This window comes from Blennius ocellaris, assembly GCF_963422515.1.
Source record: "Blennius ocellaris genome assembly, chromosome: 9".
NCBI classification, from domain to species: Eukaryota; Metazoa; Chordata; class Actinopteri; order Blenniiformes; family Blenniidae; genus Blennius; species Blennius ocellaris.
In genome coordinates this window covers 9,991,988-10,063,593 of record NC_137658.1, presented here as the reverse complement: position 1 = coordinate 10,063,593, position 71,606 = coordinate 9,991,988, and the positions used below count along the sequence as shown (strand labels likewise).

General features: G+C 42.2%; 4 protein-coding genes across 4 annotated transcripts in view; 3 read left to right on the top strand and 1 right to left on the bottom strand.

Annotated features, from left to right (window-relative positions):
• Positions 1–6,986, top strand: part of LOC308134742 (putative monooxygenase p33MONOX) — an 8,921-nt gene extending 1,935 nt beyond the window's left edge. Inside the window, exons 4-8 of the mRNA XM_080502523.1 lie at positions 149–251; positions 1,024–1,145; positions 4,631–4,770; positions 4,903–5,081; positions 5,472–6,986. Of these exons, the coding sequence (XP_080358649.1) occupies positions 149–251; positions 1,024–1,145; positions 4,631–4,770; positions 4,903–5,081; positions 5,472–5,677 (750 nt within the window). The 3' untranslated portion in view covers positions 5,678–6,986. The remainder of the gene's footprint in view (positions 1–148; positions 252–1,023; positions 1,146–4,630; positions 4,771–4,902; positions 5,082–5,471) is intronic.
• A 7,405-nt stretch (positions 6,987–14,391) lies between these two features.
• Positions 14,392–31,902, top strand: gfpt2 (glutamine-fructose-6-phosphate transaminase 2). Its single transcript, XM_080502522.1, has 19 exons — positions 14,392–14,550; positions 16,005–16,112; positions 17,406–17,513; positions 17,689–17,814; positions 18,471–18,529; positions 20,626–20,760; positions 21,754–21,815; positions 23,675–23,754; positions 26,635–26,749; positions 26,894–27,057; positions 27,360–27,455; positions 28,416–28,513; positions 28,671–28,791; positions 28,943–29,100; positions 29,330–29,444; positions 29,535–29,662; positions 29,810–29,977; positions 30,131–30,292; positions 30,761–31,902. The coding sequence occupies exons 1-19, from the start codon at positions 14,544–14,546 to the stop codon at positions 30,803–30,805; spliced, it is 2,055 nt and encodes a 684-aa protein (XP_080358648.1). The 5' UTR covers positions 14,392–14,543; the 3' UTR covers positions 30,806–31,902.
• A 1,239-nt stretch (positions 31,903–33,141) lies between these two features.
• mapk9 (mitogen-activated protein kinase 9) lies at positions 33,142–48,455 on the top strand. The gene is made up of 12 exons (XM_080502733.1): positions 33,142–33,313; positions 38,748–38,894; positions 40,944–41,073; positions 41,348–41,406; positions 41,736–41,874; positions 41,997–42,162; positions 44,133–44,204; positions 45,109–45,291; positions 45,717–45,841; positions 45,939–46,002; positions 46,272–46,343; positions 46,611–48,455. Exons 2-12 carry the CDS (start codon positions 38,779–38,781, stop codon positions 46,745–46,747), a joined length of 1,263 nt encoding a protein of 420 aa, XP_080358859.1. The 5' UTR covers positions 33,142–33,313; positions 38,748–38,778; the 3' UTR covers positions 46,748–48,455.
• Positions 48,456–48,608: 153 nt separating this feature from the next.
• Positions 48,609–51,652, bottom strand: LOC308134891 (uncharacterized protein). Its single transcript, XM_080502734.1, has 2 exons — positions 50,503–51,652; positions 48,609–49,136 (listed from the first exon to the last, which is right to left on the bottom strand). Exons 1-2 carry the CDS (start codon positions 51,465–51,467, stop codon positions 48,899–48,901), a joined length of 1,203 nt encoding a protein of 400 aa, XP_080358860.1. The 5' UTR covers positions 51,468–51,652; the 3' UTR covers positions 48,609–48,898.
• Between the last annotated feature and the right edge of the window lie 19,954 nt (positions 51,653–71,606).

Here is a 71,606-nt window from a genome sequence, read left to right as displayed (position 1 = left end):
ACATGATGAATAAGCCGTTGTTTTGAGGTTTGTTGAAACTTGTTCCTCAGGGTTCGGTGCATGCCCAGTTACTCTTGTTTTGCTGAGTGTTCTGCGACGCAACTTTTTTTTCTTTTTTCTTTTTTATATTGTAAACTTCTGTGACTAGGACGGGGAGAGAGATGGAGGCTTTCTGACTTTCAAGTCACTATCACAGCCCAAGTTACCGTTGCCTGGGGTGGGCAACTCTGTAGTGACCTCGTTCACAAGCCGTAAGTCAACAAAAAACTTTCATTGGTGATCTTTACTAAAACTGCTGTTGCATGTGTTGATGTTAGCCATTGTTTCTTCAAAACAGCATTGGTTTCTTGAACAGAAATAATTATGAGGTATAACTTTTGGAGGAACATATATAAGTGATTTTCTGACATTCACAACTGTGTTTGAACCCGACCCAATGATTACATTATTGTGGGTTTTTCCTTCTCTGCTTAAAAAACAACATAAAGCCTCTAGGCAAAGCACAATTATATACGGAATAGTAATTGCAAAGAAGATCATTCTAAAACTCTGGAAGTCAGATACTGATCATTTAAAAACTGGCTGAGCGGGCTTGTTGGTATATTTGCACGTGGAAAACATCCGATATACTATAATGGACAATCTTAGTAGATTTTCGGATATTTGGGAGCCATTTCCGGCTCACCTTGATAACTCCACAAAACTTCCCCGACAAGGGAGCTCATAACTGCCGTTAATATTTCTGCTGAGATTTTTGTGTTAGTGATGCAGCGGTATGCAACAATTACTGTTTTTGACATGTGCCCTCCTTTTTTGCTTGTTTTTCTTGCAATGTTCTGTTTGCTTTTTCTAATATCGTTTCTGTGTTTGTTTATTCTATAAGTTGTACAACATTCGAATAAAAAAAAAATATATATAAAAAAATCAGAAATACTTTATAAAGATATTTTCTCCATTCAAATGTTTTAGTAGACAAACATAAAGGAAATGTCTGCACTTTTAACTGTTCCCATCTTTTCTCAGAACACTTCCAGGACAACTTCCTGAGAGAGCACCAGGAGGGACAGATAGATGCAGTGTTTTCACCCAGCAAGAGCATCTGCACTGAAGAGACCTGCTTCAACCGATGTGATAACCCACGTATAGTGAGTACGACGAAATGTGAGACAATGTGGGGAAAATACACTTTTTGTCCAGGATCATATTTAATCATAAATAACAATGACTATATATTTGTCTACTCCAGGGCAACTCAATCGGAGTAAAACAAACCAAACGTAAACCCCACTGTATGTTTTATTTAAAGTTCAGGCCTCAATTAAAGGTCATAAATCTTGTTTTACATGAATGTCCTGTACAGCTGAGCCTAACAAAATTTTGTAAGAATTGCATGACTAATCATTAGCAAGCAAGCCTGCATGTGTTTTTTTTCTCCCCCACAACCATTTTTTATGCTTTTGCTCCGTCTGTTCGAGCTGTTGTCTTAACTTATCGGGACAGCGTAATTGCTTCTTCACAGTGTCACGCTGTGAAAAATAATACACTCACTGGAAAGCTCATTTGGCCCCCTTGTGCCTGCAAAACAGCTCGGTCAGAAAAGTGACCTGACATTCTTGATTGTGGTTGAAGTTGTGTCAGTGCAGAGCTGGATTGCATCATATGAAAACATGTTCTTAATATTCTACCTATTACCATGCATTTTAATGTTCTAACCAAAATTTTAGGCTATAATGCATTCTATTTCAAAACTGCTAGAAATTATACACATTTGACCCTTCAGTAAAATGCAAAATGACTTACAATTCTAAAGAAAGTTTTTTTTAATTTTTTTTTAAATTTTTAAATTTGTAACCTTTTTTAAAAGCACGTCAGCTCTTTAGATTATACAACCTTGTGAGGGGGCCAGTGCTCGTATAGTCAAAAGGTCGTGATGCAGGGTATCCTCCAAATATGGAACTCAAGAATGTTGCCACGTCATCAAAATGTAACTCTAGCAAGCAAACCAAAAAATTAAAGTTTAACGTTGGCCTTTTTATTGTCACAAGCTTCATTCCACACTAAAACAAAGTGATAATGATATATTTTTCAAACTGCATGATCAAACGTCTCCAAAAATGTATCACACTATGCTGACACAAATGTTTCAGTGGTCTATCCACCTCAGTTACAATATATGACCCTCTGCCTTGGAGTGTACCCTGGACAAAGGTTGTGTTTTCTTTTCTATAAGGGGTTATCTGGTTTGCCCATGCCCATTTCTGCCCCTTAACATGATTACGTTTCTCCGTTATCACCTGACCTGGAAAACAGTTTTGCTGTGCCAAGTATATCAGTGCACAGTGAGAAGACTAGTTACAAGTTAAAGAAGAATGATCATATCATTGCTTGTCATATATATTGTATGAAATGTCATCATAATAAGATATTGCTATGGTGTTTGTGTTGGGAGTAGACTCAACTCTGTATGGAAATCCTTAAGATGTGCATAGTTGAACAATGAAAACATAACTCATAAATATCTTAAGACAAAATTAAGGATAGTGAAGATTACGTTTATTACACAAACATGCAGCTTTCATAGCATGTACATTTTCATACTGCATCGAGGTAGAATAAGTAGATGGACAGATCCCAAAAAATACTGTCTATTTTGAAAACCTAGTGGTATGTGGACACATTTAAGGCTTTAAACTAATTATTTGTGTCCATGAGTGGACTCAAATGTATCAATAATGTGGCCTTCAGTCACCACAAACTGTGTAAACTGATTAATATCCATACAAAATTGTTCAGCGCTCTTCCGCGGCCCAGTAAAACACGACACTTTGGTAAACAAATTACGTAATCAGCTGTCTGTTGACTGCAGCCGGCAGCACTGTTGCCAAGCAACGCCCTAGCGTGTGTCAAGCCTCCTTGCGTCCTTGAACGGACCAATCACAGAGCTCGTTACAAAGCGAGGCCTGCTGCGGTGTGAACAGACGACGCAGTCAGCGGCGTGTTTTCGGGAAATAATCGGCACTTTAACAACCAACTATGAACACAAAGACGATGTCTGTCGAGCTGAGGCGTCAAAGAAAGCTTATCATAAAAAGGTGCGGTAAGAAATCTCTATATGTGTCGCTCATCATTTGAAAAATCTGGTCAAAATAGGCCGTGGGCCCGTGTTAGCATAGCAAAGTAAACACACTGCGTTATCTGTGTCGGCCGTTTTTCAAGAGACCTTGTGAAAGTAATTATGATATTTCAACCTGCATCTGGTGCCGTCCTAATGTTGTTCATGTGTTTAGCTTAATTTAGATACATTTACGAATAAATACTGTTACGCGGCCGTTTTGTTAGCATAGTAGCAGCTAAGCCAACGTCCAGCCTCGTTACGTCTATAAGATAAACGTCAGTTACTCTCTGATCGTAGTGTTGTGTGTTGTGTGTGTGTGTTTGCTTTTGACTCGTGTCCCGCTGTGACCCTCGTCTCTACGTGCACCGTTATTATCAAGGGGATCCGTGATTAACTATACTATGGCATTTGTTAAAATTGACTTTTGTTGTGAAATATTTGGCCCTGACCTCAGTTTGCAAGTGCTCCCTTAGTCCTATGTGTCTTTATATTATTTGGATTTAATGTACATTGTTGTGTCACAATATGCTTGTGGCTCTTTAAGTTCAAGGGCATCAGTTGTAGTTTAGCTTTGCTTTCTCTTGTACCTTCAACTCTACACAGCTCTAATAATTATACTGACAGAGGTCAAATGGACAGAGTCTTACAGAGTTTAGATTTTTGTCAGTGTCAATCAGGATTAAAGATGAGTCATTTTGTGATGTTTATTCATGCAATGGCCTGTCAGTGCCAAATACAGTATTGACATGAGTTTGGACAAATGTTCCTCAAAATTGAGCAATAAATTTACTGACGTGAACGAAACACAAAGGCGAGTATAGATAAGCAATAACTTGTATTGCCAGTTTATGTTGCACAATCATGCTTGAATAGAAAATGACTAATACTAACTTGGACTTGATGAGTCGCAGGAAATAAAGTCGAGACACTTTCTGCTTCTTCATTTGGGTTTTCACGGCAGTTGGTTGGGACACTTTAACCAGGGATCTCCATTAGAAGGAATCTCCTTGAAATGTAATACTTCTCAAAACTCCCTGTTAAATCCAATAAGACATATCCATCATACTTTTCTTGCACAGCGTTGGTGCAGGTGACAAGCTGTCAGGGTATGCGAGTGTTTGCTCATTGTTTTCGATTTGCAGGCGCCTCGCAGCACTGCTGATCTTGTGCGTTGTGTTTTGGAAATTTCTCTTTTGCTGTCTGCCCCCTGATACATTCATATGCTTGCCACCACATGGCTTTAGACTTGGACTGTAGGTAGGGGTACACCGATCCACGTTTTTTCGCTTCCGATCCGACCCTGATACCTGAATTTGGATATCTGCCCATACTGATATTGTTCCAATACAAGAGCTGTTTGGTTAAATATTGCCATTACTATTATCATTATTGTTGATTTTATATGAGGCTGTAATCCACTCCAGTGCAAAGCTGAATATGGGAACAACAGAGGATTGGAGGTGGGGTGGAAACAGGGCTAAAATGTCCCGTTTCAACCGTTCACTGTCTTTGCAGAAGTTGAGGATGCCAAGTGAGGACTTCAAGGAAGACAGGCTTACAACATCAGCACAAGCCACCCCAGGTGGCACCCCATCCGTCACCCCCTCCGTTACCCCCAGTGTGACACCCCACTCATCACCAGCACCCACTCGCAGGTATGCATCCTGCTGTTGAGATGGCTTTTTCATTTTATTGGCATTCTAATGTTGAAATTATTTAAAGACACTTCTTCTGAATGTAACCCTGGTCTGCTTCTATGTTCACACTCTCGCCTGTTGGACATGCAGGAGCTGGCGCCAGCTGGGTTCCTTACCTTTCCTCACTGTCCCAGAGCAAAACAGTCTCACCCTCAGTCCAGACATGGGAGGAAACGAAGGAGGAGGAGGAGGAGAAAGATGGAACTTCTTTGGAAGTCGATCTGTGGTGCAGAGGTCCCCCACTGATCCCGGCTCAGAAACCAAACCAGGTAAAAGATTTGTGCACCGCCCTGCACCTTTACTGTGACTGCAGTATTTGCACATCAGATGAGAACAGTTTTTGTTGCGTTGATTTGAACTACATCTAAAAATAGAAACTATTTTTAAAGCTGTTTGCGCCCATGTTACTTTAGAATCCAGTGGAAGCAATGACGGATGCAAGTACTGGTTTTACAGTTTATATTGATAGCCAAGTGTTTTGTTTTTTTACATTTTTGCCCAAAGACCAGGTGTTTTTATTGAGATTGAACTACTTTAACTGGAGTTGTGATTGTTGTTTGGTCCTCTCCATTTCTGTCTTGTGTCTTATGCTCTTCTGTGATGATTGTGCGTTGAGATTGGGTCTCCGTCTCTCACCATCTCTGCTCCCTCTCCTGCAGCCTTCTCGCTGCAGTCCAACTTCGGCCTGCAGAAGTCCTCCACCATGGATGGCACCAACACCCAGACCAACCTGAAGGTGGACGACCTGGCCAAGTTCATGCCCCCGAAGATTGAACTCCCACAAACTGGAACGAAACAACTGCCCACGCGGCAGCACAAACTCAAACCCCGGGACATGAACATTTTAACGCCATCGGGCTTCTGACACCAGATGAGCCGGTCTATTCCTCCTCTGAACCACATTCTAACTTTGTTTGTTTTTCCTGCCCGTTCATTTCTCCTCTCACCTTCCACTTTCTCCTCTGCCTGTCTAGAAATTGACTGAAGACTGCCCAATAGTATTGGTCCGACTGAAAACTATTCAGACACCTCCTGGATTTCTTGGTTTTTTTTTATACAAACACTGCTGATTGGGCTCCATGATTCATATTTATATCTGCAACCAACCTAATTAAACAAATTTGGACGGTTTAGACCCAAAATACTCAAAATACACCAAACTACTTTGAAAAAAAGATGAAGTCAATTTTTTTTTTGTGTGTGAAAAAGGTCAAAATGTGATTAATTAGTTTCCCAATCAGCTGTATTCCTATTTTTTTTTTTATTTTTTTTTTAAACGACAAGAAATTCGGGAGGTCTCTGAGTAATGTTTGGTCTGACTGGAGCTCACCAGCCATGGGACATCACTGGACCGTCAACTCACCCAGTGGTCCAATGCTGTCCCTTTGGTTAAAAACGACAACAAAAAGAAGAAAACAAAGCAACTTAATGTGTCACCCTTTGTTATTGTACAGCTCTGTATTATTGTTGTGATCTGTAACATATTTTGGCTGCATTGGCATTTATGGCCTCGCTGTCTCTCATTCCGTTGTCGGTGAGTCATGAGATCAAAGTTGTGACAGCTTGTCAGGCCTTCAGCCTCTGGTATAAAACCCGACAAGCTGTTTCAGTTGAACACTTGGATGCCTGCCACTCTTGTGTATATATATTTTTTTAATCTGAAAAGAGCTCTGATTAATAGTTGTCATGTGTTTCTCTGTCCGCATGCAGAGTCTAGTGTGACGTATGACTTGATTCTGTGCCTCAATTTTTGGCTTCTTGCATCATAGCCATCTAAGTTTAGTTGATTTTTTTTGTTGTTGTTACAATATGAGAGTGTTTCTAATTTTACTTGACATTGAATGACTGATCTGAAGTCATGTTTTGTTTTTTTCAAGAATTTCAACTTTAGATAAGGTCTTGTTGTTCCTTTTGCAGACCTGAGCAGTTGTGTGCTTCTGGGTTCTAAACAAGATTTTCATCACATGCAGCTCTACTTTGGAAAACGGCACGCTAACGTTTGACTCATGGGTTGACAAAAATGTCAGTCTGGGGAACAAAGTTTAATGGGTATTTTTTTAATGTCTGATAATACAATGTATTGAGTCATTTATGGTTTGCAATGTTCACTTTAACAAGATAAGGAAATAGTGTTCAAATGTTAATTTTCTCTGAAACTTCCTGAAAGTTGAATTCCACAAAGTAATTGCACAGGGGAGATCACCTTCCAATTCCATGTGCAAATAAAACAAATTGCAACAAGCAGCACTGGTACTCTGGTTTCTCATAAACATGCTCAAGAGTCGACGAGAAAAACAAAAAAACTTGCATCATGTCACACAAGTTATCTCTTATTTACGATATATTATTGGCTCCAGCTGCCCTGTATATAATTAGTTTGTTTTTACTTCAGGTTCACGCAAGATTCTCTCTCTTGTTCATGATTTGGAGAATAATGTCATAATGTACGGAAAAACTAAAATGGTAGTCTTTGAATCTTGACACTATGAATTTCACATTATTTCTCACATTAACTGGGAAGGAAGGCCTCTGCAGTTTTACCAATGCAAATCAAAACGTTCCTCATTTTTACACCCTGACCTTTCCCATTACCGCGACACCGTGACAAAGCTCCGCACCGTGCGCTGAAGTGTTTACAATGTTTGGCCAGTAGAGGGCACACTCGGTACGCGTAAGATTTGCAGGTTTCATTTGCCATGATTTAAAGTCGTTGAACGAGTCCATGGGAAATAAAGGAGGGGAAGTGCTCCTACGCAGCCTTTTATAGGTTTCATACTATTATTAACTTTGTTTTGTTACATGAATTAGGTAATGTTCCTGAATCATGCAAGTTCATTACTCTAAAACTGTAGTATGATTTATAAATGCGAGACTTCAAACAAAAACAAGTTTCAGAAAACCTTTATAATGCAAATACCACCCACGCCAATTCTAACGATTGTTGGGACACTATGCAAATCACACAGAACAAAAATGCATTCACATTAGAATCATAAAAAACGCTGGAAGCAAGATGGTTTTATAATTCTAAAAATAATTCTTGTTTTATTTCAGCTTGATGGCAGTGGCACCGCTCAGAATAGTTGAGATTGGACAACAAAAAGATCTTCCGACACATGAGCAACTCCAATGGACTTGATCCAGTTGCTTTGAGGTGCCTTCTACCTGGAAATATCAAAATATGCATGAGTAAGTGCTAATGTTGATTTTCTCACTCTTAAGTTGGCCAGTAACGCAAGCAAAGCATTTTAGTGACCCAGTGACATGAGCAGGGCAATTCAGAGCTCGCAATACTGGAAACTCAACTATCTGACAAGCAAAATAGTTTGTTGAGTACAATTATACTCAGCTTTTGCTATTAAATAAGACTATACATACATACTGGTTTGAGTTGTTGTCAGAATGACAGATGCAGCAATGCAGCAATTATGGTTAAGACAACCAGCTAAATGTTACTACCTGCTGTTGTCACACTGAAGATAATTGCAGACAATGAGCCTGCAGGGGGAAACAGGAGAGAGCCGAGTTCTCACCCTCGAAATGGAGCCATGAACTGGATGTGTTTAAAGCATTGTTAAATTTCTCAACGTTGTGTTTTCCAGGAGGGGCACTCGCAGTGTGTTGTGTCTTTATGTGCAGCACACAGTTCAGTGTCTGTCTGTTGTTTCTCAAACAGAGACAACAGGATGGGAGTCGAACCTCATCTGGCAGAGAATTTACTGGCACAGGTACAAATCAGTGAGCTAAACTCTTTTTTTTACATTTTTAAATCTTAGGAGAACTTTTCCTAAGGAACAGAGTGTTAAGTTGAGGTAATTTGTTGGAGCCCCCATTGAGAGCCCCCTCCTCTGCCTAATTACAGCTTTTGAGCTCCCATGTTAGGGTTTCAGGTGGTGCGGGAGCAAAGTTTGAAGATCAAATGAGGCAGACAAGTCGGAACAGAAAGCTGTCAGTTGGAAGAAAACAAAAAACTGGAAATGGACAGAAAAAGTGATGGACAGACAGAAGATGAAAGGCAAGAGGGGAAGGGAGAGGTGAGGGTGAAGGAAGTGCAGCGTTGGAGGAGAGCAATTGTGGAGTAAAGGTTTAGTTCAAACTCTGAACGCAGATGGAGATATTCAGTCGCGGGTCACATTTTTGCGAGAGGCATGTAACCTGATCCACAAACAGCTGGGCAGCAGTGGCTGTGTCAGAGACGAAAGCAACAACACCCAGTGCAAAAGACATCGTAGGCGGAGGAGTCTGAGAGGGAGAGTCAGAAATGGGAAAACGACGAGCGAAGGGTGGAGTGCCTCAGCAGTCATGACATAATACATATGGTGCTCTCTCTGGATCCAACATGACGTGGTTGTGTAAACCCCCCCCCACACACACACACACACTAGTTTGCCCTGCTTCCCACCCCCAGCCTCTTCCCTGATCCCACAAAAGTCCCTCGGCTTTACTCATAGATGTGCAATGGCAGCCACCACCCGGCCGGAGTGACCACGCACCCAAACAAACATCACTGTTGCATCCACAACGTGACTGGATTCACTCACTAACTCATCTAAACCATAAACAATCAGACGGGCCCTTTTCCTTCACCAACAACCCCAGAATAATTACTTTAGCTTCAGACACCCTGCTGAGACCTTTGATTTCCAGATGTGGTCGAACGGGGAAATAACCAAGGCGTCTGCGTAAGTTTTCAAAGGATTTATTTCTCTGCCCCCCCCCCCCCCCCCCCCCCCCACTGTTTTAAAGATTAGCATGTGCCACTGATACAGGACTATGGATTCTCGTAATATCGTGTCTGGGAAATGCTGTCAAAGTCTGGGTTATGTACAGAGTTCATCTCCGAGGACGATAGCATGAACTTGCTCTCTGTCGCTGTTGGTGTGACCGAAACACATGTAGACAGTTACAATATCCTGAGAATTGGTCTCATTCATTTGAGGTATTTTGAAATGAACAGATGTTTTGCTGCTGATATTTGACAAACACAGAATATTTGTATTTTTTTTTATCAGGCACAAATGTTGTGTTTACCTCCCCATAGCTGAACAGGACATGTTACTTGATAAGCCCTGAAAACTTTAAGTAAGGTCTCTCAAGAAAGCGATAAGATAAAGTCAGACTTCATTACCTATCATTTAAAGCTTTTTATGTTTTTTTCGACAATGTCTCTTATCTAAGTTAGCGGCAACAACAATAGCGACATTGAACAATGTGCAATTAATTCAGTGTTCATGGAGTTATTCTCACAGGGGGTGACAGAATCTAACCAGGGATTTGAAGGCCCGCCCCTTTGACGTTTGCTGGGTGGGTCATTGTGTCATACTCCACACCATCCGGCTCCAGAACCACATCTGGGGCTGATTCACTGTGAGCTGGCCCAGAAGTGAACCCGCCGATCTGAGGGGAGCGAGTGAGAGAGAAGGGTTTTCGGTGGGTGGGTGGTGGTGGTGGTGGTGGTGGTGGTGGGGGGGGGGGTGGGGGGGGGGGGGGGGGGGGGTGAGCAGACCTCATGTTTGTCCTCAGATATCCCGTGAAAGTAAACATCAATCATGCCCACCTCCTGGGGATAAGATTCCAGCCCAATGGCCAGCCACGCTGATGTAGGTCACACACCAATCAAATCACTATGCTTTTGTTACGCAATAGCAAACTTCTGTACCTCATAAATTGTAAAGACGTGGCCCCCTTACAGCATCTCTGAGTCCCCAAAGAGCCCCCTGCATTTCATGGAACTGAGCAGTATCCGAGCAGAAGAGTGTTTGGTTGTTTCCTCCAATGTGAGTTTAGCTGTCTGTGATAAAAGTTAGTCTGTGAAACATCACAATATATTGCGTAAACGCTGCTGTGCGTGTCCATGTTGGTAGAATATCCTATTTGAGTCGTAAACTTTTAATGGCTTGACTTTGTTGTGCTTCAAACATTAAAAAAAAAAAAAAGCAAAATTAAAGAAAATCGATCTGTTACTTCTATTGCCACCCATTTCAGATAACCTAGTTTCCGCCCATTGAGACTGTTGGTCTCTGTGCTGTTCACTAGGCATTCTCTTGCCATCCCCCACCGAGAAACACTGGTGGGCCCTTCTGTACTGGCCTCCAGGCTCTAACACGAAGCAGATGTGGAGGAGGAGAATCCTGCAACAGAATGTCAATCCTCAGTCAGCTGGAGGTGCTCAACTCACCAGCGACATGAAGTGTGTGTGTGCGTGTGTGTGTGTGTGTGTGTGGGGGGGGGGGGGGGGGGGGGGGGGGTCATTTCTTGGATATGCTGAATCCAATACCCAAGACACTTGTTTTGCAATTGACCAAACTTCATAATATTTTCTAATCTCAATCAAACAGCCAAAGTTTCCAATGGTCCCTCATGACAAAACTAATGTGTCTGCATCTCCTGTTGACTACATGCCTTGACTAATAATGAGCTTTAATAATCATCCATGTTCATGTCCATCAAAATATATACATCTGAAACAGACAACATTTGTTTGTTTTATGCCACGTGATTCATTTCAGGTTCATCTCGGGAGAGTATAATATCTTTGCATGGTATTCTACCACCCTGCACCTGTAAGTGCTGGTAAACTGCAGCAATGGGCAGAGGAATAATCAGTTAAAAAGATAACGATCAGGTGAACACAATAAACGTGAGAGGTTTAAAAGGCTCAAGAAGCAGGAGTGAGTACACGAGAGGACGCTTTCTTTTAAGGTCATCATTTTATATCAAAGTCGTCATTAAAGAACCTTTGATCTCTAAGTAAAGCTCACAAGAGAAGATCATCACGATATCCACATAATTATTATACCTTTTAATCCGCTAAGCCGTGGGAGGAATGGAGGCCCCTGGATCCTGTCAGGGATTCTCACTCACGCACATCTACAACACACCTACATTTGTCAACACTAACTCACTGGATCACAAGTGACACACAGAGAAAAGGAGCTCACAAAGATATTGCACTTATAAACATCGTGCTGGGAATTTCTGTGCTGAAAAACATGTCTGATTTCAGGCTGGCAAAAAGGGAGTGCCACATAAATAACAATCATGTTCCTTGAATCAATATACAAGCTGGCATCCTGGTTTTCTTCGGGAAGGTAGCATATGGGCCAATGTGGTTTGGAAAAAGCAAAGTGAGGCGTATGACTTGGCCAGACACCGGCACATTCCTCAAGCATGGACATGGACTGTAAGTGGACACGATGTGGTCAGAGGAAACACACCAGCTCACATTTCATTCACTCTTGTGCTTTTATCAGCTTGAGAGGCCTTTTTCTTGGTGTCGATGAACGTTGGTGACGGCAGCACTTCTCAGTCTAATCTTTTGGTCCAATCTCGAGGAGACCTATTTCCTGTTCTATACAGGTGACAACCACAGTTCAAATATAAACCAAACACGAGCTCGTCAATTCGTTTATATCGCCAGTTGCTCCTCCGAATACTTCCTTGGCATCAGATGAGTGCTCTGAATGGACCTTTGCACTCTGGGAAGAGGAAGCAGAAGCTCTAATCAAAGTTAACCAGTTGACAAGTGACAGTATAAGTGCATGACTGTTCTGCTGGGAAAAATGTTGCCTAAGCTTTTCTTTGTTTGTTTGTTTTTTTACACGATCTGACCTTTAAAAGAACATTTGACCACGTAATAAACAAAGCAACTTTATTCAGCCAGTGGCGAAATTAGTTTTCTTTGTTCAGTCTCTGGACATAACGCGGTATCACGCAGAGCACCCTCTCCAGTCTCCAGGACTTTTATCCCCTTGTGGGTGTGTTTATTTCTCCAGCACTCAAGTCCAAACTCATTCATTTAAAGATAAATGTTAACTCAAAACATGTCCCAGTGCCTTCACCCAGAGTCAGGTGGATTGGCTCTTGTCCCCAGTGACCTTGGATTTGAATAAAGTGGTGAAGAAGTTTAATTGATGTTTTGTGTCACGAAATGTCAATGAGAAACATTTTTTATCTGTCGTAAACCTTGGTTTTGATTTATTTGGCTTTGACAGCTTGGAATTCTTTCAAATATTTTTTCGTTGCTAATTTTAGAACAAGCTACAACAGTAAAATAATGTTTGTGTAGACATAAGTGTAACAAAGGTTCTTCTTTTGACTAACTTATTTTTGATTGACTCTTTGAAACGACTCAAAAGTAGTTCAATTTGACTTTACTGTAGATGTCATACAATAAGATGTAGTAAATGTGTAAAATTGTCATGGCTTATATGAATTTTATTGATTTGGGTTTCCTGTGCACTACTGCGTGTTAGAAGAAAACATGTAATAGGTTTGTTTTTTGACATAATAATTTACTGCGTACAGCCACTATTCCTACTACATGTGCAGTGTGTTTAACCTCTCACTTCTTGAACATACAGTCTTTTCAACTTTAGGTCACTGAATACAGAAAAACACCCATAAAAATCAAATTGATGTGTACGCCTCAAAAAACAAAGAAACAAAGATGTATTTCTTTCACTTCTGTTTATCTACCTCTGCTGTCTCAAAAGTTTTACATATGCCTTGTAAAAATCCAAACTGATTTCCTGATAGGGGCTGATGGTATCAGGAAAGAGCAGACTTGTCATGAGAGATGATATAAGAAGGTGGATGGCTGACCTTTATAGAGCACAATTAAAATCTCATGAACCTGCAGTGATACTGGCCAGAGGCAAATATAGAGTCAGTGGATAATGGTGTATCAAGGGCATCAAGGTCAAGTCAAGGAAAAGCTTGTTGTTGTTGTTGTTTTACCATACCTAGGCATCAAGAGATGCAAAATATGTGGCGAATGAATGGATATTCCCTTAATATTTTCTGTTAGTGGAATATTGCACAACTTCCCTTGATACAGTCATGCAGAAAACACATTAATTAGCACTAAGGTTACTTTTGTGTTGCTTACTCATTTCCTTGTTACAAACTGTTCTTTGGCACATATGACTGACGGTCCCTTAGCAACAGTGTTTTGATTATAAACAGACTTCTTATGTAGTGATGGAGAGCCATCCACCTTCTATATCCAACTTATGGCAGTGAGGGGTGGGGGGCGTCAAGTGGCCTCCTATCAAATGTGCGAGGAAATCCACACAAGCACAGGGAGACTGAAACACCCTGGATTCAAACCGGGGATATTCTTGTAGTGTGGTGAGAGAGCCAACCACTGCATCATCAGTGAAGAAAATATTTAGAATTTACAAGAAAACCATTCCTTTATTGACAGAAAGCTGTGGTAAGAAATAATAATTCACAGAAAATATAATTAGAAACAAGCCATATGAGAAAACACAAATACGCTTCCTTCCACATCATGACCATGCTTTAAAAAGACTACTGAGTCGCTTCTGACTGTTTAAAGAAAAACCGAATCCTGCTTGTATTGGATGAAAACAGTTCAAGTTAACTTTTATCCACTTCAGAGTAATCAGAGTAAACTTGACTTTCGGTGCAGCTGACGTGAACAGGTGGGCTGACAAACAGCTGATTGAGCTGCCCATCGCTGCCCGGTGCAGCGGTTGAACACCTGCGAGGCGGCGGGACGTCGCCCGGAGGACCGGGGAGGTGCTCCGGGAGGTGTGGCCGCTTCTTCGTCTCCACTTAAAGCCCTTTAACGCGCAGGGGGAGGGTGCGCTGCGCAGTCCGACAGGATTTAACACCGGAGAGCCTCAAGCATCACCTCAGCCGGGGAAGGACAGGACGACATCTTTCACAACCTCTTCCAGCAACAAACCAACAAAGTTCGAGTCATGTGTGGTAAGGCTTTCTTTCATACTTGGGGCGTTTTGAAGTTGTTGGAAAGCTTTTTGCGGATACTGCGGTGTGTGCACCAGTCCGTGCCTCAATGCCTCGATTATAAAGTGATGAGGGAAAAAAAAGAGAGAGAGAGACAGGATTCGCAAGCTTGAATCATTGGTTATCATTTGTTGTTGTTTCTCATCTTACAATTCAGTAAGAAACATTGAAACGAGTCGTAAGTATGAATCACTACCACGCGCCTTCTGATGAGCGTAAATATTTTTACGCACGACTGCAACGTGTCAGACTTTCGTGTACGGGTCTGAACGACAGCCGTGACATTTACAGTCAAAATAAGATTTAATGGCGAGACATTTCCATGTGTTCCCAAAGTTACTTCCACACGTAAACCTTCGCAGTGTCGACTCCAGCCGTACTCGACGGGCATCACACACGTTTCGACGGTCTCTCGAAACGAGGACACGTTAGCCTTCGGCTTTCAGTAAATCTTTAACTCTTTTCGACGTCACGTCTGCAAGGAAAGCGGCCCAGATTGCTGGAGTTTCACCGCACCCTGATACCTGGCCGATCCAAACAGTGCGCGCAATGTGCGCCCGTCAATGGTCAGCTGTGTGCAGAGCTGCCCGGGAGGGACATTCCTACACGCGCGCGCGCGCACGCACACACACACACACACACCCACCCACTTAAACATAAAATTTGATGATTTGTGTTTCTGGGATCTTGTTTGTTGGACACTGTAAACATAAATCGTTAGGGATGACTAACGAGTGAGGATGCACTGTAATGTACTATCTTTCCACATTATATTGCGCGGATGCCATTAAGGCCATAAAATACACCAGGAAGCAAGGGATTAAATACCCTGATATGTTTTACTGTTAATCCATGGAGTCCTAACACTTCCAAAGAACATGAATACACTAATTTAAGTACACGATTCATGGGCCATAACTATCACAAATTTGCTTAGGTGTGTGCTGTGTGTTACCAGTACCAGAACGAGAGAAGGAAACAGACTGAAACAGCTGTTTATATTCCGTTTATATGCACCTCATGAACTTCTCCAACTTATTTAAATCAGGGCTGAAAATACCATTGTTCACTGCAACATTGTCATGATTTAATACACTACACCTTTTAGTCATTCACATTTGTCACTATTCATAATTCATTTTTAGTCACATTATTTTACTTCTAGTTATTCTCAAGTTTCAAATTATGTTTGTCTTTAAGGTGCTTCATAGATTTTTCTTTTTAATGTCTATGATTTTAACGTAATTCTCTGTATTTCTTTGTGAGACACTTTGAATTGCCTCGGGCACGAAATGGTGCAAATAAACTTGCCTTACGACTCTAAAAATCTTCTCCTGTACACTTTGCAAATGTATAAAGCTCCACAGCCTCATGGCTCTCAGAGGATTGAAGCTGTGTTTCTCCCTCTCCAAAAGGGATTTTTGCCTACCTGAATTACCGTGTGCCACGCACCAGAAAGGAGATATTTGAGACGCTGGTAAAGGGACTACTGAGACTGGAGTACAGAGGGTACGATTCAGCAGGTAAGACACACGGTTACACAGAGCTGCACACACACGGGCACACATTTGCCTAGCTATGTTTGTGAGGACATACACAAAGCCAATGTATGCGATGCAAATCTGCATCTCCTCACAAACGCTGAGAACAAGGGTGACAGGTCATGTAATTAACGTGACCTACTACGTATACCATTATAATTACATGCCTCACCCAGATACTTACCACAACCTTGTTCTCTGCCCAGTTAAAAGCCAAAGCGCTTAAATAATTATAAGGGGTATGAACAAGTGGAATCAACTCTGATAGTTTAAGAATGAAAATGTTCCACATATAGAGAGGAATACCGTCACATATCAAGAAAGACGATTATAGTATTCCTCGTCAAGGCACTTAAGATTTAAATCTACACTGTTTTTCAAGAATGGTAAAAGTTTCAAGGAAAGCTTGTTAATTCCAAAATTTAAAACGTGACAGTTGGCAGCGGTCTGTGCATACTTTAACCTATGATCAGATCATTAGTTATTTCTAAGATGAATTGCACACCCTAAATCTTTCAGAGGCTTGTAGAATGAAGAAAAACTGGTGTGTCAGGTGACAGCCATAGCTGGGTAATAGCATTTGATCGTCATGACGCAGTCACACATTCAATCATAAAGCCAAACATCACATATAACTTGTTTCATATCACTGCTTGTTGGTGTGAAAAATATGAGCTGCACTGTACTTGAGGCAAAAACGTTTGTTTTGTCTTGACCAAACCACCAAATTGATGTCATTTATTGACCACCCCAGTTCAGGAGGACCGTGAAAGAATCTATCATTGCCCTGTAGCCGCGAGCGCACTGAGCAGCCAGCCTGCGTGAACCAGTGACGCACAATTGTTCTCATTATTGGGGAGTGACCAAAGCACAAACAAACTGAAATCATGTGCTGAGACGTAACAGAAAGCAGGACTTATCAGCACTTGCATCTTTTCATCACAAAACACGCCCCTGCATTCTTTCTGTTTGTTCATCCTATTTGAGCAGGATAAGGCTGCTTTTGCTGGACGCAGGCTCACGTGCAGTCATATGCAGCCACACCCAAATCATTAACAATATCCTACTTTCTAATAAGTCAAATCCCATCTTACTTTGCCTCGTCCAGTTACTCCTCTGGACTTTCACAATTAACCTTTCTATTGTTTTGTGATGAAGATTATTGTGTCCCCTCGGCTCCTATGAACTTTACATGTCTGAGTGAATAGCTTTTCTGTATTAAATAAATAAATAAATAAATAAAAGTAAATGCCCTTACTTCCTGTCTGTTTCCAGGTATTGCCGTGGACGGCCCAAACAAGTCGACCACCGACATCAACAGCAACACCATCTGTCTGTTCAAGAAGACTGGGAAGGTCAAGGCTCTGGATGAGGAGCTGTACAGTGAGTTTATCCACATTTGAATCTATTTTGTGACAGGTGGTAGATTTCAGGGTGCGCTTTCAGTATTCCTTTGCGACGATGTTGTTTCCAGCGCTAAAAGCACCATGCTTGTGCATCTTGTTCATCTTTCCTTGAAGTCCACTGCTCAAGTTGTGGTTGCGCTTTGTGTGATCAGAAAAAGACTCGCTGGACCTGGACGAAGAGCTGAGCACACACTTTGGCATCGCTCACACTCGATGGGCGACGCACGGAGAACCCAGTGCTCTCAACAGCCACCCTCACCGCTCCGACAAGGACAATGGTAACGTGCTCATGTACTTTCACATCCCCTGTAAATATGTATGATTAATGCAGCAGTATCGCCTGAACCGTTTTCAGGCAGCAGCTTCATATGAATTAATTTGTACGCTGTCATCCTCCCAATCTTTGCTGTGTTCCTGTTCTCATGTTTTTCACATGAGCCATCATGTTCTTTTCTTTTTGTCTCTGTCCTGAAACAAAACAAAGCCTATGTCAATTAAGATGTTTGACGGGTAATCTCTAAATTTACGTTGTTATTATGGTCTTTAAATGCCACTTAAAACTTTTCGGGTACATGTGAAATGAACGATTAAGGGCACACCTTTGCATTTCTTGTATGTTAATTAACTATACACCCATTGGAAAGGATTATATGCTGCGCACTTGTACTCCTGTGTCTTAATAACAGGTTGTTTAAACGGGCGTGAAGCCAACCTACTTACCGGTACATGACACAATGCTAACACAATTCTTTTAACGGAAAGTCACGGTGCAGTAAGATCAGGTATCAAACCTGATGCAGGCCAGTCGTTAGGATGGAAAGCTGTAGTATTGCAGTTGTTGCTGCATTTTCGGATTTCGTAAGTTTGTACTTCGACGATCACTGTGTCATTTACCTCCGATCCCTCTCTTTCTCTCGACTGCTGTTTGTTTCAGAGTTTGTCCTCATCCACAATGGCATCATTACCAATTACAAGGAGCTGAAGGAGTACCTGGTGAGTCCTCGCCTTCAGCACAAGCAACGTCAATGTCCCGTTTCAGTCACAGGCCTCGTTTTCCTCGTGCACAGATTACTCAGTGATGAAACTAATCTTATCGCACTTGTTAAAGTTAAACATGTCCTAACACAAGCCAGACTATTTCAAAGCTCTGGTTTAGGCTTTTTTTTGGGGGGGTGGGGGCTTGCATCTGAAGAAAAGATGCAAGCTCTTCACTTGTCTATCCAAGATAGATGAATACGTTCAGGGGTTTTGGTTTTTTCGTCTTGTACACGTGCACACTGTTTTAACGATCTTTGCAAGAATGTTTCTAGAGCAGTAACCACAGGTCATCCGTGACTGAAGCTGATTCAAATCCTCCTGTCTCCTCATATAATCCCATACACACCCATCGCATGTCTCTGAAGAACATACGGCCAATTATCGGCTGGGAGATGAATAAATTCTTTTATGATTGAAGAGGAAATGTAAAGAGTGCCAAGACGAGGAGGTGCCATGCAGTTTTGGCCTCATATAGTTTTTCAACACTCCCCCGAAGCCCCATTGTGTTAAAGAATACCTTGTTAAATGGCCCTGTTTCTTCAATCACACTGCAAAGGGAGTTGGTCATTACTTGATAGGTATATACATGCATGCTTTTATACAAATGTAGCACTGGTGAAAAAGAAAACAATACATTTTTCCAATGGTGTGAGATTTATTGACAAAAAAAACCCCAAAAAATATTCAATCTGTCCTCATTGTGTACGTTTTCAACTTTTAGTTTTGGGATACTGGAGCCTATTTCAACTGCATGTTGGAGAAAGTACATTACATCCTGGACAAGTCACCTCTCCACAAGCCAAATAAAAAGAGACTCTTACAGTGATGTTCACGCCTACAGAATATTCAGAGATACCAATTCACCTCATGTGCGTGTTTATGGACAGTACGGCTATTGAGAGAGTATTCAAACTTCACATGGGAAGCCACGACTCCGTTTCAAACTAAACTCGCTGTGAGGCAAGAGTGCTAACCACTGCCCCACTGTGTATATATGCCAGGAAGTATTTTTACAAAAATATTTACCAAACACATATTGCCTTACTGTTTTTTTTTTAGTACTTTGGTTGCATGTTTGGGGCCATTGTTCTCGGCAGTAAAATTAAATTGGTGCAAATCAGACCCATGATGTATAAAAACAGCATTTTATCACATTTGTCCAGACAAAAGAAATGGGCAGTTACAAGTCTTTTGTCTTTCCTTCTTCAAGTAACTCTTCCGATGGTGAGCTGGATATTTGATTTCATGAAGCAGCTTTTTGCTTTTCATTGAAGTAATCAGACCTTTCTAAGAAACATCAGCTGGATGAAACAGGCCACAATAACTTGTTGCACTTGTTTTTTGTTTTGTTTTGTGTTTTTAGTTTTTTACCGAAGTTGGAGTTCCAACTATTGGTTCGCACATTATTCAGCAAAAGCTTTTGTTTTTGAATTATATACAATTATATACAATTTTCCACCTCGTAGCTTTGATGTAATCTACGTGTGTAAAGATGAAGAAATAATTATATGTAGTGGCTTCAAATGTATATTTTAGAGTATAGTAGTGTAATTAAAGACATTAAGGGGGATATTAAGATTTTGAGATGTCTGTCACTTCGGGATAATGTTTGGACACTCCTGGTCTGGTTGTGCAAGATGCTACCTGAGTTCAGTGAATCAGGTTGTATTGATCAGTTAGTGTATTACTTCATGTGTTGTTAGTATATCTTTCTAGGATTTTATTATACAAGAAGTGATTAAAATGTTACAGAGTCAGTCGGGGATCAGTTGTTTAAATAGCTATTTATCATTGATTTTGTGATTGTTGGTATTAATTAGTTTAAAAGGTCTGCGCACTGATTTATTTTTTACAGCCTCCAATAAACGATGTTAATTAAAGAACAATCAGCTACTATCATAAACCCTCCATATTTGATGAGCAGCAAAGCAAAATAAAAGCTTCAGATGGATCTGTTAGAAAGTCCATACATTATTACACAATGACATGCAGTGTATCTTCAGGAATTATATGATTTATATAATCTCAAACCGTATATTGTACCTTTTCAGATGACTAAAGGATACGAATTTGAGTCGGAGACGGACACAGAAGTGATCCCAAAACTGATCAAATACGTTTATGATAACCGAGAGAGTGACAACATCTCCTTCTCCACGCTGGTAGAGAGGGTCATCCAGCAGCTGGTGAGTAGCAACAACAAACTTTTCAGCACATCACAGGAAGTATCATCTTATTTGGGACAACGCTGTTAAAAAAAATCAGTCTATTTAAGAACGCAGGGTTTTTTGGGGTTTTTGTGCCTGGACTTATGGACTTATGGAAATTTTTACGGGCAGCTTCCTGGTAACTATGAAGGATAACATTATGCTGCCTGGTGTCATAAAGTGTGTCACACACACGCACACACACATATGACTATTTACTCTTTTTACACTGTCTGAGAGTGTTTAAATTCCCTGTCCATTAAAACACAGTACACCATGACAAAAAAAACATTAGCCATGGCAACCGCCCCAACAGCATCACTAGTGACATCATCACTTACAGAAAACAGGGTTTTTTTGTTGTTGTTTTTTTTAATGAGATGAAGCAAACGGGCTTTAATTTTCCATTGTGTGAGTAATGGCTGACAGCTACAGACTCTCACGTCAGAGGGCCACGTCAGGCGGAAGCAGCCATTTTGGACCCACAGTAATGGGAACCAGATAGTTCAGATATTCTAAAACAGCCACACAAACATGAATACCCCCCCCACCCCCCCCCCCACCCCCCCCCCCCCCCCCCCACACACACACACACACACACACCACCACCACCACAACCTCTGCAGTCCCAGTCACTTATGTTTTTTCTACCCACCACTGGCAGTCTTGTAGTCACCGCTGTTGAAACACAGCTGATGTTATACAATAGAGGTCTTATTTCTCTGAGCACCCTCCCCCTCATACTTGCCCCCCTACAGCTACCCAACATTTACCCGCACCCCCACTGCAACGTCCAACCCCAGAGAGCCAGGAGAAAGTCCTCCTCACTTTCCTGGAATACCTACCTACTTTTACATTAGCTCCACAAATCTCAGGAGTTGAATTGTTTCTCTGCTCTAAAAGCTCACATCAGTATGTACTTACTTTCAGCCAAATGTAAACCTTCTGTCACTGCTTCTTTTTTCGTGTCAGGAGGGTGCTTTTGCTCTGGTGATTAAAAGCCGTCATTTCCCTGGAGAGGCTCTGTCGACCAGGTTTGTCTGAACACCGTAACACACACATGCACACACAAACACACACGCGCGCATCAATATGACCCTGTGACCCCTCGGACGGTCCGGTGTCTGTTCTGTGGGCTGTGCTCACCCAGGATGCGTCATCCACGTTATTACCTCTATGAAGCAGAGGGAAAGAAGATTTCCAGAAACCTCTTTGATGCATGCACGTTATCCTGGCTTATCTTTATTAGAGGTGAAAGTAGTTTGGAACCTCATTTTCTCATAATAATGAGGAGCCGTGCTTTTCTTAATTGCTCATGTGAACACGTGAACACATGGCTCTTTCTTCTGTCTGTGTCAGTACAATCTGCATCTTAAGACCAGAGGTTGAATTCAAGTTCTCTTTCTGTCTCCGGGGCCTCTGACTCCTTGGCTGCTGGTCTTGCACCACCTCCTCTGTGACTCATTAACAGAGAGACGAGAGAGTTTCCTGTTTCAGCTTCGGGAAATATGTATGAGCCACACTAAAACTCCCGGTTTATTACTTTTATAAAAATATAATTTTATATGATATTTTTCCAAGTTCAGCAGCCTGTCATTGACCAGGAAGGAGGAAGACAGTTGGAGAAAATGAGAGAGCTCATAAGAAAGGAGAGAGAGAGAGAGAGAGAGAGAGAGAGAGAGAGAGAGAGAGAGGGTTGTAACTTGTGATTTATACAAACAGCTTTGATATGACCATCACATTATTGTCAGGGCTGCTTCTTGGCACACCTCGCAAGTCATTAATCTCTGTCATCTGAGTTAACCTACTTTGTGTTCCTGGTGTCTGTTGGAAAGATCCTGTTGTGGTTCGCGCTGCATGTGGAAAAGGCAGTGCTGTCTGCCAAGATGGAGAGATGTGAGATGTTTGTAATTATCTAGTGAGGCTTGCCGCCGCCCACTTTTTGTCTGGGAGATCAGTGTCCCAGCAGGGTTTTCACTCTCTTCATCTCAGTTTCTCTTTATCTGACCTTTCTTCTACTCTTCTTCCATTTTACCTTTCTCTGAGCCACCCAGTCCTTCTCTTACTCAGACTTCTGTCATCCATTTGCTTCCCCTCCTCTCCTCTCTCCCTCCTTTGGCGTAAATATTATATTGGATAGCGACCACATGTTTCTGTTTGCAAACCTCCCTTTTCAAGCCCCACACCCCTTAAAACAACCCGAGTTCCTGCGTCATCACAGCCCCTGAGAAGGGTTAAGGAGAGACAAACGAGGCAAGCAGACAAAAGAAAAAATAAGTGAGGAGTGGCTCCTTAAAACTCAATCATTCATAATGAACCATAATGAATAACTGACCGCATGTGAGGCTTTGTCTTGATAAACGCCTGGCACCGTGGTTGCAAAATACATGTGAAAAGTTTTCTTCTCTTTCAAGGTTAGTCCCCCCCCCCACCCCCCACCCCCTCCTACCTCACCTGAGGCATGTGACGGTGCCTTCCCTGCCTTTAAAGCCAATGGGAGAAGCCCACATGGAACCAGCAGCCAATGAGGAGTAGTTTGTTCCCGGAAGTGTCTGAAACTTAAAGGGATGTTCATAGATAGATGCTCAGTTTACGTCCCAACCTTGTGATAGCGAACACAAAGGAATTCTTGTTACAATCACAAAATGTGCAGCAGTGTGACAGTGAGAAACAAACAGAAAGAGCCGTGATTTAAATCAAGTCTTGGAAAGCGTTCTGCTTTGAATGGAATAATGCAGCAGGATAAGATGTCCGGGTGACTTAAACTTCCACAAAGTACCAAGTGAGAGAGTGTGTCTGACATTGTTGCCGACAAAGCCTAATCCTTCCCGAACACTCTCTCCCCTTCGCCCTCATTGCTTCCCCTCCGCTTGCCTCATTCTTGTCTCTGCAGGAGAGGAAGTCCGCTGCTCATTGGTGTGCGAAGCGAGCATGAGCTGTCGACCGAGCAGATCCCCGTCCAGTACAACAGTGGTGAGCTCTGTTCTTGTGTTTGTCTGCCATTATCCCCTTACACTGCACCCTGAACCTCTCCCTCCATGCAAACCGAATGCAGACATACTGGAGGCGCAACATATCACACCGCAGCAAAAACATCTGTGAGTCCTTTGCCCAGTGTCCGGGATATCAAATTTAATGCCACAGCGCTTATGAAGCTGCTGGTTTGACACAGAAAATAAAGAAACTGAACTTTTTTAATCGTAACTGACTACCATGAAACATAGCTTCCATTTTTATTTTATTTCCAGTTCTGTTTCATTATTATTCAATAAAATCTAGGGTTTTTTTTTGAAAATAGGTCAATGTGAAAATGAAGCAAATCTTACATAATGCCATTGTGTATGTTATATGATAATTGACTTCAGCTTGTGGTAAGATTTCTGGGACTTTTTGTCAAAAGTAAAGGTGTGTGTGCCAGGTAGCTCTATAGATGTCAGGAAGATATTCATTGGAGAATCAGACTAGTATTTCCCAGCATGCCCTTGCCTTGTACTTGTAGAGAAGAAAATGTGGTCAATAAGGTTGTTTTTTTATCATTACAGAGTTGCAAAGAAACATCAAAAGCTATAAAATCGGCTGTTTGAAAAGCCCGACTGTGGTACATTTATCAGTTGTAGGCAATAATAATAACAGCGACTGTACTTTCACAATTTTTGTCACACAATTGAAACAGTTTCTAGAAGGTAAAGATGAAGCATTACTTGTGAAGCTGCTGTGGAAAACCTGAGAGCTTATACACCACGGTTTGCAGAAGAGTTTATTCAACTTATCAAGAAAAAACCTTCCCTTTGCTGTTTTACTGGAATACAGCACAATGTGCCTGTGACTAGTGATTCTGTCAGATGAAGCCTGCAGAAAAAAATCCACAGCGACTGCCAAAGCCACTCTCTGCTTTATTGTAGAAGTGATACAAGATGTGTGGTTACTCTGTTGTTTTATTGTGCAATGATACTGAAAAAAAGAAACATTCTTAGAAAGCTCTTTCTCCTCAGGTTTTGCCAGGGAGTCCTGTGTTTAGCTTTAAATGAAGCATTTTGGAAACTCAAGCACTTCCTGGAAGGAGTTGAAGTGAAAGTCACAGAATGAGCTTGCAAGAGTTTGCAACAACCTGTTCATGATGTTTCTCTGGATCTCTCAAGAATGTGTATTCCTGCTCTTATCAGTGTTAGTTGTTTGTTTGGTGTGAGGCTGGCTCAAAGTTCAAGACGGACTGGTTCAGGGGTGGGGGATCTTGTTTGGTATTTCTAACTAACTTCTATTTCTTGACAATGGTGCAGACAGAGGCAACTGGCATTATAATCACACATTCTCAAATACCGATACCATGGCCCGACTATCATCAGTTACTATAAACATGTAAATTATATATCATAAAACATCTCAGTGCTATCTGAATTCTAAAGAGAATACGATTAGAGCGGAGTAACATTGACCAGGATGGTTTCCGTGTGTGAAAGACACAGATTGAGTTACAGGGCATGTTACTCATGAACTGGGCACACAGTGTAGTTCACATGATAAAGTGCATGATAAAGCGCTGCTCTCCAGACTCCCAGAATGGACTTAATTTTTTTTTTTTTTTTACCAGTTTTATAACATGTTGGAGTTAATAAAAACAGACTCATTGGGAACACCCTTTTTATTGTATAGCACATGTATTTCATGAAGCTCCATGTGGAAAGTTGTTTAAAGACGAAGGGTTAAGGGAAGGGTGGTTTGCCTGAATGGACAATCCTGATTCCTAAATAGTGATCACAGCAACACAGAATAGGACTTCAACTGTCGTTCCCGACATCATTTTCTACAATGGTATTGTAGCAGAAAACAAATCAACTGAATGCTGCTGAAATTGCAAACTTTAGCAAACACAATTGAATGACTATTTAGAATAGAGTACCATAAAAATAGATGGCAAGTACTATGTTGTGTTGTAAAGATGATGATGATGATGAGCAATGAAGGCCTCAAGGTTAGGAAAGCAGTGTGTTTTTGAAGCGCGATGGCTTCACATTGCATCAGGATGGCCTTTGGTTTAAAACCTTTGCCAAATCACACATGTGGCTCACACGATCCACTTAGTTGACCCTGGAAGGGAGCAGCCAAAACACATTCTCTCTCTTTTTTTATCCTCTCCCGAAAGCTTTAGCAAGAAAAAAAAATGTTTTTTATGACCAGTGTCTTTTGCTCAGTGTCCCTAGACATCACAAAAATGATAGTAACAGGAAATGACAATACCAGTAAGAAATACCTTGTGTCTGTTGATCGTCTCATACACCTGTTCCACTCGCAAAGACTGTACTTTACTACTTTCACTGTTTGTTTTGTTGGGACAACAAATACAAATTAAACCACAAAGTGAGAAATGCTTTTCCGCACAGTTTGTTGTTACTGTGTCGGGGCTCTTCAAGGTACCCTTGAAGGTCCTTGCAATAATATCCGTCATTGAAAATTGCTGTAAGACAATCATTCATTTCCATGCAGTGGACAATAAATTAGGTCACTTTAAGATAATATTTATTGTTGGTTGTGTGACATTGTAGCATAGCCTCCACTCCTTCAGTTCATCTATGTTTATTTATTCTTTGCGATTCAAGCATACCAAAAGAAATGCCCATGTCATTAGGTTTACACTATTGAATCGGAGTTAGATGTTATTTGTGTCACTGACAATGTTTTAAAATACGAGGAGGCAAAGTATATTGGCTTTTATGCTGAATAACGGGGGGGGGGTAAAAACGGTTTCCACTTAATTACATACACAAGAGGGAAAAGCTACATGATATGCACATTATCATCATTTTATTCTCAAACCGTGCATGTGTGACCTCTGACTCTTGAATTTTGAATTTGCAGTTCACAAGGGGGGAGTACAGGAGAAAAACAGCCACAACCGATCTGAATGCTCCAACACTATCGACTCCGTGGGGGACGGCAGGGCGGTGGAGTATTACTTTGCATCGGATGCCAGGTGAGGAAGAAGTTGTCTGTAATGGACAAGTTGTAAGATTTTTATTATTAAATAATACTGGACAATCTATTGTCAGTGTACCACATGAATACATCAAACTGATGCTGGAGTCGTTTCAACACCACTGTTCCTAATCATTCGCAGTGCCATCATCGAGCACACCAACAAGGTGTTGTACCTGGAGGACGATGACATTGCCGTGGTGAGAGAAGGGAAACTGTCCATCCACAGAATGAAACGGCAGGTCGGAGATGATCCAGTCAGGGCTATCCAGACCCTGCAGATGGAGATGCAGCAGATCATGAAGGGTAGGACACGTTGTCAGTTTGACTCAGATTCATGCTCAGTTAAATGGATCGGAATTATACAGGGAATTACAGAATACACAAAGCACCAACAGCACTGCCTCTAAGAAACAAGTGTTCAACCGATAAATGCTCGTTGTACTTGCTCGCCCTCTGCTGGTAGCTTCAGAAAATAATTTTTATGTTGTTTTTTTATTGATCACATTTACAGAAACTCCATATGTGTGATTTATGTGTCAAGCTTATAATGCGTGTCTTATTTTGTCAGGAGAAGTTTGTGCATATATGCTGTTTCTTTATTTCAGGAAATTTTGAAGCCTTCATGCAGAAGGAGATCTTTGAGCAGCCCGAGTCTGTCGTCAACACGATGAGAGGCCGGATTTGTTTTGACAAAAACATAGGTGATTGTTTACCTCAAAATCTGCACTGTCTTCAACAATTGAAAATAAGTAGCTATGATATTATTTTAAATGATTCTTGTGATAAATACGGGTACTAATCATTTAAAATATACCGGCAACCTGCCTGTGGACCCAGCTGTTTGCCAAGTGTCAGCTCCGACAACCTGCAGCCCGTGATGAATAAAACGGCAATAAAGAATGGATAGACAGCGATATTGTAGATTTGTATATTATTGATTTAGTTGAACCTCTGTCTCACAGTACTGCTCATGTTACTAAAATATGTATGTTCTCACGAGTGCATCCCCACATCTGTCACTCGTATTTTCCACCCCAATAGCAGGATACTACAAGTAATACACTCGTACTATTATCAACTGCATGTATGCATGCATGTATGTACCTAACCTCAACATCACGTTCATAAAGTTTCCACTTCTGATTTACATTTTCTTAGAACATATTCAACAAACGACCTCCAGTGAGAACATTAGGTACATTTTATCCAACTCGCCATTTCCTTTACTGCTTTTCCATTTCACTGTGGTAGAAGGCTATAGAGCTGACTGTTGGTGAAGACAGGTTGCACCCTATACAGGTCTGCAGTCCCTCACAGGGCAAACAGAGGGACAATTACATGGAGGCACCAGTTAATCTCATACATGTTTTTGCACTGTGGGGGGGGAAACCAAAGTATTCCACACAGGAAGGCCTCAAACTAGGGATATTCTTGCTGTAAGCAAGAGTGCTAATACCATGAGGTGCACTTGTAGAATATAGTGTGACCCGATGCAACAGCTCTGCTGTTAATTCTCACTTCACACACACAATAAAGTCCAGGATTTGAGGTTGTAGTTCATAGTGATGCTGGGCTGAACTGATATGTTGTGTGAGGTGTACAATCACCATTCAATGTGTGTTATTGATGACAATTAACTGTTTTGACATATATTTTCTCAGTGGTACTTGGAGGGCTGAAAGACCACCTGAAAGAGATTAAACGCTGCAGACGGCTGATCATGATTGGCTGCGGCACAAGTTTCCACGCTGCCGTGGCTGTGAGTTTTGCCACCAAATTTTATTTTCGACTTTGTGTAGGCTGGATGACGCTATAGTTTGACAAAACCAACATCACCATATAAAACGGAGACGTGACTCCATTGTCTGAGTTGAGCATGACGGTGACACAGCTGTCTTTGTTTGCTTACGCCTCAGACTAGACAGATCCTGGAGGAGCTGACAGAACTGCCTGTCATGGTGGAGCTGGCGAGTGATTTCCTGGACCGCAACACGCCCGTTTTCAGAGACGACGTGTGTTTCTTTATCAGCCAGTCAGGTGATAACAGCACACAATATGCAGATTGTCAGCCCAAAAAGACAATACAATTGGCTTCAGAGAAATCCTTCTCAAGTGTAAAGTATTCTTCTTTCAGTGTTTTGAGAGAAATCGCCTGGTGTATCTCGCGTGTTTTATTTTTCTCCTTCAGGAGAGACGGCGGACACTTTGATGGCTCTGCGCTACTCTAAGAGCCGAGGTGCACTAACAGTGGGTATAACCAACACTGTGGGCAGCTCCATCTGCAGAGAGACTGACTGTGGTGTTCACATCAACGCTGGGCCAGAGATAGGAGTGGCGAGCACCAAGGTACGGTTCATACGATGGAAACTTGTCAAGTTTTTTTTTTTTTTTTTATCTGACGCCATGATATAATTATAAGCTGCCTCGGAGCGTAAACACCATCTCAGTTTGTTTGAAAAATACTGTGCTCACTGGCTACAGTTTGCCACACACAGCTAATTCCCAGCGTGGGTTGTTTCTATCACACTGTTATATTCTTGAGGTTACATAATTGTTTATCCTGTGTGTCTTCCAGGCCTATACCAGTCAATTCGTGGCCCTCATAATGTTTGGCCTGATGATGAGTGAGGACAGACTCTCCCTACAGCAGAGAAGACTGGAGATCATCAATGACCTCAAGCTGCTACCCGGTGAGTTCATTAGCAGGTTGTGAAAAAGAGCAAATGTGCACGAGTAAACTCACTATATGATTTTAACCTGATCTTTATTTTACCTCCTAGAACATATAAATAAAGTTTTGTCCCTGGATGACAAAATGAAGGCCATTGCCAATGAACTGTATCAGCAGAGGTCCCTTCTCGTAATGGGCCGAGGGTTCAACTATGCTACCTGTCTGGAGGGGGCGCTGGTGAGTTTAAAGCTTTCAAAACTGCAATTCATTTCTCTAATCGTAAGTAGTTTGGATGACATAACGGCTATAACATTGTCTGCGATGTATGTTTACTTTCTTAATGTTTCATGCTGACGTGTCTGCTCTGCTTTCACTCGTATGCAGAAAATTAAGGAGATCACATACATGCACTCGGAGGGCATCCTGGCTGGGGAGCTGAAACATGGTCCTCTGGCACTCATAGATAAAGACATGCCAGTTATCATGGTCATCATGAGAGATGCCTGCTACATTAAGTGCCAGAATGCTCTTCAACAAATCACTGCCAGATCAGTAAGTGCCTGTAACAAAACACATTTTACTGAAACAGTCCTGCAGGCCTAAAAATACGCCTCCCTACAAATGATACAATCGGAGAGCAACAGAAATGAATTAACTTGACTGCTTGATGTCGTTGATGTAACTCTCTCTGCCTCTTTGCATCAGGGTCGACCCATCATCATCTGCAGCCAGGGTGACTCTGAGGTGACAAAGAATGCCTACCAGACCGTCGAGCTGCCCCATATTGTGGACTGTCTGCAGGGCATCCTCAGTGTCATTCCTCTGCAGCTGCTGTCGTTCCACTTGGCCGTACTGCGGGGATATGATGTAAGTAGTTCACGCAACTCAGCCCGTGTCATTTCCACGTGTGTCACACTTTGTCAGCTTTAGTATCTCAGAGGCTATGGTACTTATGTCTGTTCATGTAATTTTTTTTTTTCCCCCAGAGGTTATTTTCACTCGATGCCTCCAAAAATATAAGATGAAGTTTTGATTAATGACCAGTTTTAGGAATAGGGGAAGAAATAGTAACAAGTAACGATTATGGTACTTATGTTTGTTCATGTAATTTTTTCCCCATCCATTCATATATGAATGTTGAATAAAAAAAAAAAGCTTGATTTATGAATGGCTTCATAAATACTTGTCAGGGATCCATATCAACACTAGATTATATTCAGTTGTGTAAATAAACTACAGAATTCAATCTCAGATTAAATATAAAATGATCAAAGTATAATTTGAAGAGGTTCTTGGAGTTCAGGTCACATAAAAAACTTCTCTTTTTTTTTCTAGGTTGACTGTCCCAGAAACTTGGCCAAATCTGTGACAGTGGAATAATTACAGTTCAAAAAGCCTGGGAGAGGAGATGAGCGGCGTCAAGAGATTTACAGTGCAATTGTGCAATCAAACATTTGATGCAAGTATGTGTGCGCGAATGTATATAGTTGTGTGTGTGTGTGTGTGTGTGTGTGTGTGTGTGTGTGTGTGTGTGTGTGTGTGTGTGTGTGTGTGTACGTGTGCATGTACGTGTGTGCGTGCGTGACTTTAAGAGTTGTAGTGAGAGGCAGACAATAGAAGAACATGTATAGACTACAATGAACTGTTAAGAAAGAGAAATGTGAAACGAGACCAGTGCACTGCTGAGAAATGGCCGCTGGCATTTTGGCCATGTGTAACAATCTATGAAAACACAGTTCATGCAGCCAAAGTAACTCTACTGTGCCTTTCCTTCATTACAAGTTGAGCCAAAAATATCTTCTAGTCTTAACGGTGAAGCATTAAAACGGCATAATGAAGTGTTTACAGTTGTGCAATATGAGGACCAAATGTGCATTATGAATGTACACTATCGTGAGGTGATTGTTTTAAAGGATCCTGGGTTTCCACAGGGGGTGTCTCACCTCACCACCCCTGTAGAAAAAGTAGGAATAGCAACTTTTACAAAGACTTTGTAACAGGGTTATAAAGTGTTTAATTTCAAATATTTCACTGTAATCACTGCGCCTGGTGGGCCAGCAACCCATAACTTTAATAGACATTTTATATTGTTATTCCATTTTAATTTAATACATGGTGTCTGGCTGTTCTGTTCAACAGAACTGCAGTTTCCAAAGTCAGTTTGCGGGAGCACAGGGAAGAGATTTTTTTTATACGTTTTTGTTTTCTCCACACTTTATGTACTTGTTCTTGTCATTATATTGAACATTTATTTAAAGAACAATCATGCAAAACATTTCCATCAAAAATAGTGATTTTTTTTAGTTTCATCCACCATTGGTATGGGTTTATAATAAATATCTTATTCTGTATTTAACTGATTTTTGTAAGGTTATAAGAGATGATATGGTTTTTATCTTTAATGATGATTGTATTTTATATTGTTCTGTATACATTTGGGCACTATCAATCAATAAACACATTTCCTATATAAAGTGCCAAGTTGTCTCTACTTTCTTCATTTTTACTTGCCTGGAAGCTTTGTGCAACCAGTTAGAGGGGAACAAATCTCCTCTTTAGCATAATGGTTCAACAATGATAGTGTTAAAGTTGAGAGCACAGGCTAAAACTATCATTGGTTATTTCTAATGTAAATCAGCTTAGGTTAAATACAATATAGTGTTCAAGTTCAATATTTCTGAGTACATCAATTGTTGTTCACAACAATTATCGTTTCCTGCACTGTGAAGAAAAATCTTTAGAAGCATGCTTTTATATGTTTAAGGCTCTCAGAAGGAGAATCATTAACACCTTGTTTTAATATTAAACATTGAAACCTTGCCAGCTGATTTTGGCCTCTTGAATTGGTCAACTTAGTGTTTGTTCAATTGTTTGTTACATTTCAATTTAGTCACAGTATCTGCAGACTTTTGCACACATGTACCGTGCTCAGGTTGAACTCTGTGGGAAGCACAGCACACGCTGAGCTCCACGCTGCTGTTACAGGGAAGTCACACTGTCTGGTTTGGTCAGAGAAATTCACATCAGTTGCTGGGTGGAGGTTTTGAAGAGCTCTGGCAGCATGTTCCTTGGTGCAGATACCTGTAGTGCTCATGGATTACCGCCTTCATCAGCTGAAGGCCCGGCAAGATGCAGAAGTTTCTTGAGGAAAATGAACGTTTTTTTTATTTTATTTTTTTATATTGTGTATTTATCTATCCATTTGTTTATTTTATCAATCAAGGTGACTGGATCGCCTGTTTTCTGTGTTTTAACGTAATTATTTATTATCTTTTTTTTTTTAAGTTACTTTTTGTACTTGATGAGGAACACTTGTTTATTTTCATTTGTGTGCGCATATACCAGTGAAATGAGTTACATAAATAGGCAGTTGAAGACAGTGAACACTTGAATTTTCACAATAGCATATCAATGGTCAGAATAAATGCTTTACTTTGATTAACACGTGTTCCTCTGTTTTTAGAAATAAACCAGGCCATTATATCTATGAATCATGAATAAATAATGTGCATTATTGCTATTTATATCAGTATATCTTCTGACATCAGGATATAATGTTTCTACATGATTACAAGACAGTGGACGACATCCCTAGAAAAAAGTTCACTCTTCGCACAGTAATAAAAACTTTACGCCCACGTAAAGCCTACGCGGTGACGTCATCGGTCCGGGCTTGTTGTGACGTTCTCTTCCTCCGCACCAGCCGTCCTCCGTGCTGCCGCTGGAGTTAGCTCAAGAAACTACCGGGGGCTCTATCAGTCGTGACAAGCCGGGGCCGCTTGCTCCCCTCAACTTTCCCGAGTCCCGGTTGAGCCTGAAAGCCGCGGAGAGTGTGTTGCCGGTGTTTTTCGATGCATGGGAGTGCCCTGGGAGCGGCGACGGGAGAAGGTAGGTCCGGTTGCTCGCGCTTGCTGCTGCCGCCTCCCGCCGTCCGTTGGTCCGTCAGAGCTTTCAGTTCAGCCCCGGCGGCCCGGGCAGACTACCGCATTGCTGCCGATAAAAATGGAAGAAAAAAAAAAAAAAAAAAAAGACAGGCGGTGTTGGGGCCCCGGTAACTTCTTCACAGCCTGCCAGATGTGTGGCGGATTAACACGGGGGATATGTCAGCCGAACTTTGGCTGCACGTAGCGGTGATTTTTTTTTTTTTTTTTTTTCACCGAGTGCTGCTGCGGCTGTGTCATACACGGTGACTTCATACCTCTGTGTGTGTGTGTGTGTGTGTGTGTGTGTGTGTGTGTGTGTGTGTGTGTGTGTGTGTGTGTGTGTGTGTGTGTGTGTGTGTGTGTGTGTGTGTGTGTGTGTGTGTTCGAAAATTGACCCGTTTAAAAACCTCTCGATTGTCGTAGTTCACCTTCACACCTTCAATAAATGACATTTCTGTTTACCCACATTTGCTCCGGGTTTCAAACCTTTGACACTTCTTGCCCAAAAAGCACAGGTACAGATGTGGCCGGCGTTGCGTTTCACCTCTTGTCTCGCTCATTCGGACAAGTTAAAGCTTGTCAATGAATTAAGAGCCAGGCGCACACTGGATTGTCATATTTAAAGTGTGCTGAATGCCAGCGCATAAGCAGGTTGTTTGATTTAACAAGACCAGGATCTTTCTCTCTCTCTCTCTCTCTCTCTCTCTCTCTCTCTCTTTCCATCTCTCTCTCTCTCAAAAACCACCACCATGAAAAGATGCCAGGAGCAACACGTGTATCACTGGCATGCTCTTGTGAAGCCCATCTTTTGCATCCTCCGTCCTCTTCAAGAGGCTGATCTCATACTCCTGACATTTTCAGTTCAGCGGCCGCCCCGTCATGGTTTTGACCACCCCTTTTTTCTTTTTTTTTTTGCTGTGTTTTGTAACTCTGCTGCTACATCACAATGAGATGTTGAGTCTCCCGGCCATGCTAATCTGATCTCATAACCAGTTCACTGAATCCCATGCAAGCGCTCTCAGCTGAGAGCCACATCAGACCCAGAGGCTGGACTTGGACTGGACACAGGCCATGACGAGATCGGGTTGAGGACGGCGATGCTCTTGTGAAGGTCACTTCTCCCATTAAGTCACGCAGAAGTGAAGCCAGCGTGAACATATTCCAGTAGAATTTTGGATCAGTACATGAAAGTCTAACAGCACTCGTATGCCTTCTGTCGCCTTTCTTATGGGACAAATATATCTGACTTGCATTGAATTAAGCATTTAGTTATTCTTTGGCAGCATGTAGCCCTTTTAGACGTTTAAATCAATGAACATTTTTGGATAAAAGAAGTCGATATTAACGCCGGACTGGCGCGTCTCATCATAGGTTAAGATGCGACTGAACTTTTGAATGCCGTTAACGTTATGAGTTGCCTTGTTGATTTGGTACAGGGCGACGTTGCAGTGGTTCGCTTTTCTCCAAATTTACACAGAATACTTTTTGGCCTGTCGACTCTAAAGAGGTCACTGGTGTGACTTTGTGGATTGGCCGCTTGTCTCTTGGTGCTTGATGGATGACTTGTCAATAGTCTGACCTTTTGTTTCGCCCCGTCTCGGTCGGGGACGGGCTCGATCTCTCGGAACGCGGACGAAAGGACCACGTTTCTTTGCATTTCAACGCCCTCCGATCCCGCCAGCGCGGTTACAATACTTCATTAGTTTTGTCTTCACAGTCGAAGCGCTGGCAGGCTGGAATGATATTGTCAGTGTAAAAGAGATGCAGTGTAATTACTGCGATCTGTGGAAATTTGCAGTTTAGTGAGTTTATAATTTAACTGAGGTTTCAATTAAGTGTTGGAGGCTAAATTTGCAGCCGCAGTCATTACATGGTTAATTATTCAATCTAGAATAACTCTCTCGTATTAAATGAAGTATTTGTTTCCCCCCATATTTACTGGACCAGCAGAAAGGCATACTTAAATCGGTAGCGACCAAGTGATGAAAGCTATTATTGAGAAGCTGTGGACTTAATCTCTTCTTTGTTATATCCTGGGAGGCTTCTTATGGGGACGTCCTCCCTCTTCAATTTGCAAAAAGCTCCCCCAAGCCTGCGGGCCACAGCGATCACAGGTGTGTGTGTAGTGTGTGTGTCTGTGCTCCTGTGTCTATCTGGCTTTTTTTTTTTTTTTTTTATCTTACACGCAATTTTGGCCAAACTTCACCATCTCTGTGTATCTGCTCTCAATCAAACGTACATTTCGACTCGAGCTGGGCAGCAAGTGAAGGATTACTTCTTCGCTGTGCCCGCTGACGCCGAAATGGGTTTTTGTTGTGATTAATGATTCTTGCGTTGCATCATTATCTTGATAGGAGTACTGTGAATCAGCACAACAGACATTTGGGTAAAAAAAAAAAGTATTTATTCTGCAGAGGAAGATCAAAGTGCTACTGGGGCCTGTTTCATGCTCCCATGTTGCCCTCAGAGAAATGGGTGGCAGGAAGGTGTTTACTCAAATAAAAAAAATATTTACCAAAGCACATAAAGTACAGGATATCCAAAAGTACGCTGTTTCCCGTGCCCTTGCATTTTGTTGAACATTCATCAGAAGTTCTATCGAAGCCTTTCAATCCCTCAAGCCCTTTAATTGTCACTAACAACAATTATACATAGTATAATGAGCAGTGAAATGTTTTAAGTAGCTGTTCCACACCAGAACAAAAACAACAGTTTTTTGTTTTTTTTATGGGATGGGAGAATCGAAATAAAAACCCAGAACACACATGATGAAAATGGCACTCAAAATAACACCCTATAGGACATTAATGATAATGAATAAAAATAAGAAGAAAATGTAGGCACACGAAAGATAAAAGATAAATAAATATGAGTTGACCAGTGTTGAATAGTGCCAATAAACAGTAGTTGATCTATTGAGGGAAGATGGGATTAAATTAAGAAAGGCCGCAGATTGAGGGAATGTGATAACTACAAAGCTGAAGAAAATGCGAAGCCTTGAAATGAGCTGGGAGAAAGTGAAGGTGTTTTGCTGCTCTCCTCCGATGCGTTAATAAAGGCGCCAGCTCTGGATGAACATGTGAGACGGCGAACAGCCAAGGAGGCAGAGAAAGACAGTAGATGGAGATGAGGATTCATTTCTCATCTGAGTGATGGTGTGGCTGCAGACCCACACCTCCTACGTTGAATTTGAAGGATGTTTTTTTTTTCTTCTTTTAACGAGACATTGCAGGGAAGGACAAAAAAAAGAAAAACCCCGAACTGGCTGTTTTCAAAAAGTAAACTTTGCTTATGGAAAAGCAATTCTATGATATCCTGTTGTAGTTTTGTATTTCTTCGTGTAACATCTTCCTCCATCTTCATGTTCTCCTCCCGACGCTGCATCCATGGATCTTCTCTGAAGTCTTCCTCTTCTCCTGCTTGGCAGCTCCAGCATCCTTTATCCAATGGATCCACTCTCCTTCCTTGTTAAAAAACAACAAAAACAACATATTAACCTCAATACCTAACTTCATCTAGCTTATTAAACAAACACATCATATAATTTAATCTCGATTGCAGTAATGTGCAATAAAAGCTACTCTGATGGCTTGGACCTCTGAAACCTGATTTTTTTTTTTTTTTTTTTTTTTTTTTTTGTCATGTAGTGAAGCAGAAATAAGACCCACCATCTGTAGGTCAGCATCACTTTTGTGGATCCAGAGCAGCTTCAAGCCTCCTGAGTTTAAGTTCTTCATAACATCTTGCATTGTGTTTTTGTTGTTGTTGTTGTTGTTGTTGTTGGTTTTTTTTTTTTTTTAACATTTCACCGACTTACCGCACACAGATCAACTAAAGTGTTCCGTGTTCTTTTAAAGTTCCAGTTTTCCCGCGAATGACCACACACAGTGTGATTTTCGGGCGTCCCAGGCGAAGACAACCTGCGATAGAATTCCGACAGCGTCACAAATCTGTAGTGGTCGTGACTGCTGTGAACTGGTACTTATAAATGACTCTTTCGAGTTGTTGTGTCTGGGCTCACGTTGTGTATTTTCTAATCATTTTTCTGCACATATGACAGACATGAACCATGCCTTAATATTTGCAATATTTTTACTGGTGTCGTCGATAAATCACGTATTTGTGTTTATAATTCCCTTATCTTGTTATATTCACCTCTGAATGCACACAGCCTTCCTTGTTTGGCAGCAGCCGGCATGATGATGAGGCTCATGTGAAATTCCAAGCGCTCTGTGATGTATGTTGCATGTCTCTGCTTTTGACTGAGATGGAAGCTGAACGCTCGACGGGCCGAAAGATGATCTTTCGAGGCAGAAAGTGATAGAAAGGGGAAAACGGGTGTTTCAAGTTGTGTTTTTTCTTTCATTAAAATCTATCTCTGTGAAGCACAAAATAATAACTGCTATTCTGCACGGCCTTTCCTCTCTGATTTTCGCTCGAAGACTGCTGCACTGAGAAAGCGTTCGGACTCGAGCAGTTTAAAGTGTCGTCGAGCTCCATTCGCTGCCTTTTTCTGCGGAGCGCTATCTCTGTCTGACCATGAAAACCAGTGTGTCATTGTTCTCCGTCGAGGCTAAAAAACCGGGCTCCATTTAACTTATGGCTGTGTGCCGTGACTGCTCACTGTTGCATAGCTACACGATTGCGTGTCCTCACCCACGCACGCACGCACACACACACACACACACACGCACACACACCGAAATGACGGCCAACAATAATACCCCTCCGCTTCCTGCCGGGGGAATCAATGCCAGTGTAGCCATATTTATCATGAAGACACCAGCGCGTCACATGTTTTTTTTTTACATTTCTAAACATGTACGACGTGTGCTGCTTACGTCAGCACACACACGCACACACAGATACACACACACACACGCACACATGCTGCAAGTGAAGCTTGATGCGGATTCAAGGAAAATAACGAGTGTGTGTGTTTTACTGTGCATGGATGTGTCAGAATGAGTTCAGACACAGCCGTGAGAGCCTCGGGAACACCAAGCTGTCAGCCTTCTGCCGTCTTCATATGCACGCACGCACGCACGCACGCACGCACGCACGCACACACACACACACACACACACACACACACACACGAACAGCTTCAGCTCCAAAACACTGTCATATAAGACAAACAAACAGGGCAGAAAGCCGTGATGGATCTGTGTTTTCAGGCTGAGCTGTGAATGAAATGAGTAATTCTTTATCAGTGTAAAAAGCTTATCTCCCTGATGTGGGCTTATTGATGTGGAAGCTCGTTTACCTTTTTTGCCTAACTGTGGCGATAAGGGAATGTGTACCAAGATAATTCACCGGTGTTTTTCTTTCTTTTTTTTCTTTTTTTTCTCCTATTTCTACTCACTTCTCTGTATGTGTTTGTTGTTGATGCGCTGCAGAAAGTGCCGGCGGTCCTGACTGTTCAGCAGGATGAGTGAGGCAGACAGCCAGTTCTACAGTGTCCAGGTGGGCGACTCCACCTTCACGGTACTGAAGCGCTACCAGCAGCTCCGTGCCATCGGCTCTGGGGCTCAAGGCATCGTCTGGTGAGAGCTCCTGCTTTCATCAATCTTCTAACGATTGTGCAACCAAGTCAAGATACTATTTAATAGCTGATATTTATAGAGCTGGACGTGATTTATTTGTACAAAACACATTTTGCCTTAATATGAGAGTAGGGTTTTGTTAGCATTTATTCAATAGTGCTGCTTAAAATTCTACCCATTGAAACAATTAGTTATCTTAAAGCGTTCAGATAAACTTTTTTTTAAACCAGTTAAAAGGTTCAGGTTCAGGATATTTCAAGTTACAAACATTTAAACAAGCGCAAGAAGAGTTGTGATTTTTATTGCCTTCCATCCAAAACAACTGTCAACAACAGAAAACCTTTATCAAGAGCTAAACATTGTGAATCAAAAAGTCCAATTCAGCAGTTGAGGGTTGTAGATCACTGAATCAATAAAAGCATATCACAACCTGGACAGGCCACCTGTCCATCTCCAGGCTTGAATTTTTTTTTTTTAAATTCGCCCACATTTTCTTTGTGGCTGATGTGAATTTGCTGCCTGACAGGATGCACCCTCAATCTCAGCCACAAGATTCATTCACTCAATTTGCCACATTTTCGGATGCCTGCCAAACTTAACACTCGACGGCTCCTTGTCGACGGCTTCCATTTCAGCCGGTTTGGAGTCAGCTGAGGTGGTGTGTGTTGATTGTAAAACAGCTGAGGTGGATGAAACTCTCCACAAAGCAGATTAAATATGAACGTTTATGACTTTCGAGAGCCGGATTGGCGTTTTACTCGCAATGATTTATTTCAGTTTGCCGACTGTGACGAGGGTTGTTATCTTCTGCATTATCATCACAGCCTCTCGGCTCTGATGTTTGTTGGTTTGTTTGCGGAGGAACTCGGGTCTGACAGTGAAGAGGCCGCAGCATGACAGTAAATTATAAGCTGTGCCATTCATTCATCTTCTATAGCGCTTTATCCAACTAAGTGTCACTTTGCCTTGGGGCCGATCCCAGCTGACGGGTGAAAGCAGAGCCAGTCCGTCGCAGGGCAAACACAGACACACACACTCATATTCACACTCGCAGGCCATCTATTGTCGCCAAATTAACTTTGAGCACACATTTCTGGACTGTACTTGGAGAAAAACCTACACATGCACATAGAGAATACGATAAACTCTGGAGTCCAACTTTGATTTGAACTGGTGCTTGATATTTGTTTCAACCCTTTGGTCAGGTCCCAGGTTTTGATACCCGCAGGCGGAAGCGATTTATTGCTAAATAGATCCAATTCCCTTCTGGTTAGTTGAAGCTGCAGCAATTGTCCCTCTTTGATGACAACGTAAACTCAAGAGTTGAAGGAGAGTCAACGACCAACTAAAAGCATATTGGTAGATAAAGGATTTACCACCCATCGTGAAATCAGTGAGAACTACAACTTCTTGTGCAAACAAACGAAAGCCGTCCTTCTCATTAATGACAATTCTGCTACATTAGAGTCATATTGTGTATTATTCTCTCTTACGTCTGTTCTTTTAGCGCTATAATAAGTCAAAATGTCCAGTGTGAAACGGACTGTCAAGGCAACTGTTGACAACAGTAGAATGTAATCTACAGCAGAGGTTATATTGATTCCCTGCAGATGTGCATGGTCGCGTCATCAAACACAAAGAATATCTAATTATTCATTTAGCGTGTTTAATACCCTATTTTCTGACTAATACATTTGTTCTACTTCAAAACTAAAAAGTATTATTATTATTGTTTCAGATCTGTTTTTATCAAGAGAAAAAGCAGGTAGTCAAATTTACAACAACAAAAAAAAAGAATCTTGTGTGCCTGTTTTTTTTTTTTTTTTTTTTCTTTTACAAGGTGACCCAGCTAGATAACAATTTTTATTTTCCTGGTTTTATAGCAACTCGTGAAAATAATGGTTTGCTCAGAGGCACCTATCTCCTGGTCTGATAACCTTTGTCTGTCTGCTCTGTCTCTGTCTCTGTCTCTGTCTCTGTCTCTGTCTCTGTCTCTGTCTCTCTTTCTCTCTCTCTCTCTCTCTCTCTCTCTCTCTCTTTCTCGAGCAGCTCTGCACTGGACACAGTCCTCGGTATACCGGTGGCAGTGAAAAAGCTGTGTCGGCCCTTTCAGAACCAGACTCATGCTAAACGTGCATACAGGGAGCTGGTGCTCCTCAAATGCGTCAACCACAAAAATGTAAGAGCTTTTTTTATCTCCCCCCTGTGCCTAACGGATTGATACAAATGCGATAATGTCTTACGCTTTACTAAAGGAGTTACGCACGTACGACAGATGTTCAATTGGAAATAGAGCAAACCCGAAAAAGCGTCTCTGCGATGCAGGTTAAAGTTTCCGCATCCAGTGCGATTCCTCTTGATGGCTCCGCCTCGGTTGTTTGGCTCTCCTCAGTGAAGTGGATGTAGATGCGAGAGTAACGGAGTGGACTAATGGCCTGTCTTTCTGCTCTCAGATCATCCGTCTGATCAATGTTTTCACGCCTCAGAAGTCCCTGGAGGAGTTCCAGGACCTGTGAGTAACAGTGCAGTGTTTTTAGCTCAACTTTGCTCTTGTTTCTGCAGCTTTCAAAAGGCTTTAGATCAAATGTTTTGGTTTGTTGTTGTTTGTTTTTTTTTCTTCTACTTTAATACCAAACATCCAGCATCTATTGCTGCTCTGTGTTGCGTTCATATGGTTCTGACTTCAATCTCTTATTTATTACACTAGTCACCTTCATTCTTTTCCCGTTGATCCTGCTTTGATTTCATTCGTTTTCTCTGCACTTGTCGTTCTTCGATGATAATGCAGTGTAACACAATCTCTGGTAAGCCTTTTTTTTCATTTGTTGCTCCCCTCTTAAGGTACCTGGTAATGGAGCTGATGGATGCAAGCCTCTGCCAGGTGATTCATATGGACCTGGACCATGAGAGGATGTCCTACCTGCTCTACCAGATCCTCTGTGGAATCAGACATCTGCACTCTGCAGGCATCATCCACAGGGTAAATCCAAGCAATGCTCCTGCTCTGTCTTTTATTTGAGTATTCGAGACTACAATATGTACAGTGTATATTATATTTAGAATTTAAAACCGTCATAATCAAGGTGACACTTTTGCCTTCAGGATCTGAAGCCCAGCAACATTGTGGTGAAGTCCGATTGCACTCTGAAGATCTTGGACTTTGGCCTGGCGAGGACAGCGTGCACTAACTTCATGATGACCCCGTATGTAGTGACCCGATACTACCGCGCCCCAGAAGTCATCCTGGGCATGAAGTATAAGGAGAATGGTAAATGAAACCAATTACTATATGGGTATTTTTTTTAAATTCTATGATGCTCTTGTTACGTATCAAGTTTGGCAGTAAAGAGTTTTGCCAGTGTCAGTAAATGTCTTCACTACTGTGGTGCAGTGGACCTGTGGTCGGTTGGCTGCATTATGGCTGAAATGTTCTCCCACAAAGTCCTCTTCCCCGGAAAGGACTGTATCCTTTGTTGTTGGTCTCTTTACACATACACATGGACGTATAGATACATCTTTACACGTTGCATATTTTTCGAGAAACAAGAACAGAAGACCTATTATACTTTGTTAAATAAAACATAATTTATGTGTCAAACAGCTGGTACCAGTGACACGGCCACAGATTTAGTTTGATTCCGAGATTTTATCTACAACTTTTAGGCCAGATCTTTTTCTCTTTTTTTTGTGTGGAGGAAGCAGGAGGGAACTTACAACCAGGTGTCGGCTGGTTTGGAGGTATTTCACGCAGTGAAGTGAAGTCGGATGTTTCCCACTCACATTTATAATAACCCGTTTTCAGTTTCAGTTCACCACTGAAGGGATTTCATATTATATAATGTCTCTTTCATTCTAAACTAATGAAGATTAATGCCTATCTTTAGCTGCTGATTCCCAAAATGCTGACATTGTTATTCATTAGAATTTAGTTTCTTTCACCGATGACAATATCGCCATGTCAAAGTATTTTTCCAAGAAAATAATCCAACAGATGAGTAGACATAGGCGACGGTGAAACGTTAAAAACTCCCTTTTAATAAAAGGAAACCTCTGCAGGAACAAGCTCTGAGACTTTCTGCCTGCTCTGGTTGTGGTTTAAGGGAAGACAGAGAGAATAGAATAGCAAGGAAATCTAATGACTTGTAATGGAACCATATGGAACGGCGAATAAGCTCAGTGCATCAGAGAAGGTCATATTTCAGCGTAAACCTAAAGCTGACTGACTCGACAATGACCCAAGGTGACCTGACTCAGCCTGAACTGTAACCTTTATCCTACAGGAATGTTTTAGGCCTCATCCTAAAAAGTAGAGATTGTGAAACTAGGAGCTGTTTCAACAATCTGTCAAAGCTTTATATACATTACGGTCACTGGGAAATAATTCCAGCTAAAGAAACGGAGCCACGACTGTATTTGTCCGTCAACGTATTTTAGTTTTTCCAAATAATATTTTATAGTAGCTTATTTTCAAAGTCTACATGTAACCTGAGGCGTTAGACTGGGTAGGACGGCAAACAGGAAGCAGTCATCAAACTAATCAGGCTTGTTATTAGTTCATTGCCAAACGTTGAAGTCCTCGTAGCAAGTGAACCGCATCAACGGCTTTGTCCGATCAAGCGCAATGAATGGCAACTTGTGTAAAGTTTACATGTGAGTTTATACGTCGTCTGTGTCAGCTGGGCATGCGGTTTGTCTGTAGGGGGCGTTATCAGGCCCGAGGCCTTTCGCTCCACCGAAACTGAAATGGATAAGAAGAGAGGGGGGGGTGATGGCTATTTGCCTTTTACAAACATTCTCAAGCAAAGAGTGAGGGAGATGGGCCACATCATTCTCTGTTGCACACGCACACACACACACACACACACACACATACACACACACAGCGAGGGAGAAAGCAACAGCTGTGTAAACCGATAAGCAGAGCCGAGGAGAAAAGGCCTGGAAGGCTGGGAGAGAGAGGGGGCGGCGGGGAGGGGGGGGGGGGGAATCCAGTCTGAAGATGAATATGATGAAAGCACCAGGCCGTGGCACGACTGGAAGATGGAGTGAAACAGCAGAGCTGGTGTTTTGCATTTCAATGTTTGTCATTCACACGTTACCCACAGAGCATGTTGTTCATCGACGCAGCGTCCATATGTCATTTATTTGAACTGTTGTATATGGTCAGTGTTCTGTGGTCATTTTTTTTTATTTAATGTCTGGTGTGTGTGTGTGTGTGTGTGTGTTTTCTGTTCCCAGTGGACATCTGGTCAGTGGGGTGCATCATGGGAGAGATGGTAAAAGGCAGCGTCATCTTCCAGGGCACCGATCGTATCCTTCGCCGCTCTCATCGTCTCTGTGCCACTTCTTGTCCCTTTTCTTTCACTTCTCACCCTCCATCAATGTGTCTTTCTTTCCTTTTTTTTGCTTCTGAAGTCAAAGATGGGCGACGGGTCCCAGCTGAAGCATTCTATCAACGTGTTAATTGTTAATCTGCGTGGCTCTGACTCAGATGTCTGTCATCGTTTTAATTAATAGAAGCAATCAAATTCAAGTGATTCACATCATTTGCATTTATAGTGGCCGTCTCTCTGCTTGCATTGGGCCTCTTCGCTCGCCAGCTACAAGCTATAGGCTTCCTCTGCGCTGGACGTGTACACCTGAGTCGCTGAGAATGAATACAAAGGACAAGTGTGATTGGAGGACAGATTGCTTTTCATTCTGAGGGGTAATTGCCCTCTTCAGTTGTCAGCCAGGCAGCCGTATATCTTTGTATTTTTAGCCAGGCTAAAATGGTCAGAGGGATTGTAATGTTGCTCGATTTGTTGAGACGCCACGCTGACCCAGACTGAAATATCCCAACCAATTGTTTCTTGATGATGCATCCTCATCAGAATGTCATTTCCTTTTAATTCCTCAGGTTACATTAGCCACGAAAAGTCCACAGATTAATGCTTCCTTGAGAGCAAAAGACTGCTGACTTGACTTTTATCACAACGTCAGTAATTACATTTAATAAATGCTCTTGTTTGAGACTAATTCTTCAAGTATTAACACTGAAATCAAAGTGCTGACCATAAGACGAGACAGAAGATGGATGTTTGTATTTGATATATAAGAGGCATCAGTTTGTCACCTGATCATGTGCCTTAGCATATGTTCCCAATATTTGCTGTCACACTTGCATGCATGTCCTTGAAGCAACAAGCTTTTCCATAACCAGTATGCTGAGCAGACATCGACCAGTGGAATAAGGTGATTGAAGTTCTGGGCACACCCAGTCTGGAGTTTATGAACCGACTGATGGAGACCGTCAGGAACTATGTGATGAACAAGCCACAGTATCCTGGCGTCAGCTTCGCAGAGCTTTTCCCGGACTGGGCATTCCCCTCTGACTCAGAACATGACAAACTAAAGAGTAAGAACACTGGACATTGAAAATACACTCTTTCATTCTGGATTCATATCAGTTTTTTTTTTTTTTTTGACGAGTTTGAAGATTACCACAATTGATTAGAATTTAGTTTGACTATGTTTAGAAATCAAAACATTAGTTTTTTTTTCTGTTGACAATAGTAATAGTCCCAATAATAAAATGTGATTGAACTCACTACACATACTTTTTCACAAAATTACCATACAAGTGCAAAGTTTACTGTTCCGATCTGTGCCGTTTAAAGTCAGAAATCTAATCTCTGGAACCTGAGAACAAAGCTTGACATTGCCGGAGAGGTAACCCCACCCCTCGGGTGGGAAAATAATCAGTTCTCACAAAGACGACTCGGAGGAAGTGATGTCATCGCTCTCCTGCCTTCAGTAACATTTCTCTTTCCATGTTTACAGCGGGTCAAGCACGGGACCTGCTATCCAAAATGCTGGTCATCGATCCTGAATGCCGCATCTCTGTAGAAGAAGCCCTCAATCACCCCTATATTCATGTGTGGTACGACCCTGCGGAGGCAGACGCGGTGAGGAAACCTCTTCCCTCCAGTGCCGCTACTTTTCATCTGTGCTGCAGCTATGTGTGACCTTGCTCTTCTTCGTAAATCTCCTTGCGTTTCCCAGCCTCCTCCCCAGATTTCAGATAAGCAGCTGGAAGAGAGAGAGCACACCATCGAGCAGTGGAAAGGTAGGACACACTGCCCTCTAGAGAAATACACCAGCTCTGCACTTTAAATATGTCAACATCAATATTTGTCGGAATTGTGTGTTATTATATTATATTTATATTATGGGCACTTTCCTTTTGCTTATGCCACGATACATCATCTCAGACCATCTGGTGGTTGTGCTTTTGTAGTCAAGAAGTAACCATGACATCATTTAGCTCAAGAAAACAATCCTGTGAAATAATAATAATCCCCCCAAAAAAAACTAATCTTCTCTGTTTCTTCACAGAACTTATTTATGAAGAGGTGATCGACTGGGAGGAGAGGAACAAAAATGGGTTAATGAAGGAGGATTGTTCAGGTAAACTAAATGCATCAACTACATCAAGTTCAATATCAGCCAGGTTCACGGTAGTATGGTTGTCATATAGCCAGGTTACACCGAAGAAAACATGAAGAATTATCAAGTCAGTTTACCATTTAGACCATTTATTTGTTGCTTTAAAGACCCATGACCACCATGGAATGAAGAAAAAAAAATCCTTGCCAATTCATATCGAACGTTGATGTTCTGTGTGCTCGCACATCGTAAGTCTCTAACTTGAGTTTGTCTTCGCCCGGTTATCAGATGTGGTGTCGGGTTCGGCATCTCAGTCCTCTTCAGCCAACGACATCTCGTCCATGTCCACGGAGCACACCTTGGCCTCGGACACGGACAGCAGCAGCATCGACACGCTGACAGGACCGCTGGATGAGAGTCAGTGAACAGTGTCCATTTCCACAAGTGTCTGTCTATCTGCCTCAGCCCCTCCCACCTCTCTCTCGATGTCAATCAGCCGTCACCTTCCTTCTTCCACCTCTTCTCTCCACCTCGTGTCCTGTTCATTTCTCCTTGCCTCCTGAACCTCAATAAACAGGTCTATTTTTCTATTTTCTTTCCCCATTACTCTGCTCGATCCCATTGATCCTTCTCATCCTCATGTTCTGTTTTGAGCTGCCGCGTATAGGTCAGAATTAACCGTGTGAAACAGTTCGCCTTTCTCTTCTTAGTGGATGTTTTTACCTTGATCATATGTTGGTCGTGTGTGCATCCGTATTGATTTCCAGGTTTCTGGGAGAAGGTTGGGAGTTCGTTTGATCAATTTGCTCGTTTTTTTTTTTTGATTTTTAAACCAGAGGTCATTGTCATCTTGTCAGAGCAGACACGTAATAAACACAGACCACGGCATCAATTAGCTGCATGTTAACGCAAAAAGGAACAAAAGCTTACAACTAAACGATCGCGTCAACCATCTGATGTTCACCTAATGATCAAATGCAAATCTACAGATTGAATGAATGTTTCGCACGTCGAGTGTTTTGCGGATTTCCACAGTGGTGTTTCTTTTCTAATGGATTGGCTTGATTGAAGTGAATTCTGAGCTTTTACTCCTGACAGCTGTGAGTGCAGTGTTACCGTTATATTCCCGGATATATTGTGCTGTATGTGAAGGCGTCGAGACCTGACGCCCATCGTGTCTGTGCATCCTTTCATCACCGAGAGACGAGTGGTGCTTGTTTTTGTCCATCATTTCAACATCAGTAGAGCTTTTTTTTTATATATATATATATATATATATATATATATATATATATATATATATATAATGCAATCACCCTGGTTCAACCGAAGGTACTGACTATCAACAAAAGAAGATTATAATCCTGTAAATCTGGAAAAGGACAAAATTGAAATGTATTTATTTTTATGTTCTTGCAAAATGTTGCACACCACCACAGTGAAGCCCATATATGAATTAGATTTCCTGTCAAAACAAATGGGTAGCTTGTTTTTATTTTTAACCATTCCACTAGTGCTGGAAATGTAGCAAAATGTCCATAAAATCAAATAACTTATAGTTCTCATGTAAAGATTATTGCATGAAGGCATCGTAATTATAAGATACTGTAGTTCTTGTTACAAAGAGAAATCCATTCAAGTGCTTTTTTTTTTTTTTTTGGACTAACAGTATCTTGATGTTCTAGGTTCTGAAAGCTGGTTAAAGAAATGTTTTTTTTTTTTTTTTTTTTTTGCCTTGCCTTGCCTCTGTGTATGTGTGCTGTGTGGCACCCTTACTTTTAGTCTTCTTTGAATCATCTTCAAGAACACAATCTACCACATGTGGGAAAGAAAAAGCCTGAGGAGAACGTTTCTATCGCAAGAAAAAGCAGACATGAGGTTCAAAGTGTAAAAGAGACTGCGGAGTCTGCGGAGTCCTGAACCACAATCAGGGCTGTGCAGCTCAGATGGAAACCTAAAGAGGAACCCTGGAAATGGACTGTGGAGCTGGGGTTTGTTTTTTTTTGTTTTGTTTTTGTTTTTTTGTGGGAGGGGGTTACTGAATGCACAGTGTGAATGACGTGCAGAAATGTAACACTACGGAGTCACAAAGGACTTTTGCACCATGTTGTACGCAAACATGACATCATTCGTTCAGTCATGCCTTAAATGAACTGAGGAGTGACGAAGTCGCTCTCTAAAAATCTTAGCAGAATCGGATGGAGCATCGTCGTGCTCAGAACATCTTGTCTATTACCCATGTTGAAGAAAATCCAAACTCCATTGTATGCACTGTACATCTCACAGTTTGTTTCTCCTTTTATTTCGAGAGATGTCCCATGTGATACCAACGACCACAATATTATCACTCGACAAACATCTTTGCCCGTAATCAATAAAGTGGACATCAGTGGCTATTTTGTCTTCGACTTGTGTTTTGTGGTGAATAAATATCCACACAGGAGATTCCTTTATATTGACACATTGCTATAAAAGATCTTATCAAAAGATCTTTTATGTTCCTTATCTTTGTTTTTTTTCTTTCTCACCCTCGTCTTTGTGCACATTTCATCAAACGGCAAACACCTGGGTCATTCTTAGAAACTCTTCACGATGTACTCGGTCTTCTTCACCTCGGTGTTCAGCTCCCCGAAGGTGTCGAAGAACTGCTCCATCTCCCTCTGCAGCGTGGCGTTGCGTTGCTCGGCGGCGGCCCGGGCTCTCTCCGACTCTCCGATCTTGGCCTGGACCGCCTGGTACCAGTGCCGCTGCTGCGCGAGGTCCGCCTTCAGGCGAACAACCTCAACCTGCAGCTCCTCGTTTCTCTGCTCCAAGCTGAGGGCGCCAGAAAGACACGTTTGACTTTCGCGCCGATTGCTTCGTTTATCAGTGATAATCAGTGAGGTCTGTGGGTGAAACTGATATTCGTATTAGTGGTTTGTCTGTCTTTGTCATTGGGTTTGTCTACCTGATATAATTAAATGTGTCAAGTCAACACAACATGTTCCCAGCTGATCGTTTGCTTCACATTCTGGTCTGTAATTTCAGTGCCATTCAGCTTCTATGCAGTTTTGTCCAACCAAGCCGGTACCAGCGGATGACGGGTGGAGGAGACTTGAACAAGTCCATAACAGGTCAAACACTAAGACAGACGACCACATACACTCACATCAGTTTCTCGCAAATGCCTGTTTTTGTAACGGTTGCAATAATTCCCATAACTTTTAACTTCTTGTTAGTATAATGGTTCTTATGGGGAACATTTAAAATAAGGTCAAACAATAAATAAACAGCCTTAGCTTGTCAGTCAGTGCTGAAATATATTTACATATTTTCTCATATTTTCTTGTCCAAAATATTTTAGAAGAAATAAATAATACTCACAAAGTCAGTACATTTCTATGACATGGATTTCATTATCATTTCGCTGCATTCTTGCAACAACTGGCACAAATAGTAAACATTTACTTTGGGGTCAGTTTCACTAAACCTTCTTGGATTCCATTATCTTATTCATTACAAACCATGTTGGAGCTGCGAAAAGTGTCCTTGCCAACTAGTAGTAATGAATGACCTTACACTGAGCCTTGCTCTATCTATACCAGTAATAAATGAGGTATGTGTTGTGTCTAGGTCAGCAGCATGGCCCCTTAAATTAGCTCTCTTTCCAGTGTCATGAGCTGTTTTCTATATGCCACCTCCTTTTTTTTTTTTTTTTTTTTACATTTTTATATCATACCAGCCAGCTCTTTGCTTCACATTAATATATTCAAGTGAAACACACACAAAGATGGTTAAAACAAAGTTGTTTTGTATAATTTTTTTATGTAATTTAGTACAGCCAAAGTCGGCATGATAGCACATCGTGGGAACTTTAGAGGTTTTTCGCTCTTGGTGCTCTTTGAACTAAACAGGATATGGGGTGAAGTTTTCAGTCAAGTGAGGAACCAGAGCTGCACAGCTGAGTGGACACACACAGTTTGGGAGCCTGGGAACATTGTGTTACCCTTCACTGAAAATACACCACGGGCTGTAAAACTCTTCCCTTCACTCAGTGGGCTGAAAATAAGAGATTGTCGCCGTGAGCTTGAGAACATTAAATTTAAGACATTTCAATTGTCTTTTACGTGGCGCGACTAATCTCTCCAGAGGGACTGTGTAGTTTGAAAAGGACACGCGAGACAGAATGATTAAAAACTACCTGATGATGCGCTCCTCGTACTCCTCCCTTTGTCTGACGATCTGCTGCTGGAGGCTGGTGAGGAGGCTGCGTAGAGCACTGGCAGAGGGGTCGGCCAGAGGTACTGGTGGGGGCACCCTCGGAGTCCATGATGCTGGCTGCATTGGATGCTGTACCTCAGTGGGGGGCTCCAGGACCTGGCACTTGTCTTGGCAGAGCTGCGGGGAACTTGCAGTGAGACGCTGAGTCGGAGGGAGCTGGTAATGCACCATTGGCTCCACAGGCATAAATCTACAGGATCTTGAGTCCAACTCTGGCCCCAGTTCATGTTTCCTGTCTTGGTCTGGATTCTGGTCCTGGCTACTTGAGTGACTTTTCATAAAGCCAATCTCACACGAAGCCCAAGGGCTCCTCTCTTCAGGCTCAGCATCCCCCTCTAGTCCTCCCTGGATCTGTTCAGGGACCCATGCCCTGTACATCGGCTCCTGGAAGCTTGTTTCCATGTCACAGACCTCTTGGAGGCTCTCAGCAGTTTCAGAGTCAGGAAGGTTATCATACAGAGACAGAGCGCTCTGGTGCTCCTCGCTCCGAGATGGGCTGGGGCTTTGGTTCTGATGAGCTCTGTCCTCTTCTCCCCAGTGACATCCCTGCTCTCCTCTTCCTCTCGCTCTGTTCATTCCTGGGCTCCACTCTGCCTCCCAGGCTTGTCCTCCTCTACAGCTGCAGTAACTGTGATCTGGCCAGGTGCCAAGCCCTCTTTGCCCGATGACCACAGCCTGAACCTCAGCCACAGCTGGGATCAGACCAGGCGGAGGGCTGGAGTGGCCCGGGAGTCTGGTTACAACAGGGCAGACACCCCGGCTCTCCATTTCCTTTTCTCTGGCTCGTTCTCGCTGGCCAAAAGGTGGGCAGTTGTCGTACAGGGGATCCGTGGAGCAGGAGCTGGAGGTGGTGGGGGTCTCTGTAGGAAGGCAGTGCAGCTCCATGATCCAAGCGAGCACATGGGGTTGCTGCGAGCCTCAGATATCTGCCCTCCCCTTTTCTGTCTGCTGTAACTTGGGATTAAAGGCTTGGATGGTGGATTTGTGAGCGTGGTATGGAGCCTCCCCTGTGCCAAGTGCTGATGTGTTGTGGGTAGAGAGGCAGGTGTAGCAGTTCTCCTCCCCTTTGCCGTGCCTTTTTGACAGAACTGCCTAATGGCAGACAGGTTGTAGTGTGGGTGTAACCAACATGGACTGAGTGTGTGTCTGAGTGTGTCTTTAAGCAGCACTGACATCAGCTGTTACTTTTGCACAACTTCTGGGGGAGGGACCAGGGTGTAATATTGTCAGGCTCATTCCTAAAGACAGTCACACATAACTGGAACCACAGAAATAGATAGTGGCCATGAGCACAACGTGTCAAACACACACAGTGATCACGATAATCTAGACGCTATGTTTGTGTCATGAAATCTGTCAAAAGCACACAAGGCAACAAGCTCAATGCTGGTTAGTGTCACATGACTAAATAGCGAAGAGCATTTTATGATCTGTTTAGATTTCAGTACCTCATTGTTGACACATCAGAAGGAAAGCATCCGACATGGATCTAGAAAACACTTCCTATTTTTTTTTAGAGACGCAGATTGAAAGACACAACAGAATTAGAGAAACAAAATAGTAGGTTGTCAATTTTAATGGCCAACATCGTTTTAAACCACAAGGTGGAGCTGCACACAACATTATGAAAGGCATGTGATTTATTTTTTTTACTTTGAATGGGTGTGAACCTCAGAAAATTCAGGCATTTTGAAGACAATGATGGCACTTCATAACAAAACTGTCAAGACAGATATGATGTCATTACCTCTTTCATTATTTTCCAGATACTCTTTTTAAATTTGGGAAACTCACATTATATATATATATGTTTTTTTTTTTTTTTCATTCACTCATGCTTTTCCCTAAAACCTGAATTCTGGGCCTGATTTTTAAAGATCACATATGGTCTGGTTACCCATCTGTCCCTGTTGGGGGTGGTTATCAAGGAGGAACCTCAATGACAGGTGCATCCTCAGGAAACGTCCACACCTTGTCCTTAAATCACTCCGGTCCAATGGCCGTGCGAGGTGTGACAGGAAGTGACAACTCTCGGTTTTTGTAAGCACACTGAAGAGTGCTCCATTCTGATAGCACTGATTCACTCGCAGCCGCCGAGAACAAAGTGTTTCGGCGAAACCTTGAAATGCCACTGCGGCGTCTCACATTATCAGGGATTCATTGCAAACTTCATTTCTTCATGGGCACATTTAACAGTCAGCTGTCAGTAAGCGCTGATAAAAAAAATAAAAAAAAAACCTTTTATCTGTCCTATGTAAATTCCTCCACGTCCTTCAAGGCTGCAGAGACTGGGTAGAAATCTTAAAGTTTCATCTGTTTGTAGACATGCACTGCAGGATTTAAATGTGGGCTTTTTGCTATAGCTCCTGCCTGCATTTGAAAAATCCCTCTGAACTGATGGAGGAAGAGGCTGTGGAATGTGGGTAAAGTGACCTGAAAATGCTCCAAAAAGTCCCCCCTGAGACGAGGCGGCAGACAAAAATACAACCAGCTGGAATATCAGACATTAGCTTTAATCTCGCTCATCCTCTGAGGGTTTGCCCTGACCTTCATCTGTCATTGGACAGCGAACCACAGTCCCCCCCCCCCCCCTTTACCCCGGCGTCCTGAAACCTGTGACTTATCGCAGCTTGATCTTTGACACGCAGAGGTTAAGCTTCTTTTCAAGACCCCCGTCACCTCTTCCCTCCCCTCCTCCTCTGTTCTTCTACACTTCCTGTACATCTGCGTAGTTGTTTGTAGCCATGACGACAGGATCCATGGCAACACAGATCCCCATGGTGCTAAATAATAAAGGTGGACGTATGGGGGAGAGGGAGGGGGGGGTGTCTCTGAGGCTATTTTAGCACGCGTCTCGATGGAGAGTAATTGAGTGGGGTCCTTGTTAACAAGAGACGGGGTATGCTGAACAGACGCAGCCTTCGGAGGCGGCGCACAGCTCTCTTCTTCTCAGATTCACGATGGCAGCGGAGAAACAAATGATACAGTCCATGGTGCAAACCTATGACCGTAAAAGAGTGTGTGGTGTGGTGTGGTGCAGTGACTATGAAGACGGCAACTTGCACTGCAGAGGGACGGAGAGATAAGGCAGAAACCAGGCCAGGTCTGTTTGTAATGTGACGGTGCATGCAGGTGTGTTTCGAAGAGATTACCATCCCCGCCTTTGCCCCCCCCCCCCCCCCCCCCCCCCTTCTGATCCCCCCTCCCCACCTCTCACTTTGTGGGTGCTTTCAAGCTGCTGTGCCACCTGAGCAGATTATACGCAGTTTCTTTGCTGTTTACTCATGTTTTATTAAGACGGCCCCGGTGTCAGATTCAGCAGTGACTTCAGAAGCTCTCACCAAAACCCTCCAACCCCTGCCACTCCCGGCGAGACGGCCTCCAACTCAGTCAAATCTTTAGAGTGCGGGTGGATGTCTTTTGTAGATTTCTTTTTTTTTTTCTGTAGTTACTGCAAATAATGCTGATACTGTAACGTCTGCATTACTCTGAACTGTCTGCCTCGGTTAGACCTGTTTCTAATTGTGCCCACTGCTGTATGTCTGTAATCTGAGCTGTCTGCACTCTGCAGGACAATTGGATTCACTGAAGTTCAATTATATTTGAGGAAGATGCTCCACAATGTGTGTGTTTATGGCTCTTGAAAAGACGCAGTTTGATAAAGTGACGTCAGCCACAAGAAGCGGCAACAAATAGCAGCAGATAAACTCCCAACATGCACACATTTCTTATATTGGGAAGATTATGTTTATTTTAACTTGTCCGAAGCACTACTGTGGATGCGGTAGGTTCGGCTCATGTTACGTACAGATGGATTTCTTTCTCCTCCAGCGAGTTCAGTGAAATAGTAATAGAACTATTACAGAGAAACAGAGGCACCTTTGTAGAACAGAAATGCATAAATAACCAACAATCCCGCAGACACAAGATAAAATCTAGGCAATATAGTTTTATATGATACTAACGAGTTCAATATTCCAGAAGAGACACATGGGACATTGTCTTTACGAAGATGATCTCAGAAATCTCAGAAAGTTATTTCGCTGGATGTGTGACTCGCCGCAGTTTTGCACCCATCTGATGCTGCTCATTCTTCATTGTAGTGCATTAATATTCCAGTGCAGTGCACTTCTGTGCTGCTCGCCATTTGACTCATGAACTTTGTTTTCGGCTCCGGATTTGAACCCGAGCCGTTTCTGAACAGCCGCAACTCTCTGGGTCACGAGGCGTTGCTGCAGCGCCGTCATCCATTTTAAAGAAGTGTTCAAGGTTTCATTCACCGCATGCACAAGTTTCTTCAGGCAACAAGAGGCTCGCGCTCACATGCATCCGCACTGCCGCTCTTCATCCCACATAGAATTATATACTGGAAACGTACGTCATTGGTATCCGAGCGTGGGTTGGTTATGTTGCTGTCATGCTAAATTGGATTATGCTGCATTTTTTTTTTAAACCACCTCTCCTCTGTATGCAGTGCCAGTTAGAACCCTCAACACAGTTTAACTTCTGTGCGTGACTGTCCACCGGCTCTATAGTTTCATTCGATATAAATAAATAACATTTTGATGAAAGACCTCATACTATCATCTCTTGTGGAAGCTACTCAATATGATTGCCCAGTAATGTGCTGGTATGGATTTCTTTGATGGGGGGGGGTTTGCACAATTTGACAGATGATTACTCTTCCATGAGAAGAGTAAACATGATGGAGAGAGCTCTCAGGAGTGACATTTTCAACAACTAACCTGCCATACTGGCTTGACTGCAGCATTGCACAACTGAGGCGTGTGTTATAGGTGCATATGCAACTGCTATTTGCATCACGCAGCTGTTGTGCCTGAGTCGACTGAGACAGATGTTCACTTTAACTCCAGCTGAAAATTAAACAGAGGGAGAGAGAGAATTTCGCTGGAAATCCCCTTTGAGCTTGCACGTTATTAGAGCGGCCTGCTGTCAGTTTCATGAGAAAACTGAGAATCGGGGTTGTGTTCCACAAATGAAGTGAACGGAATGTGTGTTTCTGGTGTCGTTTCAGGTACTCAGAATTACTATTGATTACAGCTACTAGTTACTTCTTTTTACATACAAAGAAACTATTAACCTTTTGTTACTTTTGAATATCTATCTCAATCAGGGTGTTTTCATTCCATGCACAGGTTGGGGTGAATACGTCGCAGCTGCGGTGAATGCTAATGCAGAGGAACAGATAAGTCGATTCCATGAAACTTCAGTCATTGTATCTGCCTCATTAATTTCATAATAACAGGTTAAGTCATGACCATGGGTGTGAGGGATCCTAGTTCGAATTCTTTTGCAGCAAGACCAGCCAGACATATGGACATAATACAAATTTGAATGATCTGTAGTACATGGGAGTCATTGACTTCTCTAGGCAACTACACTCCATGTAGATACTAACATGTGTTTTTATTCTAAATTCTTACTATTGCATCCTGATAATTCATAGTATTTTCATATTTATTGGTTTTTTAGTCTTATTTTTCTATATCTTTTATGCAATGTTGAGCTGCTGTGATGTCTGATTATCCCCCTGGGGGATGAACGGTCTTATCGTCTTATCTGATTTGATCTTATCTTAATTTCAAAACGATACACATCCGAAACCAAGTTCACTGCTTGTAAAGTGAGGGTGAGCATAAAAGAGGACATTTTGAGCCAGCCTTTAAATGCATCAAGAATATGGATGTAAACTATACTTTTAACATGTTTTGATAATGTATTCTTTCTTCAAGGATCAATGGTACGAATATTACCTAAGTCATTTTATAAATAACTTACCAAATAGATTTGACTTCCTTGTTTTATTCACTGACGCACATGATGAAACGAGTGTACGAGTTTAACAAATATTTTGAGGGCGGATTAGACGTCTGCTCGCTGTGCGAGGAGCCCAGCCGCTCACAGTGCAAGCCTCTTAGGGATTACCTCACATGAGACAAAGCACCGGAGTCTTTTGTACAACACGCCAGTCAATTTAAATACATACCTAAGAGTTTATTGGAAATCAATGAAAATTTGACATTTTCCATGAATTATTAAAACCTCCTTGGATATGTGTAGGACAACACAGATGTGTGGTTACAGTTTTATAGATGATCAAACTACTCTTTACTCTTGTGTCAGGACTGATGAATGTGGGCTTTGGTGACATTGTTAGGGTGTCACTGACAATGAACCAGGTCAGGATCTTCATTCTTCCAAACAATTTAAACCAATTGTACTGGAAAACCGCAGACCTGGCAACCTTTTCTATTGGACAAGTGGCAATGATTTGCTGTGGCAGGCAGCCGCCTATACCCGGGGGACACGGCAAACAAGAAAGGAGGGAAGGGCCCTTGAAACAAACTGTAAAATGTAGAAGAAATGTGTGTAGTGAGGCCTGCCAGGAAGAGAGGGAGAGAGAGAAAAAGCTGCAAGAGATGAAAATATTTGTGTGAGCCTGAAGAAAACAGACCGGCACACAAGCTGGAGATATAAGGGAGAAGGGAGATGTTGCTGATTTGATGACTTATTCAGAGTTTCTCTGGAGCTCTCTTCCAAGGATCCTTCTTAGAAAAAAAAAAAAAAGAGCATGTTTTGAAGTGCTCCCATATGTGATCGTCCTGTCTGTCAGTGCGAGGTGGAGCGGGGTGTCAGTGCGAGGTGGAGCGGGTGGGGGGGGGGGGGGGGGGGGGGGGGGGGGGGCAGAAGGACAGATGCACAGTGTGAGGAGGTGTGAGAGTGAAAGAAGAGGGAGAGGATTGCTAGAAATAGAGGGAATGTGAACAGGTTTGAATATCAATGCCTCTCTTTGCTCTGCGTTGGCCTCAGCAGGCACTCGCAAGGTTAAAGCTTGAAAAGGGGCCATTAAAGGAGCTGGAGCAAATTTCTTTCACCCGATAAGAGTGGGAAAACAGGTGGAATTCAATGAACAACAAATGGGACATTATGCATAGTACACGTGATGAAATAATGGATGAAAATAAGGATCATCGGGACACCGAACTTCTGATAGGTTGATGGGCAAACAGTGGCCTGACAGTTTCTCAGTTTAGTAGGACAATCTGAGGACTTGCTGAGTTTTCTCTCAGGCTCCCGTGTGTGTGTGTGTGTGTGTGTGTGTGTGTGTGTGTGTGTGTGTGTGTGTGTGTGTGTGTGTGTGTGTGTGTGTGTGTGTGTGTGTGTGTGTGTGTGTGTGTGTGTGTGTGTGTGTGTGTGTGTGTGTGTGTGTGTGTGTGTGTGTGTGTGTGTGTGTTAGGCTGAGCACACATTTGAACTGCGTCCAGCTTGCAACCAAACCTCGGGAAAACTCGGCTCATTGGCCAGTTCTGCCGTTGCCATGGTAGAAAGCCGGCTGGGTCTGGGAGAGTAAACAATAGGATGATGGGAATCACCAATGGGAGGTTCAGAGGTCATCCTGGTAGATGACACACACGAGATTTCACATTTCTAAGTGCAGCTTCACACGCAGGTCACACCTGATGCACAGCAAATACTCTGTAATATAAATTAATACATGACCGTCTCTTATGAATACAGCGTTTGTGGCTTTGTTCCCAAGTGTGTGTGTCTGTGTATGTGTGTGTGTCTGTCTCAGTGTTTGTACAAGTGCTGAGGCAGCACTGCACGCGAGCACTGTCCAGGTTAGCTGAGCCATCGTGCTGCGTGCTTAAGATACAGATTTTACCCACGGTCTCTTTCTGCTTACACATTTTAAGAAGCAGCTCATGTTTATTCATGTAATTGATGCACACTCAGATCAACAGAAATGTCTATTTATGAGCTCCCTGTTAGCATGGCTGTATAAAGTGCACCGTCGAGGTACATTTGTGATTCTCAGTGATTGCGCCTGAATACTAGCGAGGATTAAATAGAAAGGCGGAAAAGAGTTATGATAACACTGTGAGTTATGGTTTGTGTTTGTGCCGATGCTGCGCGACGTGCTTTTGTGGGCCATTGATGCCATTTCTAATTTAGAAGCTGCCAGACTCCCATCCCCCCTCTGAGAAAAGTGGAAGGAGGCCATTTCTATAGTGTTTACACTGTAAACGGACTGGAGCTGTGCCTCAGTTTCATTATCACAGCACACACACCGCTGCTCCAGCTCATACATCACGGTACAGTATGGGCACGCATTTTTTTTTCTCGAGGTACACCACCAGTAAATCACACATTGGGTTTCTTTGTATTGGCTGTAATCTTTGCTCTTCCGGTGAATTAACTGCTGAAATCACGAAACAGGTCACCACCATCCAGATTGGTTAAAGCAATAAAACCTGAACATGTCTGATGGTTTCTCAGGTGCTGTCAGAAACTGGGGCATCCGCTCTGTAATCTCAAAGGCACCTGTTGACCTGCCAATCTTTACTATCATTAATCAAACCGCATGCCAGGAAGCTTTAAGAAAAGAAAAAAAAGAAAAAACTTTCATAACACAGACATGTCGGTACAGGAGGTTAAAATTGCCGTCTTCTCGCCTGTCAGTCTGATCCTTGTGTACCAGAAATCTGCAGAATTCTTCCGGAGGATTCCTTCAAATTCACTTCTCACTTCCTAATAAGTCAAAGGTTAAAGTCGGTGTGATTTGACATGTGGCTTTTCTCTTTGTGATTGGACTAATGACAGGAAAAGCTTGGTTGAATAAAATTGAAGCCACAGACGTTAACCTGACTTCAGGAATAATGCTATATCGGCGGAGTTGACATTTTCTCCATGTGTATGTATAACTGCATTACTAATTTGATTGTAAATCAGTTGAGGACCATGTTATCGTCATGGACCAGACATGTCTGGTGTGTTTAGTACGCTCACCTCATATCGGAGTTTCCATGTTCTACTTTTGCATGCGTAAGTTTCCGGTCCTCAATTATCTAACATTTCAATTAAACATAGTGTAATAAGAAGCAAAAGGACAAATTGAAAGTTATAAAAGAGATTATGATGTGACTCAGTAGGAAATAGATATATTACCATGAGCAATTTAATCAACATCCAAAACTACAAACGATGCGATACGAGACCGGAAATTCTTTTTTATTCTTTATTGTGCGTGTGAACAGACTGAGGAACTTCCACATTTCTTCTCGTAACTTTAAATCTAAGAATGAGAAGCTGATTAAAAAGTAGTGCGACACACATGAGTAGATGCACAACATTTTGACTCCATATACATCTGATTCCTGATCACGCGTTACTCCATTAAAATGCAACTTAGTTGCTTTACTGATTACTTGTTTGTAAAAGTAACTAAGTTAGATTACAAGTTACTTTTCAGTTACTTTCAGCAGCTGCCGACAACACCCCCCCCCCCCCAGCGTCTCAACCTACAAATGAGAATCCCTGCCTGGCCTCCTGCTGATACATATTTAACCTTTGGCCGACATTATTTGTTGTATTTGTATCTGACTCTTGGTTTTATTATCTGATTTTTACTATTACTGGTATTTATTTACCCGGTAATGCAGTTGCAGTCTGTTGCTGCTCTATTGATCTATTACACTACCTGCTCTGTGCTCCTTTTAATTGCACACTACAGTAGTAACGCACAGTGACTCGGATAAGTAACTTTAATCTGATTACTGGTTTGTAAATAATAACGTATTACACTCGTCGTTACTGAAAAACGTGGTCATATGAGAGTTACTTATTTAACACGTTGCCAGCATCACTTGCACCAGAGCCAGAATCCTATCAAATTTAATAACATAAACACCATTATGACTCTATATCTGATTATATGCTCATGCACATAAAACTCATCCAAATTATAGTATGTCCCTGTCCATAAAAGTAATCACATTTCCACCAGGTATAAACCGCATGATCATTGTAAAAAGAAATTTCAACTGGAATCCACAAAGAACTTCGTCAACTCTATTCTACAATAGATTCTCTTTTATCATTTTAATAAGTACCCTGTAAAGAATAAAGATGACCATTAGGACGTGCAACAAAATATTGAGAAGAGAGCACAGGGTTAAAACTGAGGGTGAATGAAAGAGCAGAGTGTGTGTAGTAAAAGAAAAGGGAAGCCGTTGCCGTAATGTCGGCGCACAAATGCAATCCCACTCACGCAGTATGAATACCTGCTTTATGTGGAGTGGAGCCTCCACTAAAACGCCTCACGAGGACACGGTGTACTTGCAACTTCACACTTCATTATGTGTGCTATTGTCATACATTTCTCAATTCAGACTTAAGCATTCCCGCGTCGTTTCGGGCTCTGACCTTATTCTCACTGCGACACTGATGGTATATGAGTAAATGGAGGCAGAAACACACATATTGCCGCAATTTTCTGCATATCGCATCTCACTCAAGGCTGTTTGACAACACGAGCTGATTAATAACGACGCTGAAGTGAACAGACTCCAAAGCAGGCGTGTGTGCACCCTGCCATTAGATGTTTACCTCCCGCTCATAAGTGAGACAAGCGAGCAGTTGATTTTAACCCCTGAAGCTTGCTGCGTTCTGTTTCCGCTCCACAGCTGCTGTACAGTACGTAGCCGGTGCGCTGAGGAGAGTGGGTGAACTAGAGAGCGAGACTGGAAAGCAAAGACGAAGCCGGGTGAAAGTAGCGCTGAGAAGAGCCAGAGGCATATGCTGAGTGTCTCTATTTCACACCAATGTCTCTCTCAGTGGGAGGGATGATGATCACATACCCGACTGTCTATGTCTGTGTGTGTGTGTGTGTGTGTGTGTGTGTGTGTGTGTGTGTGTGTGTGTGTGTGTGTGTGTGTGTGTGTGTGTGTGTGTGTGTGTGTGTGTGTGTGTGTGTGTGTGTGTGTGTGTGTGTGTGTGTGTGTGTGTGTGTGTGTGTGTGTGTGTGTGTGAGTGTGGATTCTACACACCTACCTCCTCCAGCCCTGCAGGCACAGACAACATAAGCCATCTATAGAAAGTTCACTCCCTATTTAATTCATGCACAGTGGAGACTTGTGCAACACATAACAATAACTAAAGATTCACAGAGCAATCATTTGCTTCCTCCTCCAGGTGGCAATTCGAGCCCAAATGAATGCTATAGGAAGCTTTTATAATACACAAAAGGGAACCCAGTGCTCCATCTGTCGCGCCTAACTCTCAAAGCCGCATCAATTCCTCCCTGACAAAACATCCAGGTATAAATAGGAAGAGTTTTACGTCCCGCAAGATGGGGTTATGAGTACGGTGGGGGACCATAAAGCGGAGATTTAATAAGCCAAGGCTGTTCTTTTAATGTACCTGCTGCTGCAGGTACCGACATTCATCAGATCCTCTTTAAATTCTCTCACACAATGACAGGAAATAGGCTCATTCAAGCTTACAGACAATCCATATAAAATGAAATTCTCTTTCTCCTCCTCTTTCTATTTAGTCTCTCTCTCTCTCTTTCTGTGTGATACAGATGCTCTCTCTCTCTCTCTCTCTCTCTCTCTCCCTCTCCCTCTCACTGCTCTCCCCTTCTAAACTCCACTCTTTCATATCCATGAAGGGGCTTTTTGAAGATTTAACGATTTGGTTCCTATCGGAAAACGTTTCGGGCAGAACAATTGAATTATTCTCTCTCTTTGCATCAGACTGGGGGGGTGGGGGTGATAATGTGTTTTTCTAGTGGGCTCATTTTAGCATTTGTTCGACGTGTCATTCGTTTTCATTTTGGTTGCAAGAATGAGAAGTGACCAAAAAAACGAACGAAAAAAAAAAAAAGCAAAATGTCCATTTTAATTAATTTTTTCACTGAAAATGTTATTCGGCAAAATTGCACAACTGTATGAGGGCGTTCACGTTTTAACGTCACTCCACATCTGATCCACGTACTATTGCTGATTATATAACTGTGGCGTCCACAGCTGCCTGTGTGCACATCTGCTGTGGAGAATATTCAAGCTTGAAGATGGTTGTTATTACATGCTGTGTGACCACAGGGCCGCATCATTCGCGGCGCGATCGGTAAATTGCATCACGGCCCTTTTTTGGCCTTGTTATTTGACAGTTTGGAAGTTGCAATATTACATTTGTCTCACTTGTTTTCTTCCCCTTCTGTCTGGCTAACCCACAGTTCCTCTCTCGGTAACTCTGTCACAATAGGTCTTCTTTTTTTATTTTTTATTTTTTTTCGCACGCTCACATTATCACCGTGGGGAAAAACATACGTTACTCACGCTGCATTCGTGGGTAACCTGGAGGCGGGGGGGGAAAAAAGTCCTATTTCCCACTGGGGGGAAATGCATCTGAACGCGTTCATGTGAGAAATTCCCTCTGGTAAAGTGGGACGTTTGGAAGAGTTGAGAGAAGACGATTTGACATCAACATTTGACATTTTTCTTTATGCATCACGTTAATGTGGTGTGAAAATATATTGTACCTCCTGCTCTTCATGTCATCCCCCTATTTCTTGATGAAAGCTCGTCTCTAATCTGGGGGTTGTATGTGTGGCTCAGTAAGTGGAGCAGGTTCAATCCTCCACCTCATCCTGTCCATATAAATGTCCTTGAGGAAGACACTGGACCCCAAATTGCTCCCAAGGGATGGACCGAATGTCCCGCTTGGCAGCTGTCGCCACTGGTGTGAGTGTTTACGTGTAAATGTGATTACCAACGCAAAGCAGCTTTGGGAGCTGGTGAAAAAGTGCTGTATTAGTGAAATCCATTTACCAGATTTATCTCTTATTGGCTCTGCAAAAATGCCATTTACAAAGGTGTCGTCTTCATTAGGAGTTTATTTGTTGTTCCCTTTGGAATAAGAAGTATTCAGACTGTGTTTTTTTTGTGCAGTTGGACTGCAGACTGAGAAAGAAGAGTTGAGCTGGTAGGATGACGACTTTGGTTTCAAATTCCATCTTTATATGTATCACAGTAAAACAGCTTTCTCTCATTTTTGGGGGGAGTATTTCCAGGTTCTGTTTTGAATTTTTTTGCAAACAAGAAAGATTTGTTTTCACAGTCACTATCAATATACAGTGTATGATAATGTAATAGTGTCAATCTCCATATAAACCTAATATATTTGAGTTGCAATACATTTTTGTCGGGTCGAGAAAAGCCCTGAAGAGAGGTCTCATTTTCATTTCAATACTGTAATATTTCTCTTTACTCCATGTGTTCTACATTTAAGGCCTCCAGCCATTTCAAAAGGGCATGAAGGTGCTCCATGTATTTTTCTTTTTTTTTTTTTCCAACAAAAAGTTTCAGAGCAAGCTGTGATTGCTGAAGGAGCTGGAGGCATTATTTATTCCACAGCATTTTCCTCTTGCTCGTTCTGTCTTTCTTTACACCGTCATCAAAGCCCATTTTGTCACATTCAAGCAGCGGTATCCTCTCGCTTTGGTCTGTTTAATTGCTCTCTGTGTTTCGTAAAGAGGCTCCATTAAAGAAGAGGCAACACCCTGTCTCACACACCCATAATGACTATCCCCCTGGATCTTATTAGGCCTCGTTTTCAGTGAATCAATGAGGACCTGGAGAAAGATTACCGAGACTTCTTACCCTGATCACCGAGCAGTTAAAGACGAGACGTGCAGTCATTATTTAAGCATTAGCTCCACATGGAGACATGCGAGGTGCAGAGGAGGCGGCAAGCCAGCTATAGTACCACAGGCAGAGTGGAAGTAATGAGAAAGGGAAGGAAGACGGGCTGAGGAGAGGGAGGAAGGCAACCGAGTGAGTGTCAAAAAGCAGAAAGAAAATCTAAATTAGCTGATTGAAGAGAGCTGGAGGAAGAGGACGAAGAGGAAGATGAGGAAGCGCGCAGACAGAGAGCGTGGAGTATGTGGGCCAGGTCTCTCTAAAGGTTCCTGTCACATTAGAAAGGCCTCGCTGCCTCGTCTCTCAGAGTAAACCATGTTTGAATGGACTATTATTTCAGACAGTTTGAGTCCTTAAATCAGGATTTATAGCTTTTGTATTTAAAACTCCAAATTCGATAGAGCACATCTCAGTGTGTGCCCACTATAACAATGTGTCCGTCACTTTTCGAAAGGACCGTGGTATGATTTGGCCCGTCTGCTATCAACTCAGACAAAAGGGAGGTCTGCGCCGCCGCTCCTCTCCCTGACTTCCACTCCCTGGTCCTCCTTCCTCCCTCGCTGCCAGTAGTCATTTCTCAACTCCCCATTAACCGCACCAAATAGATGCCTGCAGGAGGAGAGGAAAAGGTCCTCACTCTGTTAAAGAGATTTCCTGAGAGGTGGAGAGAGGGGGAATCAGAGTTGGGGGAGGGAGAGTCGGGTAACAATGAGAGGCCGATTGGAGAAAAGGGTGAGGAAGAAATGGCTTCTTTTAAAAAAAAAAAAAAAAAAAGGTAGACTGGAGGGGTGCAGGAGGAGGTGGGTGGATGGCATTCACTTTAGATAGAAACACAACACAGAAGATACTCCATGGCCTAGTTTTTTTTTCACGTCGCTCATTATGTTCCTCTCGGCCGTTTCCCTGCTGCTGGTCACTGATTAACTTACTGTATGGCCCCGCGTTCACTATGCATGAGGTGGCGCCTTCAATCAGAGCACTTCACTTTGTGAAAGAGGTATGCTGCAGCTTTTATTTTACAGGAGAAAAGAAAAGCAGAATAGGGCATGTATGGGAGAGAAAGTGCCCTTTTCAAGCTCTACTCCAATGAAAGAGTGACATGAATAAGGTTTTTCTTTTTTTTTTTTGTTAATGGAAAAGGGAAGAAAGATGATATGGTGAATTTCTGTCTGCGTTTTCGTGAAAATGGGCGTGACCCTTACGCTTCAGTGCAGGTTAAGTGCCTTATGATTTGAACATTTCCACATATTTGATTCTCCTCTGGGTAACGGGTCTCATTACAACTCAAATTCAAATGTTAATTCGAAATTGGGAAAATACATAATTGCGGCCTGGCTGAGTTGAGAAATAGTGATGAGAAACATCTGTGGTGCCTGGGCTTCCTCTGGCCACTGTGGTTTCATCCTATAGTCCTAAAACAGGTGAATTGATCACTCTAAATTGTCTGTGTGTGTTTGTCCTGCGATGGACAAGGTGGTCCAGAGTTGTACCATAGTCAACAAGTCTACAACCACTAACAAGATGAAGTAGTTATATATAGTGGATGGGCGATATAGAAATTGCACATGAACAAAATATGTCACCACCCCATCCCCCTCAGGAGTGTCGAACATATTCTCCTGCCTCCACACATTCTGAAAATATTTCTACCAAATGCTTTTTTCAAGTCAGATGAAAGGATTTGCACCAGATTATAAGAAAAACGCTGAGGTCAGCCAGTGAAAGCCCAGCGTACATTTGGTCTCTCTGAGTCGCCACCGTTTACATTTTTCCTGCACCAATTACACACTCTTTGTCGTGGACTTCTCACAGAGGTATACTCTAAATGAAAAAATGCCTCTGGATAATTTCCACAGAGCCAGAAGTGAATGTCGCTGGAGCATTGAGAGTTCCCTTAATTACAGCTAAGAAGCACAGCAGGCTTTCAGACGAAAAGCAGCGCCGGTGGCTTGTTTCTGTGGTGCCGATGAGAAATGAAGTCTGATTCCAGATGGAGTGACAGACTAATGTTGGTAAAAGTAGTAACAGTTTCACTCGATTAACAAAATTTGCAGCACAGTTTGTACTCATAGACTAACATAAATGTCTGTGCGGTCAATGAATATAAATACGAAGAACAAGCGAATAACCACTGGGAATTTGGCCAGAAAATTAGACATAAGTGATTGTCTCTTGTATGTATTTTACAATTATTGCCAGCAAATAGGGTGTTATACTGAGAAACAAATGAGAGGAATGGGAAATTTTTGCAGTTATAGCAGTGTAATGTAATTTAGCTCCTCTTTCATAAGATATTGGCCCTTTGTTTGTATTCTCTTGTTCCCCATATTGTACTTGTTTATGATGAATTTACAGCTCTGGGTTGTTAGCACAGCTAAGAATAGTTCTTTCTTTTCCAAACGATGATCTTGGGGTATGAAGTAGCATTACAATAAAAAAAATAAATGAATATATATACTGTGAAATAAAGACTGGGGAAGAATTAGTTTAACCAGTCTCTAAAGGTCTCTCTCTCTCTCTCCCTCTCCCTCTCCCTCTCTCTCTCTCTCTCTCTCTCTCTCTCTCTCTCTCTCTCTCTCTCTCTCTCTCTCTCTCTCTCTCTCTCTCTCTCTCTCTCTCTCTCTCTCTCTCTCTCTCTCTCTCTCTCTCTCTCTCTCTCTCTCTCTCTCTCTCTCTATATATATATATATGTATATATAGAGAGAGAGGGCGAGAGAGAGAGAGACCTTTAGAGACTGGTTAAACTAATTCTTCCCCAGTCTTTATTTCACAGTAAAGTAATATAAGTGCAGATTTGGTTTCTCCCACTTGTCTCTGTCCTGTTCTGTGCTCCTCGACATGAAACGTCGAGGTCTGGTGCTCCTATAAGGACCCTCTCGTAGTGCAAGGCAACATTTGAAAAAAAACAACAAAAAAAAACCCTGTAAATAAAATCTCTCGGCCCGGAGCTCAGAATGAATTTATAGATCACTCGTGCATCAGAAACTGGGCCGTATGCACACCACACCACGCTGCACGGCTCTCTGGGTAATCTTGGCGGCTCAATCGGCTGTCACCCTTGGGACAAAGCGGCGCTTCAATTTCTAATACTGTCTAATTCAAGCCAGACTCACACATACACAGGCTGAATGTGTAGGAGCACATGCACTATTTATAAGAGGTCAGGGGAGAGACCATCACACGGTGCTTCACCTGATTCCTAACGCCACCACACATCATCTTGGAGGCTGCGAGGAGTGTTTAACGCCGAGGCTGTGCGGAGGTAGTTCGCGTATCGTTTGCGTATGAACTCGAAATTAACCTTTGGTATGTTACAGTCGGAATGGATTCTCGCCAGGCGGCTACTTGACTATGCGACCGTAGCCTGCAGCGTCTGGGTGTTTGAAGGCAGGCCTTTCAACTGATGTACAGCCAAAGCTATAGAAAGCTGGAAATGGCCTGAATCTCGATGTAGATCTGGGTTCAGACTCCAGACGCAGTCTGCCTCTGTTGCCCTCAGTGCTCTCAGCCTCCTCTAAACTCACATACTGAGCACTGAATTAGATTTCAGTGCTTTTACTTCTTCCCTGTATTTTCAGTTGTCATCCGCTCCTCTTGAGACAACCTTAAAACATTTCCTGTAGTCAAGCGTGTCTCACCGTTTTACATGTGCTTTAATATACTGGTTTAAAAGCCGAATGCTTCCAAAATGCCCATTAGGTGGGGATGAATGTGGAATTATCAGCAGCATAAATTAACAGAGAGTTTGTTATGACAACTTAGCATGACTGAGGGATGTGTTGACAAGAAACGTCAACTAAATGAATGAAAATTAATCAACAGTTACGTGACTCATAGTAAAGAGTCTGTCGAACAGGTTGGATGGACATTTTTGTGTCTTATTTTGTCCATGTAGGGTGAGAAGGACTCATGACGGTGGAGGTTAAGTCAAACAGAGAAGCAGGTGGTGTTTGTAAATCACCAATAGCTGAGCAGAAACACTCTCAGTAATACGTCATTCTGTGATATACACAGGATGTAGTGCAGTATGAATTCACCTGTGGTTGTTCACAGTGGAACAATGGGGGAATTGCTAGCCGTGTGCGTGTGTGTGTCTGTGTTCACACACTTTTCGCCACCCAACATGCATCCCCCACATAATCAAAATATAATATATATGGAAGCAAAGCTGACAGATATTGACCAGCTCTGCGCCGGACTCTCCCGGGTCTTTCTGAGATTGAAAATGATCCTGTGACCGCCTCGCATGTCTTCACCATTTTCAATCTCTCTTCCTCCTGAATCTCACAAAATCAAGCCTGTGAACATCTCTCCTGCACACGTGCATCCCTACGCCCACGTCTGAATATTTGCTCTTCCTCCTCCCCGATGGCCTTCACCCCCACACCTCGTCTCTGCCAGAACAATTTTCATTACAACTGTAACTTTCCAGTTTTCCAGAGAGTCGTCTGTAGTATTGACTTCCTCTGGCCTCCTCACTGGTCTCATATAGATCGTTTTGATGCAATACTAATTTGAAATCGGTCTTTGTGCTCAGTATTTACTTCTTGTGGAGACAACTGTGTTGTCACTAAAGAAATGGTGGGCCAGAATGAAAGGCATGTGACTGTTTTGGCTTTTGTTTTTGTGCTGTTTATTTACAGTTGTACTGCATAGTCAAAATACAGCTGAGTGACAGTCACATGAAGAGTGAAATCCTCACTGCAACTATTTACACATTTAAGTGTATTCTCATTTTTGTGTTTTCCAAACATTGCCTCGCCCTTGTACATTTTTGATGGCAAAGTACAGAACATAGATCACATCTGAAAATGTATTGGACATACACTGAATATATATTTCAAACAATAGGTGTTCCAATGCAAAAAAGTGTGACAAGTGCAATAGTTGCAGGCTCTATATAATGAAATGCCTTTCTTTGGTTATTTCTACGGCACAGTTCAGATAAGGCTGCAGGCAATTTAAAGTGCTGAACAAGGTTTAAGTCATAGTAGTAATAAGGAACATCAACATGTTCAACATCATGTGTCTAAACACAATCAAGAATAAATGATTAAAATATGAAAGAAAATGCATCTGAATGGAAAAACATAAAGCAAAAAGCAACAGCAGAAAATAAAAATTGCAACAGATTATCTCGTTAAGGAGTGACATATCTACTTTTCCTTTGATTTGATTGCACATGGACCTAAAGCAGCAGTTCCTAAGATTGCCTTTGAATCTGAAATATATGAGGAAGCGCGCCATTCAACCACAAACATCGACTTGGTGTGAGACAAAACATGTGACAAGACTTTAAGTGAAATTATGTGAATTTCATTCTTTGTACGTTAATGCTTGCAGCTCCGCTTTGTGTAAATAAAAAAAAAACCATATTCGTCACTGCCATTTGCAGTTTGTTTTGCACTAAAGATGTCAGTCATTTAAAGTTCACACAATTATATTATTTCACCAATTACCAGATTTGTTTGTTTTCTTCTTCTTCTTTCTCTGCTGCTCATTCAGCCTTTTAGCCTCTGAGCTTCTCCGCCTCACTGCACCAGATTGTTTCACTTGAAATCTTACGAGCAAGCATAGTATGTTTATAAAATGCCCGGTGACAGAGTGCTTAATGACTTGGAGCTATTCACACGTACATGTCAGCTTTAGCATGTCAGCTAATTCATCAACTGTCACACCGCCACTTCTAAAACCGAACCCCTGCCGGTTAGCTATTATAATGCTGATGGCATGGAGTTGGATTAGATTGCTTTTTTCATATTGTGGTCAGCTCGAGCGATTCTCTTGTTATGCCATAGCAGACAGCTGTGTTGTTGCAGCGGCTCCGCTTAAAAGGCAATACACCAACGACAGGCGATAAATGAGGCGGATCCAAGCCGCCTCTCATTTGTATGACAGGAATAAAGATGTCCCCTGCAGCGCTGGCAGTTCTAGCATCTCTCAGCGTAGCAGGCTAATTGACTGGAGATGGTCAGTCTCGGTTCAGGACACCGTAAGTGTGAACGACACATCATCATCATCATCAGCGACACAAACAAAATGCATTGTATTTGTTCAGAACTGGCAATATTTGTCTTTGTAACATGGATTCAGAATGAGAAAGGAGCACTGAAAGCATCATTTAGCTTTAAATGTATGCAACACACTTTAGCAAACAAATGAGCCCCTCGGGGGAAGAGGCCGCGGATCCCAGTCCTGATGGTCCGCCGATCAGAGATCAGTGGGAAACCACAGATGTCACAATGCTTTTTGACACACAACAGATCTATTTGTAGCCCGAAAGGAAATCCACTTTGTGCTCATCAAACATGAGTATATGCATTAGTATAATGGATGCAAGTAAACCTGGGGCATTTGATCCTGCGCTGCCCGCCAGTCGATTTTTTTTTTCTTTGAAATGGCATACACATATACACCATATAGGTCTTATAGCTGTTGCTTAGTTGGTAAAGCAGGTTGGTAGTTCCATTCGGACATATGTCCAAAGGTCCTTCAGAAAGAAATACTGTGTGGGTGAATGGGCAAAAATGACCAACAACTACAAGTGCCACCATTATAACTTAGTTCCTCAAAGCAGTGATGTTGCATTAATAAGCTTGTATCCTACTACATGTTGATTTTGTATCTGCTGATAGATAGATAGATAGATAGATAGATAGATGGATAGATGGATAGAATGTAGAGTAATGTCATTTTGATATAATTAAATTTCGCTGCAAAGGTAATTATTCTCATGATGATGTCATCTACTGTACGGCCTCCTGGCCCATAGATTTGGGAAATTGAAAATGCAATATACCATCAGTGTGTGTGTGTGTGTGTGTGTGTGTGTGTGTGTGTGTGTGTGTGTGTGTGTGTGTGTGTGTGTGTGTGTGTGTGTGTGTGTGTGTGTGTGTGCGTGCGTGCACATGGGACCACACACCGGAAACGTCAGCATAATGAACTGAAGCCTGATTATGACAAATTGGAGAGCAGAACCACGCCCCTCTGCACAATGAGATTAGTGAAGCATTAGAGGTGATGTCACATTTAAGGGGTTTGGTGAAAGAAACGAGGGAGTCATTACTGGTTTTGTGCGGCAGACACACTTACTCTTACTCTTACTTATCATATATGATGTAGATTTGAATATTTTAACAGATTTCAGAACAGATTTATGACTCGGCTCTGCGACCTAAATATTTTTTTTTTCCATTCAGTAAGAAGAACATTGCTTTTTTTTGCATTAACACAATACTGACATCTATCATATATTAACTTTTCACACTCATTGGCCTCCTGGAATTGCAAATTCATCTGTAATACCTAGAGCGAATCATATAATGAATCACACAGTTGTCTTGTTGAAACTTTTTGCTGTTGGTAACAAAATGTCCTGTTAAGTCTGCAGTCTGTCAATAGTTCAGTAAAATATTCAACTTCTCACTCTGTGGGAGTGAAACAAATGTCGAGGTCTCAGCAATATCTTTTGGTACGGTGTTTTTATTTGTTGTTCCCACTAAACGAGAACAAAGTGTGT

Excerpts from the sequence above, each read along its gene's own strand:
- mapk9 (XM_080502733.1), top strand. The coding sequence starts at position 38,779 with ATGAGTGAGGCAGACAGCCAGTTCTACAGTGTCCAGGTGGGCGACTCC. Across the intron at positions 41,407-41,735 it reads CTGGAGGAGTTCCAGGACCT|GTACCTGGTAATGGAGCTGA; the intron begins GTGAGTAACAGT and ends TCCCCTCTTAAG. Across the intron at positions 46,003-46,271 it reads CACCATCGAGCAGTGGAAAG|AACTTATTTATGAAGAGGTG; the intron begins GTAGGACACACT and ends GTTTCTTCACAG.
- LOC308134891 (XM_080502734.1), bottom strand. The coding sequence starts at position 51,467 with ATGGAGCTGCACTGCCTTCCTACAGAGACCCCCACCACCTCCAGCTCC. Across the intron at positions 49,137-50,502 it reads TACGAGGAGCGCATCATCAG|CTTGGAGCAGAGAAACGAGG; the intron begins GTAGTTTTTAAT and ends TGGCGCCCTCAG.
- gfpt2 (XM_080502522.1), top strand. Across the intron at positions 27,456-28,415 it reads TTGTTTTGACAAAAACATAG|TGGTACTTGGAGGGCTGAAA; the intron begins GTGATTGTTTAC and ends ATATTTTCTCAG. Across the intron at positions 28,792-28,942 it reads TTTCTTTATCAGCCAGTCAG|GAGAGACGGCGGACACTTTG; the intron begins GTGATAACAGCA and ends TTTCTCCTTCAG.